Below are 72089 nucleotides of genomic sequence, written 5' to 3'. Positions count from 1 at the left end.
ATGTATTTGTGGAAAGCACTTTTTGGGCATGTGGAAATTTTCTTATGCTTCACAATTTTCTAAATATCATGGTCCATGTAGCTTAGTTGCTTATACAACCACTATTTGATATTATTGTGAATGATTATGATTTTAGGCTATTTCTCTAGCCTTATGAACCATCATAATTATAGAATAACTAATAATATTATCATCATAATTATAAAATAACTCTCTAATAATATCACTAGATATATGATATAAAAATGAATTATATGTTTATAAATCGCATTAAACATCTATACTTTTTTTTAATCTAATATTATATGTAAACATGTAATGATTTTAAACTTATCTTTTAATTTAATTCTTTTTATATATAAAAATACCTTTCTTATTAACTTTTTTATAGATATTTCCAATAACAAATCCTGCTTATAAAATTATAATCACCAAAATTGAAAAAACTTATACATCACCATTCTACAAACTCAAGCAAAAACAAAATAACAAACAATTCTACATCAAAATTAAGAAAACTCAAGCAAAAAATATAACAAACAAAATTAAATAAAATATAATTTATTATATGAATGGTTTAATTAAATGCATTAACAGTCATAAAGAAATAAACGATTAATGTGTTTTAAACAAAGTAAATGGAATGATTTAAAAACTCAAGCAAAAACAAAATAATTAACAAAATTAAATAAAATATAATTTATTATATGAATGGTTTAATTAAATGCATTAACAGTCATTAGCCATTAGCCTCATCGTGTTCGTGCTCAAATTGGTAGGTGATTCAAAAATAGTGGTACGACAGGTACGTAACACCATTCATTGTTTATCACCTCATTTCAAAAGTTACCAGCAAGAGGTATGGCAACTGATCTCTAACTTCCAAGCATTTAATATCAATGTTGTACCAAGAACGTGTAATGCAGCTGCCAATGCTTTAGCAAACGTAGCTTCTAGAATGTCACCGCTCAAGGATAGATTTATTGTTGAAAATTTGTATAGACCATCAATCCCGAATAACATAACTAATTTACACGTATTTGATGATGATCAACAGATATTGAATTTCATTGCCAATGTTGATACCTTCAAGGATGCAATGATAGACAAAGACAAGCACGAGCGATCTTTCCAATCTGGGGTAGATATCAAGAAGGGACACCTCATCCCCAAAGGTGTGGTGTCATTAGAAAAAAGACTAGCAAGAATGCTTCCAGGGACCAAGGAACAACAAAAACCACATCTCTACCATGATGCACGAATTGATTAACTTGGGAACATAACAAGATCCGAAGTTCATCAATCTCGGTACATGTTGCATGCAGGAGGAGAAGCAAGCCTTTGTCTGCTTGTTCAAATAGTATTGGGATGTGCTCGCGTGGTCACATTATGATTTGAAAACTTATGACACGTGAATAATCTAACACATCATTTCGATCAAAGAAGGGGTCAAGCCATATCAACAGAATCTAAGGAAAGTACATATGTAACTTGAACCCCTCATAAAGAAAGAGCTCACCAAGTTGTTGGATGCATGGATCATATACAGAGTTCGTCATTCTACATGGGTTTCAAATCTTGTTCCTGTACGAAAGAAGTCTAGGGAAATTTGCTTGTGTGTTGATTTCTGGAACTTAAACGTGCCTCGGACAAAGACAACTACCCCGTGCCCTCTATGGAGCACATTTTGTAAATAGTGTATGGGGCACATATGTTTTATCTACTTGACAGGTTTTCAGGATACAATCAAGTTCTGGTAGCGGAAGCTGACATACTCAAAACTACCTTTCGTATCAAGTTGGGTACGTTCACATATAGACGAATGCCATTCGGGCTCGTGAATGCAAGCACGACATTTCATCACGCCATGGACATCACCTTTTGTGGACTCATCGGATAAAGCGCAGTGATGTACCATGATGATGTGACTGTGATTTCAAGAAAACGGGAAGACCACATACGCCATTTGAAGAAAAATTTTGAGCGATGCCGGAAATACAAGATTTCCTTGAATCCCAAAAAGAGCATATTTGTAGTGTCTGAGGGGAAGCTCCTTGGACACATTGTTTCCAAGAGCGGGATCAAGGTTGATCCGGATCAGGTCCGGACTATCACACAGATCCCTCACCCAACCAACAAGAAAGCGATGTAGTCCTTATTGGGAAAGATAAACTTCCTCCGGAAGTTTATCTCAGATTATGTGCAGATAGTCAAATCAATGCAAGCCATGATCAAGAAGGATGCAGTTTATAGCTGAGGCAAGATGGAAAAGTACACATTCACCCATATCAAGTAAGCTATTGTAGAATCACCTGCACTCTACAACCCATATTTCAACAAATACTTCCGACTATCCACCTTCGCCTTCGATGACTCACACCTTGTAGTACTCACTCAGAAGGATGAAATGAATGATGAATGTCCCATCTCCTTCATGGGCACAAGAATGCAGGGACCTAAACTCAATTGTCCCTCCATTGATAAACAAGCATATGAAGTATACAAGGCGGTGAAACACTTCAGACCCTACTTGCTAAAAAACCATTGCATAGTCTATGTGCCTCACCCAACAGTCCGCTCACTACTTGTACAACAAGATTTGGGTGAACGACGTGCGAACTGGATGACAGGCTTGCAAGAGTATGATCTTGACATCAAGCCAGTTCACACTATCAAGGGTCATGGTCTCTGCAGACTCGCAACTGAGGCAGTACATGCACAGGAGGAAGAAGAAGAGCTCATTGGTTGGGAGTAGGAAATTGAAATGTATTATGTAGTGCGAGCACCACCCACTATAAACAGAAACTCTTGGTACGTAGATGTGTGCCAATACCTTGAGCAACGCACCATACCCTCTCACTTTTCCATCAAACAGAAGAGGGAATTGCATCTCAAAGCTTTAACTTATCAGTTGGTGCACGAAGTGCTTTACAGAAAGCACAACAACATAATCTTGCTCAGGTGTTTTTGGCTTAAGGGGCCTGACCCAGGTTTAGAGTTGTTCGCACCAACCAACAAAACCCTAACTGCTGGCCCTTTCGACAATAACCTGCATAGCGCAGGCTACAGTCTCACCCAAAGCAATATTGGGGGATGCCAGAACCATGTTTCTGGATCCAGGGACATGTGATAAATGGTTCTTAGGCTCTGACAATTTAGATCTGCCTTCAAGTAGATTAGTATCCTTCTAGGGCTCATTTCTGTAACTAGGTTAAAATGGCTTCTAGACCTTCGTGAAGGTCTATGATCAGTCCTTGCAGACCTTAACTTAGGGATTTATCTATTTTCACGCATCAATAAACAACCCTAGATTTGAGTTCACGCAGATCATTCAATTTTTTGGAAAACATAGCAAAATTAACTATTATGTTCGTGAAACAAGATAACTTCTTAAATCATGTATTAAGAAGACAGAACCTATGATTTTGCACAACATTCATTCATTATTTCATAAAAATATATCATTAAGTGATGAAATATAACATAAACAGATTCAACAAAAATACACAATAATTCTTCAAAAGATGTCTTTGTTGATCTTCAATGTCCAGATTACAGACTCTTCTACCCTGCGCACTCAGATGCAAGGGTCCACACACTCAGCTGCAGACTCTACCCAAGCCTCATGCGCACTCAACTGCAAGAGCCTTCCCTTCTTCACCTATGTATAGGAAGCAGAGGCTTCCTTCCTTAGCACTTGCCCAAGACAACAAAAACCCTTCAGTGTACCCAATTCTCCATCAAAAGTTATATCTAAGACTCGCTATGACTCAACTACTTATAGATTTCCTTCATACAAAACCATGGTCCACAGACCATGGGTGAGTCTCAAAAACCGACTTAACTATCTATCCCAACAAGGGGCTAAGACCCCTTTGACACTTATCTATCTGCGTGCTCCGCATCCACATATCATGGAGACTTTACATATTTTACAAAAACATATACAAAAGTTGGGTTAAGCAACCCCAAAACTGACCCTAGGGACCCTATCCCAACAGGTGCTTGGAGGTACATGAATCAGAGAAGGTTTTGTAAGATCTCACTTTCCGGGAAATACCATTGTGCACAAAGTTATGCGAGTCGGTTTCTATTGGCCCACATTATTCAAGGATGCATATGTGTACGCCCACAAGTGCCCGGTCTGTTAGCGATTCACCGACATAACACGAAGGTCAGCGTCCTCACTGCATCTTGTTCCAGTGATTGAACTATTCCAATAATGGGGCCTAGACATCATCGGGGAAATTTTACCACATTCGTCAAAATAACGCCGCTACATTCTGAAAGCTACTAATTACTTCACTCGGTGGACAAAACCAGTTTCGCTCAAGCAAGTGAACAACCAAGAAGTCATCAGCTTCCTCCAACAGAACATCATCTCACGCTTTGGTGATCTGGTATCACTTGTGTTTGATAGTGCAACTTATTTTTCATCTTTAAAGCTTTATGATTTTTCATTGAAAATTCGTTTTGTGCTGAAACATTCATCTAATTACTACCCACAGGGAAACAATCTCGCAGAATCCACAAACAAAAACCTTATTCGTATAATAAAAGAGACCGTTTACTCTGAGAATCATAACTAGCACTCTGCCTTGACGAATGCTTTATGGGTTGAATGTGTAACACCCAAACCCTCTCTAAATACCTCACCATACTTCCTGGTCTGTGGTAAAGAAGCCATCCTACCACACAATATCTACTTGTCTGCGCTTCAGTTGTCTCAAGAATCCCAAGGCAAGCCTTGCATGCTAGTTCAGCGTAGGATGGATACACTTCACAAACTGTAGGAAGAAATGATGAAATCAAAAGAAAATTTTACACTCCACCAAAACCATATCAAGAGATGGTTCGACAAGAATACTACAGGGAAAGTTGACTTCGATGTTGGTGACTTAGTCTTGAAATGGGATGAAACCCATGAAGACAAAGGCAAGCATACAAAGTTTCAGTCCCTGTGGATTGGTTCATACATAGTCCATGAGAAGCTTGGCCCACACACATACCATCTGCAATCACTTGACAGGAGGATTGAAAACCTTCCTGTCAACGACCAAGATCTCAAGCACTATTTTTAGTAGGTCGGGCCAAGCCCTGCGCCATGTACTTACTATTCCTGTTTCGTTTGTTTGGTTTTCTTAGTATCCTGTTATTTCTTATCTTTTATAACTAAGTGCTACCCTTTACTGGATTCTGGTTTTTGAATGAGTATGTCGCTGAGATCTGAAGAGACTTGTGACACTTCAACACTTGGCCTGCCCTGCGTCCATCTTCTCTATGCCTGGTTATAACTTTCAGTGAATGAAGTCTTGACAAAAAATACGAGCCTTCTGCAAGGGAAGCTTGGGTCCAACCATGAAACTATGTCCACACTGGGAAACCCCATGCCTGTACTCAGTCTTCTGCTATGTGTGATTAGGCTCATACAACTAGTAGAAACAGAGAAGAGGAAAATATAAATGAGAAAACCTGTGTCAGAGGTCTTACATGCTTCTCTGAAGGAACGACCTCTTCTGCTCTCAATAAGTCAGGACCCCTCTTCCATCCCAAAAATAAATAAGTGCCTATGCACAGTCCTCTTTAAAAAATACAAAGCCAAAAGAAGAGAAAGGATTCCTGCGCAGAGAGGTGAAGCATGCAACTCCACCAGGGTACTGTCTAGGATCACTGATAGTGGAGCAATGTGTGTCTTCTTGTGTGTTCCTGTTTCATTTGTTTTGTTTTCTTAATATCCTGCTATTTCTGGTCTTTTGTAAATAAGTGCTACCCTTTACTTGATTCTGGTTTTTGAATGAGTATGTGGCTGATATCTGAAGAGACTTGTGACACTTCAACACTTGGCCTGCCCTGCGTCCGTCTTCTCTATGCCTAGTTATAACTTTCAACAAATGAAGTCTTGATAGAAAATATGAGCCGTCTGCAAGGGAAGCTTGGTTTCAACCATGAAACTATGTCCACACTGGGAAACCCCATGCCTATACTCAGTCTTCTGCTATGTGTGATTAGGCTCATACAACTAGCAGAAATAGAGAAGAGGAAAATATAAATGAGAAAACCTGTGTCAGAGGTCTTACATGCTTCTCTGAACGAACAACCTCTTCTACTCTCAATAAGTCAGGATCCCTCTTCCATCCCAAAAATAAATAAGTGCCTATGCATAGTCCTCTTTAAAAAATACAAAGCCAAAAGAAGAGAAAGGCTTCCTACGCAGAGAGGTGAAGCATGCAACTCCACTGGGGTACTATCCAGGCTCACTGATAGTGGATTAATGTGTGTGTTCCTGCGTGACTCCACCAGGGTACTGTGTGTTCCTGCGTGACTTCACAACACTAGAGATGAAAACTTATACTATGAATTTTTTTAACTCGCAAGCCAAACTACCCTTCTCGATTTCGAAACATTGTGATCAAGCTGAAACTTTTATTGTGTTTGACTGAGTTGGAAAAAGGTGAATTATGTCTATCCATGGGGTAACTGGGAAAGTCGAAGTAACCTGCACAACGACTCAATAATCCTTGAAAGACCAAGGACCTGTACTGTCAATGAACCAAAATAGAGAAGTTGGAATTTTATCAATGTGTCGCCAAGTGTTGTAGCGGCTACAACACCATCCAAAATTTTGGCCTGCATCCAATTATGGAGCCTCCCTTGGATTTTCACTTGTTGTTTGCAAGCACTCGAGCTCACCCCGTGGGCTCATGTGAGTCTTTGCACCCTCCTTGCTTAACCGTTCAATGGAAAATGTTTTGCATTTTGGTCTTAATGCCACACTTGCAACCATGTTCTGGTCATGCACAAGGTCCTCGCTTCGTGTGTACATGTTATATTCGCTATGTGAACATCCATCGCACTCACACAAGAAGTTGTATGCACTATCGTGCAAGCGTCGTCACGGTCATTCAACAATCTATCATAAGCATCACGCTTATCGCTCACATTGTCGGTCAGTCATGTTGAGCATATGTTGTCTCAGTGGTTTGAGGTGTCTTGTCATCATGTCATGTTGAGTGTGTGTTTGCAAGGTCGTGTATGAACAAATTCACTCACTCACACACTTAGTCATTGTGTTGAATTTCTGATGACCAGATCATCCTGTAATAGTTGGATCTCCACCCTACAATCAAATCGATCGACTATCACCCAGAACATCACAGAAGTGTCCAACAAGCCATTCCAATCTATGCTACCTGCAAGTTTATCAACCAACCCTCCTGCTGATCAACTAGAGAGTTTGACCAAACAGTGACCCCGAGACTCACTCCCCTAAAAAATTGCACAGAAGCTACAGACCTTGCCCGCTCCGCTGACTGAGGAAACTACGCAGACAGGGTCGGACAGGCACCTAGTGCCTATCCCTGTCTCCCTCCAGGAATTGCACAATTTTCCCAACCAGCCACCTAGACAGCCGGCTGGCTACTCACTCAACAAACTGTGCAGATTTTGATCAAGCCCCTCAGCAACCCAACATTCCACTTAGCTCAGAAATTGTGCAAAGGTGTTCAACAGGTCAGCCTCCCAGCAATTACGTAGTATTTCTCTCTGGCAACTCTGCAACCCACTGCTAGCTCCCTCCAGAAATTGGACAGTTTTTGCTGCCAAGCCTCCTGAAGCTCGCAGCCAGCCCCCTCCAGGAATTTCACAGTTTTTTCCATCAAGTCCCTCAGCAGCTCGCACTGCCTCCCTACAGAAATTGCACAGATCTTCCCTCCAGCAGAGCCAGACCCCATGGACAGTCACTACTTACCAAATTTCCTATCTCAGTCTCCCAGTGACTTCTGCGCAATTTTCACCAGTAGTGCTCAGAGCTCACATCCCAGCTTGAAACTTGCCTCACGCAGTTTCGCAACCTTGTCCTCTCTCCCAACCACCTGCATCCGAAAGAGAACGACCATGCATCATGGTAGACTAAGAGGTTTATGGATTTGATGTCGTCTCGTCATGAGTGACTAACTGCAGATATAGGTACATGAATAGACATGACACGATGACATATGGGATGAATAAGGAGAGTACATGTAAGAAGATGTGTTTGTGAATGAACGAATGAATGATGCATGTGAGTAGTTGTGCTCGCGAACAGACAAACATGCGAGGATAAATTTTCGTGAACAAACGAAAATGTCAAGCATGCCAAAGTACAAGCAAGGAGAAACATGCACATACAACATCAAGTGAACCCTAATGACCATTGAAGACTCCGCACACCTTTCCATGTAGAGGTGAAGTTGTGATACACCAAGAGGACATCCATCACTCATCAACGATGCAACTCGACATGCACACCACCACTAGCATGAACATACCAGCACTGTCATGTCGGGTAGTGTCATGAGTCATGTCAGCCACATCACTACTATGGGCCCTACTATTGTAAATCAATGTAATGTAACGTGGAAGTCCAAGGGACCCACTTGTAATCAGAAGAGTCATGTAAAGATGAAGAGTCAAATAAGTCAAATAGTCATGAGGGAAGTCGAGCAGTCACAAGAGCGAGTTTCATCCTTGGTTATAAATACCCCCTAATCCAAATGGAAAATGGCATCAACCCATGGTATTCATCCACCCATGGAATTTACCCATGGTATTGTAAGTGGCATCCACTCATGGTAGTTATCCACCCATGGTATTGTAAGTGACATCCACCCATGGTATTCATTCACCCATGGTATTCATTCACCCATGGTATTGTGACATCGACCCATGGTATTCATTCACCCATGGAATTGACCCATGGTATTGTGATATCCACCCATGGTATTTATTCACCCATGGAATTAACCCGTGATATTGTGACATCCACCCGTGGTATTCATTCACCCATGGAATTGACCCGCGGTATTGTGACATCCACCCATGGTATTCATTCAGCCATGGAATTGACCCGTGGTATTGTAACTGAAAAATACTATAAGTAACAAGTCGTATTTTGTAAAAGGACAGATGGTCCGCCACAATGTAGCCTTTATAATTATTATCGGTTTTAATAGAAAGTTTCGTTGTGGTTTTGTTTATTGGGCATTCTCCTCTTTTTCTTCTGGCAATTCAAATTTTCAGATCTTGGGGGTCTCTCCCCCCAAGATCCATTTCAATCTTTTAGATCTTGGGGGCCTCCCCCCATGATCCAGATCAGTGGTATCAGAACAAGTTACGATTCCATACGAATGAGGGTTTCATGCATATTTCAGTTTCAAAATTTTACAACAATATTCAACAAACTTCAAGCATGCGCTGCGACCTCCACAGAGCACTTTTTTGGACCAAGCAGGAAGAATTTTTCCTTTTTCATTTTTTTGCAAGATTTTTTTTTTGGGCGGCGAGTTTGCAGATCAGATCTGAAACATTTGGTACAATATTTACAAAAACAAATAATAGATCTGGATTCCTTGCGAAAAAAATACCAAAATTCAGACAAAAAAATAAAAATTAAAAACTTAAAAAATAAAAAATAAAAAATAAAAATAAAAATAAAAAAACAAAAAACAAAAAAATAAAATAAAATAAAATAAAAGAAAAAGTAAAAAAATAAATAAATAAATTGGCCAAATCGGAGTCTGGATGAGGGAGATATCGCTGATTTAAAATCAGCTATGTTGTAGCGCATATATATATATATATATATATATATATATATATATATATATATATATATATATATATATATATATATATATATATCTATTTATTTATTTATTTTATTTATTTATTTATTTATTTTATTTATTTATTTATTTTGACAAGAACTGGTGGACATCGACTCTCCTATCATTTTTTGAAGTTTTTGTGTAGAATTTTAGAAAAAGGATTGTAGATCTGAGCTCCTCTTGAAAAATCACCCAATTTAAAAAAAATGGGTTTAATCAGAGTTCGGATGTGGGAGATATCACTTATTTAAAATCAACTATTTTTTAAAAACTTTTGTGACGGTGGAAAAAAATGCAGCGCGAATCGGAGATTCTAGGGTGTCTAGATAAGGATTTCCAACACATGGGAAGATGCAAAATGGTCTTTCTACTTCCAAAAACAGGTTATAATAAATATTCTGAGTTATATTGACCGAGTTATGTCCATTTTAATTCCGGAGCAACATTCGGAGCGGGTTCCCGTTGGAGACGTGCGCTACCACCCCAATTTAGTAGGCACTTGCTTCACATTCATCAGTTTCAGCATAGCAGCATTCGGCTTGGGTTATTTGGAGACGTGCCCTCCCACCCCAGGCTATGTAGGCACCTGCTACTTCATCAACAACCAACATCATGGTTATGGGTCAACTGCACAAAATCCTTGTCATCAAAGTCCATTTTCTAGGCCACACATTGTTAGTATCACAGTTGGTCACAAGCATTACAGGGCATCTCTATCCTTGGATATTCGTTTGTCATGGTTATGGGTCATCCACAAAACCACACTTCATCGAAGTCCATTTGCTAGGCCACACACTGTCAGTATCATAGTTGGTCACAAGCATTACAGGGTATCTTTATCCTCAGATCTTCTTTCATCATGGTTATGGGTCATCCACAAACCCACACTTCATCGAAGTCCATTTGCTAGGCCGCACGTTGTCAGTATCACTATTGGTCACAAGCATTACAGGATATCTCTATCCTCGGATCTTCGTTCATCATGGTTATGAGTTAACCACATAAAATCCTTCTCTTCAGTGGCTCTTCATATTCAACAAAGGCTTCGCATGAGGGAACTTCACGCAATGGGGACCATTGCTTCTTAAGGAGGGAGGAATGATTCAAATCGAAAATGGCATCAACCCATGGTATTCATCCACCCATGTTATTCATCCACCCATGGAATTTACCCATGGTATTGTAAGTGGCATCCACTCATGGTATTTATCCACCCATGGTATTGTAAGTGACATCAACCCATGGTATTTGCCCATGGTATTCTGACATCGACCCATGGTATTCATTCACCCATGGAATTGACCCATGGTGTTGTGACATCCACCCATGGTATTCATTCACCCATGGAATTAACCCATGGTATTGTGACATCCACCCATGGTATTCATTCACCCATGGAATTGATCTGTGGTATTGTGACATCCACCCATGGTATTCATTCACCCATGGAATTGACTCGTGGTATTGTAACTGAAAAATACTATAAGTAACAAGTCACATTTTGTAAAAGGACAGATGGTCCGCCACAATGTAGCCTTTATAGTTATTATCGATTTTAATAAAAAGTTTCTTTGTGGTTTTTTTATTGGGCATTCTCCTCTTTTTCTTCTAGCAATTCAAGTTTTCAGATCTTGGGGGTCTCTCTCCCCAAGATCCATTTCAATTTTTTAGATATTGGGGGCCTCCCCCCAAGATCCGAATCAACCCCTTATTTGTACATGAAAAGGACTTTTCACCTAGCTCCTCTCGCATAACCTTGAGAGTCTGTAGTATTTTCTTTGAGAAGCGAGGAGTGGCTCCAATGCCCCTTTCATGTGGTTAGTGATGTATGTTGCATCGATGTGTCTTGGAACTTTCGCTTAATTTAAAAGCCTGATAACAGGCCAACATGTTTTCACATGTGTTGTAACTATTTGTAAGATTAAACTTGAACACTTGTAATACATGTTTCTTTAACATGTGTTAAACAATTGACCTCATTCATTTTATCTAATACATATAATTATAAAAATGTGTTGTATAAGTTGTTAACATTGTCTTGTCTGTGTTGGTTACCTCTACGGACATCAGACAAAACCTTTCATATAAACTTTTTATAATGACAGTCGCACTCACGCAGGCTGCTCTGTTGGGTGTTGTATGTGCTATATTCCGTGTGCATTGACTGCCACATCAGTGTGGACTACTCCTCCAGAAGCTGTGCGTGTCATGTTGTGTTGTGTGTCTCTGACAAAGTTGGGATTTTCTCCCCATCAAATAGAGACTCACTTCCATCTTCTCTCTCTACTGTGAAAGAACCTTGACACGAGTAACACTATCATTCACCAAGAACGTGAACCTCGAAGACAAAGCAGACCACTCTCTTGTGCTGACAAACAAGAGCTAAGGCAAACATTTAAGATAATGGAAATCGAGCCATCATACCTAATGGGACTCCTACACCAAACGGTGTGAGGTCTAGTTGGGACTTCATACCGAGGAGATCCCCTGAGTGTTGGCGGGTCCAACACTATTAACATCTTCCTGTATTGTAAACATTCCTTTATTTTTATATCCCCATCTAAGGATATCTGTGCCTTTAGAAATCGTTATCCTTCTATAGTTGACCTCCTTGTCATAGGCTGCCCATTGGGGAGAATCTAGAGCATTGGGCCAATGTTGTCTACTTTTCCACTCTCGCCAAGTTGATCTGGCATCTGAACCCCAAAACTTATTCATTGTTAGGTTTGCAGATTGGCTAGTGAATAGGAATATCTCAAGAAGGTATTGACGAATAATTAAATTTTCCCTTTGTTGCCATGCATCATGCCAAAACATCATTTTGTCTCCCCCATGATCTCCCAAAAGTTATGATTACGTATCAGGTCCCGGTTTTCTTCTGCTAGGTTCCATATTGTAGATCCTCTTGGTGTACCCCGTGTTCTCAGTCTCCCTTTCGTAGATGATGGCGTTCTATATTTCCTCTCCCAGATCAGATTCCATAGGTAATTTCCTCCCTGAATCCATCTCCACCATTGCTTTGCTCCCATGACTTTATTTAGAGTATAGGGATCTCTGAGACCCAGACCCCCTGCCAGTCTGGGCTTGGTTAAACAATTCCAAGATAGGAGGGCCCATTTCTTGGATTTTTGTGCCCCTTGCCAAAGGAATCTCTTGAAAATATTTGTCATTTCAGTGAAAGCGGTTTTGGGCGCAACAAGTCCTGAGAGTTGATAGATGGGGATCGATTGCGTCGCTGCTTTCAGGATAATTAGTCTACTTGCCATGTTGAGGGCTCGAAAGTACCATATTTGAAGGCGGGCTTGTAGATGATCAAGAAGAGCCTTCCAGCTTGAAACTCTGAGGGAGTTGAAGCTGAGGGGAATACCCAAGTATTTTGAGGGTAGGGAGCTAATGCAAAAATCCAATATTCTAGCCAGAAAGGATTGAGACTAAACAATGGTGTTAAAGAAAAAAATATCTGACTTTTCTTTATTAATCTGAGTTCCCGAGGCTTGCATGAAGTATTGAAGAATGATTGAGAGGAATCTTGCCTCTTTGAGAGTGACTTGGTAGAACATCATGATGTCATCAACAGATTGTTGATGTGTTAAGGGGAGATCATTCCCCCACAGGCATGGTCCTTTGAATTGACCTTCTTGAACCTTCGTTTTTATATATCTCCCAAGACCTTCCGCCGCTAGGATAAACAGGAAAGGGGAGATCGGGCCTCCTTGTCTAAGCCCTTGGGCGGCATTGAAGGTTTGAGTAGGGGAGCCATTGAGGAGGATAGAGAACACCAGAGAGGATATAAGGGATGCTATCCACTTAATCCATCTAGGGCCAAAGTGAAAGGCTTGAAGGACATGCAGAAGGTAAGTCCAACTTAGATGGTCATAGGCTCTAGATAGACCCAACTTAATCATCATGCCTTTTGATCAGAGGATTTTGAGGGAGTGGATGGCTTCTTGAGCCGTAACTATACCATCTATGATTCGGCAACCCTTATCAAAGCCGGTCTGCTGCAGGGATACTAAAGCCGAGAGAATTGGCTTAAGAAGATTCACCATGATTGTAGAGAGGATTTTATAGATAACATTACATAAGGGTATAGGCCTGAAGCCCCGAGGCTCTTCAAAATGTTTAGTTTTAGGGATTAAAGCTATAAAAGTAGAGTTGAGGGCTAGATGTACCTTCCTTGACCTTCTGGATTCTTCTACCACCTCCAGGATGTCTTTGCCCATAATTGATCAGGATGCATGGAAGAATTCTGCAGTGAATCCATCTGGCCCTGATGATTTGTTTTTGGCCAAACCTTTGACCACCTCCTCCACCTCTTACAGCGTAATAACTCGCATGAGTGCTAGGTTCTAATCTTCGCTGACCAACTGGGGTATGTGTGTGGTTATTTGGTCAATAACTTTTGATCTGTCAAGGATTTTGGAAATTCTTAACCAACAAGTTTTCCATATCTTCATGTTGTACCAATCTATTCCCTCCTGGGTTGAGCAGCGAAAATATTTGATTATGTTGTCTATGTTGTATCATGGCTTTATGAAAAAAGTGGGTGTTCCTTTCTCCTTCCTAGAGCCATTGTACCTGGGATTTTTTGCTTCCATAAAATCTCTTCTTTCTTCCTCCTTTCCTCAATATTGGTTAAGAGCTTTCCCTCTTCCACAAATAAGGAACCTAAGCATCCATTCGTTATCATTTGTTGTTGTACCTGTTGCATGCAGGCCTGAAGTTGTTCTTGGTCTTGCAGGATATGACCAAATTCATGTTTGTTCTATTTCTTGATCTTCTCCTTTAACTCTTTCAAGTGAAGCTGGAATGTGTGCATGACATTTCTTCCCTATTCCTAACTCGAGTTCAACTAGTCCTTTACTTTATCAAGGAAGGCGGAGTCACACAGCCAAAAGGATTCAAACCTAAGAGGTTGGTTTTCATGCACCTTCTTTAAGTCTACTTCCAACCGAATAGGGCAATGGTCGGAGCCCGGGCATGGCAGAATCGAGGCTTCATAGTAAATATCTCTACTGATCAGATCTTTAGATGCCAGGAACTGATCCAACAGAGAGGCCACCTAGTGAGCTCCTCCCCTCCTGTTATTCCAGGTGTGTATTTCGTTAATGATTAGAATGTCCATGAGATGCAAATCCGCTTGCATGTTCCTGAACAATTCCATTTATGGTTCCTCTCTTCTTATACCCCCTTTTCTCTTTGTTAGCGAGGTTATCAGTTTAAAGTCTCCCCCTATTAGCTAGAGTTTTCCAGTGTACAATTGACTTAGCTTCCCTATGCTTTGTAGGAAAGCTTCCTTCTTGCTTGGAGTGTGAGGACCATAGACCACCGAGATTAGAATCCATTCCATGGTTCCAATGTGCCGCAAGCGCCATGACAAGATGCGAAGCATGCCCATGTAGAATTCCAGGACTATCTCTGCAGGGTTCCAAAGTATGGCAATACCTCCCGCACTTCCTTTTGCATCTATTGCTACTGATTCATACTTAGGGCATATTCGTCTAAGTATTTCCTCTATTTTTATCCTGATACCTTGGTTTCTTGGAGGAGCATTATCTGAGGCTTCTCCTTTTGTAGGCGATCTTGTAAGTATCTCTGCTTACCTCAGCTATTGAGGCCTCTCACATTCCAAGAGATTACTATCATTAAGAAACTTTGTGTAGTTTTTGGAATACCGCTGATAGCGGTATTACCCTTCCAGAGTTAACTAGCATCTTGCCAACCATTTGGATTAGCTCTTGAAGGTTTTTCCTTCCCCTTTTCTTTCCTCCTTTACTTTAGGTTTGCTGCTCCTGCGAACTTTCCAATTACATCCCAGGTTGATCCATCGGATCTGACTGTCTTTGGCCTTGGTTAGCCATGTATTGTTGGAACGTTTCTCTATACAGATTCTTTTGGTCTTTTGGCATAAATATTTCATCTAGGTGTCACCACTCGTTTAAAAGCCTCTTCAGAACTGCTTCCTTCGTGCTTAGCTCCTCCTTGGATGCATCGACACCCATTGCAGTAAGATCAATTAATTGTTTTTGTTCCTCTTTGTCTGACAGTTCTGTTTTGACTTTCCTCTTTGGTGTGGTTGTTGATTTGGATGGATCTCGGTCTTGGTCCAAATCCTCTAGTAGTTCTACCTCTTTTGAGGTTTCCCCTTCCTCCTGCAGCTCTTCAAACCTGTTCTGGATTACCCCTTTGTTTTGATGGTTGGAGCCTTGATTTTGGTGCACCATTATGTTCTTCTTTTTGTGTGGAATCTCCTTAAACCCCTCATTCTTGTCTTGTGGTGAGGTTTGTTCCTACGACGGCGTCAGCTCTTCCAAACCAGATTTTTTCAATGGGCATGCTTTGTACATATGACCATTCTCATGACATCAGCGACAATGAAACGGTATGTGCTCATAATCCAGAGGTTTCTGCCGAACCTCTTCTCGGTATTCCATTTCCACTGATTCTGGGAGAGGTTTCGAGATATTCATATAAACATAGATGCGTGCATAGGATGTATATCTTCCCCTACAATTAGACTCGGCTATTTTCACAAATCTGCTGATTGAGTTTCTGATACCTTCCAAGATTTCAGGGTCCCAGAAATAAATTGGTAGGGCATAAAGGCGAACCCAGACAGGAGCTGCAAGGAATTGCTCCCTGTCTGGGTTGTAGCATTCCTCCTAGTATCTCATGAAGAGACCTGCATTGTGGTAGAAATAAGGGCCATTTTCAAAAAATCTTTCCTTATCTTACAGATTCGAGAAAATTACTGTAAAAAAATTTCTGGCTCCCAACTTTAGTTCTATATGGCCTTTTGGATGCCATCTCCATTGGATCCATTTGATCTTTAGATGCCAAGAACTGATCCAGCAGAGAGGCCACTTGGTGAGCTCCTCCCCACCTGTTATTCCAAGTGTGTATTTCGTTAATGGTTGGAATGTCCACGAGATGCAAATCCGCTTGCATGTTCCTGAACAATTCCATTTATGGTTCCTCTCTTCTTATACCCCCTTTTCTCTCTGCTAGCGAGGTTATCAGGTTAAAGTCTCCCCATATCAGCTAGAGTTTTCTAGTGTACAATTGACTCAGCTTCCAAATGCTCTGTAGGAAAGTTCCCTTCTCGCTTGGAGTGTGAGAACGATATATCATCGAGATTAGAATCCATTCCATGGTTCCAATCTGCCAAAAGCACCATGACAAGATGCGAAGCATGCCCATCTAGAATTCCACGATTACTTTTGTAGGGTTCCAGAGTATGGCAATACCTCCCGCACTTCCTTTTGCATCTATTGCTACTACTTCATACTTAGGGTAGATTTGTCTAAGTATTTCCTCTATTTTTTCTCCTGATACCGTGGTTTCTTGGAGGAGCATTATCTGAGGCTTCTCCTTTTGTAGGCGATCTTGTAAGTATCTCTGCTTACCTCAGCTATTGAGGCCTCTCACATTCCAAGAGATTACTACCATTAAGAAACTTTGTGTAGTTTTTGGAATACTGCTGATAGCGGTATTACCCTTCCAGAGTTAACTAGCATCTTGCCAACCATTTGGATTGGCTCTTGAAGGTTTTTCCTTCCCCTCTTCATTCCTCCTTTACTTTGGGTCTGCTGCTCCTGCGAACTTCCCAATTACATCCCAGGTGATCCATCGAATCTGACTGTCTTTGGCCTTGGTTAGCGATGTATTGCTGGAACGTTTCTCTATACAGTTTCTTTTGGTCTTATGGCATAAATCTTTCATCTAGGTGTTGCCACTCGTTCAAACGCCTATTCAGAACTACATCCTTCGTGCTTAGCTCCTCCTTGGATGCATCGACGCCCATTGCAGTAAGATCAATTGATTGTTCTTGTTCCTCTTTGTCTGACAGTTCTGTTTTGGCTTTCCTCTTTGGTGTGGTTGTTGATTTGGATGGATCTCAATCTTGGTCCAGGTCCTCTGGTAGTTCTGCCTCTTTTGAGGTTTCCCCTTCCTCCTGCAGCACTTCAAACCTGTTCTGGCTTACCCCTTTCTTTTGATGGTTGGAGCCTTGATTTTGCTGCACCTTTATGTTCTTCTTTTTGTGTGGAATCTCCTTAAACCCCTCATTCTTGTCTTATGGTGAGGTTTGTTCCTGCGACAATGTCAACTCTTCCAAACCAGATTTTTTCAGTGGGCATGCTTTGTGATGATGATGAAGGAGATGCAAGACAAAGGAAGTTGGAAGACCGTAGAGAAAAGAAAGAAAGCTACAACACCAATCTCGCCAAGAAAGACGAGGAGCCAGACAAGTAAAAATTAAGAAAATTGTAGGTCCGATAGACCAATTTGGTCTCAGTGGACGTTAACCTCATGACATCGGCGACAATGAAATGGTATGTGCTCATAATCCAGAGGTTGCTGCCAAACCTCGTCTTGGTATTCCATTTCCACTGATTCTGGGAGAGGTTTCGAGATATTCATATAAACACAGATGCGTGCATAGGATGTATATCTTCCCCTACGAGTAGACTCTGCTATTTTCACAAATCTGCTGATTGAGTTTCTGATACCTTCCAAGATTTCAGGGTCCCAGAAATAAATTGGTAGGGCATAAAGGCGAACCCAGACAGGAGTTGCAAGGAATTGCTCCCTGTCTGGGTTGTAGAATTCCTCCTAGTATCTCATGAAGAGACCTGCATTGTGGTAGAAATAAGGGCCATTTTCAAAAAATCTTTCCTTATCTTACAGATTCGAGAAAATTACTGTAAAAAAATTTCTGGCTCCGAACTTTAGTTCTATATGGCCTTTTGGATGCCATCTCCATTGGATCCATTTGATCAAATCCTTTTCCGTTGGGGAAATGCCAATAAACTTGCAGATCATAACATGGTCTTTCACATAGATACTATATTTCTCTAATTTATTCATTGGGATTACAAATCGAGGTTTCTTGGTTGCTCTATGGAGGTATTGCCCTCAGATTCATGCCTGCCACTAAGATCTGAACACAGGGCCAGTGATAGGGCCGACATTCTCAAGGGAGCCAGGGTGATTGCGTGGATTACCACTTGAATCTCCAGCGGCCACACTATCATACGAGGGGATCACTCCCCCCCCCCTTTCCGGGGCTCTCATCGCCCTTGTCAGATTCAGACTTTGTCGTATCGATGGCAGGGCGTTCGAGCAGGTTCACGAAACCCTAGTAGAGCTCCGATATTATTCTTCCATTCATTAAAAATACATGTTTAAAAATTTAAAAATTATAGCCACCATCAACCTCACCAAAATCCACTACTTTATAACATTACAATATTAATATATAGAATTTTCTATCACATTCAATATTTTTAACTAGAATATTGTGAGTTGTCCGTCACCATCAAGAGGTAGAATTGTCGTTCTTCATCTACATTAAGAATACAATTGTGAATTTCCATAACCAATTGCAGGTTGTCCATCACCATATGGAAACATGATGATCTAAATAAAGATAAGAGATTCTAATAATTACTGCTATATTTTATTTTTTCATCTTTTGCTATTTGTTTCCCATGGCACTAATTTTTTTTTATTGGGAAGGTGTGCATATATGATGGTGATATCATGTTGTAAATTTTACATCTAAATTTCAAGCCTTCTCATAAAGGTGGGAAGGAATTTAAAAATGCATGTCTATACTTTTAGGTAATACTATTGTTGTTATTATATATTTGAAGTTATAAGTAAAGACGTAAAAGTATTTTTATAATTTATTTGATTTAAATAATTGGTGATTCAAATGAGATTAGTTCCTTCTCTTGTTATATCATATACCATGTGTAGTCGAGTTGAGTAAGAAGATTTTAAGTCTCCAATGATATGCATCCAAAGGAAATGATGGTTTGGTGATAAGAATGGATTGTCTTTGGGATATGTTGTGGGAGTTTGAAAGATGGACAATATAATTTTATTTAAATTGGAATTAGAAAATATTTCTCTTAAAATAAAAATAAAATAACAACGTAATTAAAAAATAATATTTGCTATAATATATATATATATAGATATATAATCTAGAATTGCTTTACAACCTCTTAAAAATATGGTAATTTTTTTTAATATTTTCAAAAATTACCCTTACCAATCAGTCATCTTTCTACATTATCAATTGAAATACAAAAATATGATTTAATAATTTCCTATTATACACTTTATAATATATCTCTAATAAATCATGGTTTGATATTTTATTTAAAAAAATGATTTAATAAAGTATATCTCTAATAAATCATGATTTGATATTTTATTAAAAAAAATATGATTTAATAATTTCCTACTATACACTATAATATATCTCTAATAGATCATGGTTTGATGTTTTATTCTCTAACTAATATATGTGAAATCCTCAACTCATCCACACTCATCTTATCATCTTATTCTACCTATCTGATACAATTCGATCTCCATTTTTTATTGCAAATTTAATTTATAAAAATACTATAATTTTAATTAAAAGATATTAATAATTTAAATAAAAATACAGATTTTAGTTCTTCTCAAAGTAAGCGAGTTGAAAATGCAACGTAATATATAATATATTTCGTTGTCGGATTTGTCCACACCCATTCAAATATGACACCCAACGCCCACTTCACAGTGAACCCCTAATTTTTGTCTAGAGGTACAGTAATGAAGAAGATGCATAAAAGTTTAATAATGCTCTCTTTAATTCGCTTTCATGCCCACCTTCAAGAAACGACATTTCTAATTTCCATCAATCCATGAATGACAACTAGTGGGAATGGGAATTTTGAGTGAGCTGTTTTGAGTGGTCCCTCCACTGGCAGCTGAGTTGCTTCACAGCTACTGAGTGCAAAGGGAAGGTTGTCAAATCAAGTGACTTTCCAGCTGTTTGAGACCGAATTTCTCTGAACGTCACTGTGAAAACGAGGTGAAACAGAACTGCAAAATAAATCCACACACCCTCTGCATAGCCTTGGCGCAATTTGAGCGAAGAGAAATCTTAATCTCGCTGGTGATTTAGCCCTGGGAAGAGCAATCCTAATTTTGCCTTGAAAGTTTGATTTGGGATTCACGCGCCGTATATCTCTTGAAGCCAATGGCCGGCGTTAGTAATGCTCCTGGATGTGCAGCCAATGTGTCAAGCAATATTTTGAGTGGCCCTTGGAACAAAGTTGTGATCAAAACATTGTGATCAAGCTGAAACTTTAACTGTGTTTGACTGAGTTGGCAAAAGGTGAACCATGTCTATCCATGGGGTAAGTGAGAAAGCCGAAGTAACCTGTACAACAACTCAATAATCCTTGAAAGAACAAGGCCCTGTACTATCAATGAACCAAAACAGAGAAGCTAGAATTCTACCTGTGCGTCACCAAGTGTTGTAGCGACTGCAACACCATCCAAAATTTTGGCCTGCATCCAATTATGGAGCCTCCCTTGGATTTTCACTTGATGTTTGTGAGCACTTGGACTCACCCCGTGGGCTCATGTGAGTCTTTGCACCCTCCTTGCTTAATCGTTCAACGGAAAACATTTTGCATGTTGGTCTCAATGCCATGCTTGCAGCCATGTTTTGGGTATGCACAAGGTCCTCGCTTCATGTGTACATTTTATATTCGCTATGTGAACATCCGTCGCACTCACACATGAAGTTGTATGCACTGTCGTGCAAGCGTCATCGCGATCATTCAACAATCTATCACAAGCATCGTGCTTATCGCTCACACTGTCGGTCAGTCATGTTGTGCATATGTTGTCTCAATGGTTTGAGGCGTCTTGTCATCATGTCATGTTGAGTGTGTGTTTTCAAGGTCACGTATGAACAAATTCACTCGCTCACACACTTAGTCATTGTGCTAAAGTTCTGATGACTAGATCATCTTGTAATAGTTGGACCTCCACCCTGCAATCAACTTGACCGACTGTCACCCAGAACATAGAAGTGTCCAACAAGCCATTCCAATCTATGCTACTTGCAAGCTGATCAACCAATCCTCCTGCTGGTCAACCAGAGAGTTTGACCAGGAAATGACCCCAGGACTCGCTCCCATAAAAAATTGCGCAAAATATGCAGACCTTGCCCGCTCTGCTGACTGGGGAAACTACGCAGACAAGGTCGGACAGACACCTAGTGCCCGTCCCTGTCTCCCTCCAGGAATTGTGCAATTTTCCCAACTAGCCACAAAGACAGACGACCGAATTCTCACCCAACAAACTATGTAGATTTTGAGCAAGCCCCTTAGCAACCCAGCATTCCACTTAGCTCAGAAATCATGCAAAGGTGTTCAGCAGATCAGCCTCCCAGCAATTGCGTAGTTTTTGTCTGTGGCAACCCTGCAACCCACTGCTAGCTCCCTCCAAGAATTGTACAGATTTTGCTGCCAAGCCTCCTGAAGCCCGTAGTCAACCCCCTCCAGGAATTGCACAGTTTTTTCTATCAAGTGCCTTAGCAGCCCACACTGCCTCCCTGTAGAAATTGCACATATCTTCCCTCTAGTAGAGCCAGATCCCATGGATAGTCATTGCTTAGCCGGATTTCCTATCTCAGTCTCCCAGTGACTTCTAAGCAATTTTCACCAGTAGTGCTTGGAGCTCGCATCCCAGCTTGAAACTTGCCTTGCACAGTTTCGCAACCTTGTCCTCTCTCCCAGCCACCTACATCTGAAAGAGAATGACCATACATCATGGTAGACTAGGAGGTTTATGGATTTGATGTTGTCTCGTCATGGTGACTGTGACTGTAGATATAGGTACATGAATAGACATAATGCGATGACATATGGGATGAACGAGGAGAGTACATGTAAGAAGATGTGTTCTTGAATGAACGAATGAACGATGCATGTGAGGAGATGTGCTCGTGAATGAACAAACATGTGAGGAGAAATTTTTGTGAACAGACAAAAATGTCAAGCATGCCAAAGTACAAGCAAGGAGCAATGTGCACATACGACATCAAGTGAACCCCAATGACCATCGAAGACTCCGCACACCTTTCCATGTAGAAGTGAAGTTGTGATACACCAAGAGGACATCCATCACTCAACAACAATGTAGCTCGACATGTACACCACCACTATCATGAACATACCAGCATTGTCATGTTGAGTAGTGTCACGAGTCATGTCAGCCACATCACTACTGTGGGCCCTACTGTTGTAAATCAATGTAATGTAACGTGGAAGTCCAAAGGACCCACTTGTAATCGAAAGAGTTATGTAAAGCTGAAGAGTCAAATAAGTCAAACAGTCATGAGGGAAGTTGAACAATCAAAAGGGTGAGTTTCATCCTTGGTTATAAATACCCCCTCATTTGTACATGAAAAGGACTTTTCACCTAACTCCTCCCACATAGCCTTGAGATTCTGTAGTCTTTTCTTTGAGGAGCGAGGAGTGGCTCCAATGCCCCTTTCACGTGGTTAGTGATGTATGGTGTATCGATGTGTCTTGGAACTTTCGCTTAATTCACAAGCCTGATAACAGGCCAACATGTTTTCACACATGTGTTCTAACTATTTGTAAGATTAAACTTGAACACTTGTAATACATGTTTCTTTAACCTGTGTTAAAAAATTGACCTCATTCATTTTCTCTAATACATATAATTATGAAAATGTGTTGTATAAGTTATTAACACTGTCTTGTCCGTGTTGGTTACCTCCACGGAAATCAGACAAAACCTTTCACATAAACTTGTTATAACGACCGTCACACTCATGCAGGCTGCTCTATTGGGTGTTGTACGTGCTATATTCCTGTGTGTGTTGTGACTTCTGCATCAGTGTGGACTGCTCCTCCAGAAGTTGTGCATGTCTTGTTGTGTTGTGTGTCTCTGACAGAGTTGGGATTTTCTCCCCATCGACTAGAGACTCACTTCCTTCTTCTCTCTCTACTGTGAAAGAACCTTGACACAAGTAACACTATCATTCACTAGGAACGTGAACCTGAAGACAAAGTAGACCACTCTCTCGTGCTGACAAGCAAGAGCTAAGGCAAACATTTAAGATAATGGAAATCGGGCCATCATACCTTATGGGACTCCTACACCAAACGGTGTGAGGTCTAGTTGGGACTTCATATCGGGGAGATCCCCTGAATTTTGGCGGGTCCAACACCGTTAACATCTTCCTGTATTGTAAGCATTCCTTTATTTTTATATCCCCATCTAAGGATATCCGTGCCTTTAGAAATCGTTATCCTTCTATATTTGACCTCCTTATCATATGTTGCCCATTGGGGAGAATCTAGAGCATTGGGCTAATGTTGTCTACTTTTCCACTCTCGCCAGGTTGATCTGGCACCTGAGCCCCAAAACTTATTTGTTGTCGGGTTTGCAGATCGGTTAGTGAATAGGAATATCTCAGGAAGGTATTGACGAATAATTAAATTTTCCCTCTATTTCCATGCATCTTACCAAAACATCACTTTGTCTCCCCCCCTGATCTCCCAAAAGTTGTGATTACCTATCAGGTCTCCGTTTTCTGCTGCTAGGTTCCATATTGTAGATCCTCTTGGTGTACCCCGTGTTCTCAATCTCCCTTTCGTAGATGGTGGCATTTTGTATTTCCTCTCTTGCATCAGCTTCCATAGGTAATTTCCTCCCTGAATCCATCTCCACCATAGCTTTGCTCCCATGACTTGATTTAGAGTATAGGGATCTCTGAGACCTAGACCCCCTACCAGTCTGGGTTTGGTTAAACAATTCCAAGATAAGAGGGCCCATTTCTTGGATTTTTGTGCCCCTTACCAAAGGAATCTCTTGAAAATATTTTTCATTTCAGTGAAAGAAATTTTGGGCGTAGCAAGTCCTGAGAGTTGATATATGGGGATCGATTGCAGCACTGCTTTCAGGATAATTACTCTACTCGCCATGTTGAGGGCCCAAAAGGACCATATTTGAAGGTGGGCTTGTAGATGATCAAGAAGAGCCTTCCAGCTTGAAACTCTGAGGGAGTTGAAGCTGAGGGGAATACCCAAGTATTTTGAGGGTAGGGAGCTAATACAAAAATCCAATATTCTAGCCATAAAGGATTGAGACTAAACAATGGTGTTAAAGAAAAAAATATCTGACTTTTCTTTATTAATCTGAGTTCCCGAGGCTTGCATGAAGTCTTGAAGAATGATCAAGAGGAATCTTGCCTCTTTGAGAGTGACTTGGCAGAACATCATGATGTCATCAACAAATTGTTGATGTGTTAAGGGGATATCATTCCCCCACAGGCACGACCCTTTGAATTGACCTTCTTGAACCTTTGTTTTTATATATCTCCCAAGACTTTCTGCCGCTAGGATAAACAAGAAAGGGGAGATCGACTCTCCTTGTTTAAGCCCCCGGGAGGCATTGAAGGTTTGAGTAGGGGAGCCATTGAGGAGGATAGAGAACACCAGAGAGGATATAAGGGAGGATATCCACTGAATCCATCTAGGGTCAAAGTGAAAGGCTTGAAGGACATGCAGAAGGTAAGTCCAACTTAGATGGTCATAGGCTCTAGATAGACCCAACTTAATCATCATGCCTTTTGATCAAAGGCTTTTGAGGGAGTGGATGGCTTCTTGAGCTGTAACTATACCGTCTAGGATTTGGCGACCCTTGTTAAAGCCGGTCTACTCCAGGGATACTAAAGCCGAGAGAATTGGTTTAAGAAGATTCACCATGATTGTAGAGAGGATTTTATAAATAACATTACATAAGGGTATAGGCCTGAAGCCCTGAGGCTCTTCAAAATGTTTAGTTTTAGGGATTAAAGCTATAAAAGTAGAGTTGAGGGCTAGATGTACCTTCCTTGACCTTCTGGATTCTTCTACCACCTCCAGGATGTCTTTGCCCAGAATTGACTAGGTTGCCTGGAAGAATTCTGTAGCGAATCCATCTGGCCTTGACGCTTTGTTTTTGGCCAAATCTTTGACCACCTCCTCCACCTTTTACAACATAACAACTCGCATGAGTGCCAGGTTCTGATCTCTGCTGACCAATTGGGGTATGTGTCTGGTTATTCGATCAATAACTTTTGATCTGTCAGGGAGAGGCTCTAACATGGTATTTTGGAAATTGTTAACCAATAGGTTTTCCATATCTTCATGTTGTACCAATATATTCCCTCCTGGGTTGAGCAACGAAAATATTTGATTATGTTGTCTATGTTGTACCATGGCTTTATGAAAAAAGTGGGCGTTTCTTTCTCCTTCCTAGAGCCATTGTACCCGGGATTTTTTCTTCCATAAAATCTCTTCTTGCTTCCTCCTTTCCTCAATATTGGTTAAGAGCTTTCCCTCTTCCACAAATAAGGAACCCGAGCGTCCATTCGTTATCATTTGTTGTTGTACCTATTGCATGCGGGCCTGAAGTTGTTCTTGGTCTTGCAGGATATGACCAAATTCATGTTTGTTCCATTTCTTGATCTTCTGCTTTAACTCTTTCAAGCGAAGCTGGAATGTGTGCATGACATTTCTTCCCTGTTCCAAACTCGAGTTCAACCAGTCCTTTACTTTATCAAGGAAGGCAGAGTCACGCAGCCAAAAGGATTCAAACCTAAGAGGTTGGTTTCGATGCCCCTGCTTCAAGTCTTCTTCCAACTGAATAGGGCAGTGGTCAGAGCCCAGGCATGGCAGAATCGAGGTTTCGTAGTAAATATCTCTACTGATCAGATCTTTAGATGCCAAGAACTGATCCAGTAGAGAGGCCACCTGGTGAGCTCCTCCCCACCTGTTATTCCAAGTGTGTATTTCGTTAATGGTTGGAATGTCCACGAGATGCAAATCCGCTTGCATGTTCCTGAACAATTCCATTTCTGGTTCCTCTCTTCTTATACCCCCTTTTCTCTCTGCTAGCGAGGTTATCAAGTTAAAGTCTCCCCCTATCAGCTAGAGTTTTCCACTGTACAATTGACTCAGCTTCCCTATGCTCTGTAGGAAAGCTCCCTTCTCTCTTGGAGTGTGAGGACCATAGATCATCGAGATTAGAATCCATTCCATGGTTCCAATGTGTCGAAAGTGCCATGACAAGATGCGGAGCATGCCCATCTAGAATTCCACGATTACTTTTGCAGGGTTCCAGAGTATGGCAATACCTCCCACACTTCCTTTTGCATCTATTGCTACTACTTCATACTTAGGGTGGATTCGTCTAAGTATTTCCTCTATTTTTTCTCCTGATACCTTGGTTTCTTGGAGGAGCATTATCTGAGGCTTCTCCTTTTGTAGGCGATCTTGTAAGTATCTCTGCTTACCTCAGCTATTGAGGCCTCTCACATTCCAAGAGATTACTACCATTAAGAAACTTTGTGTAGTTTTTGGAATACTGCTGATAGCGGTATTACCCTTCCAGAGTTAACTAGCATCTTGCCAACCATTTGGATTGGCTCTTGAAGGTTTTTCCTTCCCCTTTTCTTTCCTCCTTTACTTTGGGTCTGCTGCTCCTGCGAACTTCCCAATTACATCCCAGGTTGATCCATCGAATCTGACTGTCTTTGGCCTTGGTTAGCCATGTATTGCTGGAACGTTTCTCTATACAGTTTCTTTTGGTCTTATGGCATAAATCTTTCATCTAGGTGTTGCCACTCGTTCAAAAGCCTATTCAGAACTACATCCTTCATGCTTAGCTCCTCCTTGGATGCATCGACGCCCATTGTAGTAAGATCAATTGATTGTTCTTGTTCCTCTTTGTCTGACAGTTCTGTTTTGGCTTTCCTCTTTGGTGTGGTTGTTGATTTGGATGGATCTCAGTCTTGGTCCAGGTCCTCTGGTAGTTCTGCCTCTTTTGAGGTTTCCCCTTCCTCCTGCAGCACTTCAAACCTGTTCTGGCTTACCCCTTTCTTTTGATGGTTGGAGCCTTGATTTTGCTGCACCTTTATGTTCTTCTTTTTGTGTGGAATCTCCTTAAACCCCTCATTCTTGTCTTGTGGTGAGGTTTGTTCCTGTGACAACGTCAACTCTTCCAAACCAGATTTTTTTAGTGGGCATGCTTTGTACAGATGACCATACTCATGACATCGGCGACAATGAAATGGTATGTGCTCATAATCCAGAGGTTGTTGCCAAACCTCGTCTTGGTATTCCATTTCCACTGATTCTGGGAGAGGTTTCGAGATATTCATATAAACACAGATGCGTGCATAGGATGTATATCTTCCCCTACAATTAGACTCTTCCATTTTCACAAATCTGCTGATTGAGTTTCTGATACCTTCCAAGATTTCAGGGTCCCAGAAATAAATTGGTAGGGCATAAAGGCGAACCCAGACAGGAGCTGCAAGGAATTGCTCCCTGTCTGGGTTGTAGCATTCCTCCTAGTATCTCATGAAGAGACCTGCATTGTGGTAGAAATAAGGGCCATTTTCAAAAAATCTTTCCTTATCTTGCAGATTCGAGAAAATTACTGTAAAAAATTTTCTGGCTCCCAACTTTAGTTCTATATGGCCTTTTGGATGCCATCTCCGTTGGATCCATTTGATCAGATCCTTTTCCGTTGGGCAAATGCCAATAAACTTGCAGATCATAACATGGTCTTTCATATAGATACTATATTTCTCTAATTTATTCATTGGGATTACGAATCGAGGTTTCTTGGTTGCTCTATGGAGGTATTGCCCTCAGATTCATGCCTGCCACTAGGATCTGAAAACAGGGCCAGCGATAGGGCCGAAATTCTCAGGGGAGCCAGGTTGATTGCGTGGATTACCGCTTGAATCTCCAGCGGCTACACTGTCATAAGAGGGGATCACTCCCCCCCCTCTTTCTGGGGCTCTCATCGCCCCTGTCAGATTCAGACTTTGTCGTATCGATGGCAAGGTGATTAGGGTGGCTTCAGCGTTCGAGCAGGTTCACGAAACCCTAGTAGAGCTCCGATATTATTCTTCCATTCATTAAAAATACATTTTTAAAAATTTAAAAATTACACCCACCATCAACCTCACCAAAATCCACTACTTTATAACATTACAATATTAATATAGAGAATTTTCTATCACATTCAATATTTTTAATTAGAATATTGTGAGTTGTCTGTCACCATCAAGAGGTAGAATTGTCGTTCTTCATCTACATTAAGAATACAATTGTGAATTTCCATAACCAATTGTGGGTTGTCCATCACCATATGGAAACATGATGATCTAAATAAAGATGAGAGATTCTAATAATTACTGCTATATTTTATTTTTTCATCTTTTGCTATTTGTTTCCCATGGCACTAATTTTTTTTTATTGGGAAGGTGTGCATATATGATGGTGATATCATGTTGTAAATTTTACATCTAAATTTCAAGCCTTCTCATAAAGGTGGGAAGGAATTTAAAAATGCATGTCTATACTTTTAGGTAATACTATTGTTGTTATTATATATTTGAAGTTATAAGTAAAGACGTAAAAGTATTTTTATAATTTATTTGATTTAAATAATTGGTGATTCAAATGAGATTAGTTCCTTCTCTTGTTATATCATATACCATGTGTAGTCGAGTTGAGTAAGAAGATTTTAAGTCTCCAACGATATGCATCCAAAGGAAATGATGGTTTGGTGATAAGAATAGATTGTCTTTGGGATATGTTGTGGGAGTTTGAAAGATGAACAATATAATTTTATTTAAATTGGAATTAGAAAATATTTCTCTTAAAATAAAAATAAAATAACAACTTAATTAAAAAATAATATTTGCTATATATATATATATATATATATTGTAGAATCTAGAATTGCTTTATAACCTCTTAAAAATATGGTAAATTTTTTTAATATTTTCAAAAATTACCCTTATCAATAAGTCATCTTTCTACATTATCAATTGAAATACAAAAATATGATTTAATAATTTCCTATTATACACTTCATAATATATCTCTAATAAATCATGGTTTGATATTTTATTTAAAAAATATGATTTAATAATTTCCTATTATACACTTTATAATATATCTCTAATAAATCATGGTTTGATATTTTATTAAAAAAAGATATGATTTAATAATTTCCTACTATACATTATAATACATGTCTAATACATCTCTAATAGATTATGGTTTGATGTTTTATTCTCTAACTAATATATGTGAAATCCTCAACTCACCCACACTCACCTTATCATCTTATTCTACATATCTAATACAATTCGATCTCACATTTTTTTATTGCAAATTTAATTTATAAAAAAAATATAATTTTAATTAAAAGATATTAATAATTTAAATAAAAATACATAGATTTTAGTTCTTCTCAAAGTAAGCGAGTTGATGGATAATCTGATAAAAATCCAACGTAATATATAATATATTTCGTTGTCGGGTTTGTCCACACCCATTCAAAAAAAATGACACCCAACGCCCACTTCACAGTGAACCACTAATTTCTGTCTGGAGGTACAGTAATGAAGAAGGTGCATGGAAGCTCAATGATGCTCTCTTTAAGTCGCTTTCATGCCCACCTTCAAGAAACGACAGTTCCAATTTTCACCAATCCATTCATAATAATGACGTTTTCATGCCCACCTTCAAGAAACCACAGTTCCAATTTCCACCAATCCATTCATAATAATGACAACAAGTGGGAATGGGAATTTTGAGTGGAGCCCAACTTTTGAATTTTCTTTGTTTTACCAGGTCCCTCCACTGCCAGCTGAGTTGCTTCACAGCTACTGAGTGCGAAGGGAAGGTTGTCAAATCAAGTGACTTTCCAGCTGTTTGAGACCGAATTTCTCTGAACGTCTCTGTGAAAACGAGGTGAACCAGAACTGCGAAATAAATCCACACACCCTCTTCGTAGCCTTGACGCAATTTGAGCGAAGAGAAATCTGAATCTCGCTGGTGATTTAGCCGTGGGAAGAGCAATCTTAATTTTGCCTTGCAAGTTTGATTTGGGATCCACGCGCTGTATATCTCTTGAAGCCAATGGCGGGCGTTAGTACTGCTACTGGAATTGCAGGCAATGTGTCTAGCAATATTTTGAGCGGCCTTTGGAACAAAGTTGCTCAAGTTGTCAAAGACATTATTTCTTTGCCTCAAGCTGTCGCTGAAATGGAATATCAAGCTCAACGTCTGGACAATGTAATACATGGTATAAACGAGAAGCTGGCTCAAGAACAAAAACCCCCTCAAAGAATAGTGAAGGCTTGGCTGGACAAGGCGGGACAGGCCATTGAAAGTTCAGGATCTATCGGCAACGAGTACCAGCAACGAAGAAATTGTGTGAGTTGCTGCCCAAACTGCTTCTCCCGCTATGAAATCAGCAAACGTGTTGGAGATTGGAAAGTGAAAGTTGCTCAACTCCACTCAGAGGAGGCCGATTTTCCAGCCAACGGAGAATACGGTGAGCTTACTCCGCCGACCCAGATGCCGATCCAGACCCCAAAGTTTTTTGGAAATGGAATAGCAGATGCACAGTCCGAGCTTGAGAGTCTGTTAATTGAAGACATGAGCGTTCGAGTTATCGGTGTGTGCGGCATGGGGGGTATCGGTAAGACGTCGCTGCTTCAGACCATCAACAACAGCGACAAGGTACGCCAATCATTTAACCCCATCATTTGGGTCACCGTCTCCAAAGATCCCAAGATCTTAAATCTCCAAAAGTGCATTGCTGGTAGATTAAACATAACATTACCAGATGAATGTGATTTTGAAGGGCGAAAATCTGCGCTGTACTCATATTTAAAGGATAAGAATTTTCTCCTTATTCTTGACGATATGTGGGAGAGTCTGGAGCTTCAAAGCCTAGGAGTGTCATTGAATGACACAGCTTGTAAGATTGTTCTGTCCACCCGGAGTACAGCTGTTTGTGCGCGAATGAGAGTGGATAAGATCATCAGCGTGAAACCGCTGTCAGATGATGAGGCTTGGCAACTGTTTTGTAGCGGAGCTTTTCGGCATGGGAATGTTCCACAGGAAATGGAAGACATTGCCAGGAAAGTAGCCGGGGAATGCAAAGGTTTGCCCCTTGCTATAAATGTAATTGCTGCTGCAATGCGAAACCATAGCTATCAACATGAGTGGGAGCATGCTTTACATCAAATGCAAGCAGTGGAGGAGACCTTCTATGGCACGCACGATGAAATTGAAAAAGAATTATTTCAGCGCCTCAAGTTGAGCTATAATGTTCTTCCAGAGTATATGAAGATTTGCTTTCTATATTTTGCAGCTTATCCTGAAGATGAAGAAATCGAGGTCGAAGAAATTATAGACCTCTGGGTGGCAGAAGGTCTGGTCAAAGGCAGCGGAGAGAATTATTTGCCTGACACTGCGCACAGTTTTCTCAACCACTTGAGTGATCGCTGTTTGATTGAGGTGGTAAGCAAGGATTATGTGGGAAGGATTGAGAAAGTGAAAATACATGATGTTCTTCGCGATCTGGCGATTCGGGTTGCGGAGAACGAACACAGGTGTTATTTTAAAGAAGCCGGACGGGGCGTGAGCAATTTTCCCTCAGAGGAAGTCGTGGGCGAGGGCTGTGACAAATTGTCGCTGATGAGTAATAATCTACGATCCCTCCCGACAACATTCGCATGCTCGTCCCTCTCGGTTCTCCTGTTAAGTGGGAATCGTGGTATTAAGGAAGTTCCTGGAAGCTTCTTGAACGAGTTGCCCTCACTGAGGGTCCTCGATCTTAGTTACACTGGCATAACGTCTCTGCCGCCCTGCATCGGAAATCTGAAGCATCTCGCCTCCCTCCAACTAAAGGAGAACGGGCATCCGTGAATTGCCTGAAAGCATTGGCGACCTGAAGGAGCTACAATTCTTGAATCTTTACGGTTGTGAACAATTACGGTGTCTTCCCGATAGGATAAGTGAGCTCAAACGGCTGAGGGCCCTCGACATAAGACAATGCAGCAGTTTGGAGCATCTTCCGCGTGGGATCTCGCAATTGGTTTCACTGGAAAGATTGGAGATGTATGACTGCAAGATTGCATTGGAGTTCGAGGAGGAGGCAAATGCAGAAAGAAAGAATGCTTGTTTAAAGGACCTGCAAACATTGAGCCGTCTCAGGGTTTGCGAGGTAAAGATAAAATCGGCTGTTAAAGAGGGGTTTTTCGGAAATTGGTCAAAAATGAGAAATCTGTATCTGGATTGGGTAGGTGCAAATGGTCAAGATTACCTTCCGCAGGATATGCAGGCAATGAAAGATCTGGAAAGTTTGACTCTCCGGTATTGCGATGTGGAGCGACTGCCGAGTTGGGTGACTCAATTCCGAAAGCTCGCATACCTTTGGCTACATGGATGTAAGGAGTTGAAAGATCTCCGGGCGGACTTGCCATGTTTGAGAGAGCTGTGGATATCGGATTGCGATAAGTTGGAGGAGTTGGAGTTGGGGATGGGGGCAGTGGGAGCAGCAAGTGCAAGTGGAGGGTTGGGAGAGGGCGCGTCACCGCTATCCCCTATGCTCAACTCTGTCCATGTATTCGATTGCCCGAAATTGAAGAGACTGCGTGGCGGATGGGACAAGCTGAATCATCTGGAGGAAATAGACGGTCGGAGAGAATGGTGGGATGCAATCGAATGGGAGGATCCCAACATGAAAACATTACTTCAAAATAAATTTGAGAGTGTGTTAGCGTGGATGTAATTGGAGTAATTATTATATGAAATGTAGTGTTTGTCATGTCACGTGTCACTCCGTGATTTTTACATGTTCCTTTACTTTTGTGTAAATATAAATATTGTCAACTTTTTAATTCCAAACTATGTAGTTATATTTTGTATTTTTGTAAGTAATGCTAATAAAAATAAACGTCATATATTTAATGGGAATTTTTAAATTTATTTAAATTAAAAAAATTAATTAATATTTTGGTTAACGTTGTTCATATTTCTCATTATTTGTAATTATATTGTTTAGTACGTAGGTTTATACGTTTATAATTTCAAAAAGCATTAATAAACATTAAAAATATTAATTTTTACTTATCTAGATTAAAAATATAATTATTAATCTATATAGGTAATGAAAATTTATTTATGTATTGTAAAATAATTAAATATGCTAAAATTTTGGAATACATAATTAAATATATTAAAATATAGTTTCCAAAAAATATTGTATTTCTTTTAAGTTAGAAAATTTATGAATATAAAAAACTATAAATTAAAAAACTTTATGATGGATTTATTTTTGGATATGAGAGTAATGTTTAAAGTAATAATCATTTATGAATATAAAAAATTATTAAATTAAATATTTTATGATGGATTTATTTTAGATATTAGAGTAATGTTTAAATTAATAATTAATAATATTAAATTTAATATTTTGGTTTTAATTCTATTTTGATAATAGATTTAGTGTGTTAATGAATCTATATTCAATATTGTTTAAATATTAATTATCTTTTGTTTAAAATTTCGAAGTGTTAAAAAAAATATTGATAAAGATAAAAATTGATATTGAATTAGTGTAATACATTGTTTCGTAATGTGAGATTTTGCCTTTTTCTTGGCACAAAGTCAACTTTATAATAAGCTCGAGGCATAACATTGCAAGGTTCATATATAACATAGTTGGAAGTGTGCTACTATTGTATTGGTCGAGACCCTAGTTCGAGTCCTAATGGTAGTCAGGTCATAACAATTTTTTTATTTTTTTATTTTTGCCATAAAGCTTTATTTTGTTCAATGTTTAGCAAAATGACAGTGTACATTTTGTAGCACTGACATAAGCATTTGAGTATTTTGTAGAAGAGCACCTAGAAAGGGGTAATCTATAGAACCCTTAATTTATTATGTAGTTTTGTATTGTTTATGAGTTTCTAGGGTAATTATTGGTCCAAATTGGATTCCAGATGATGCATGATGATCATGGCTTAGAGATGAATGCTTTTAGAGGCATGGCATGTCTTGTTAACAAATATTCAATGTCGAGAATCTCTATTGCATGATTTTTTGGGTCCATGATGAGGGTGTAATGATTTTTTTTTTTTATCTATAGTGAAAATACGTTCCCAGAAGGATATTTGGTGACCAGATTGTTGAGCATGTTAAAGAAGAAGTATGACAAGGTATGATAGATTATGGGCAATAATTTTACAATGACAACCTACTCATTTTGAAATCTTATTTCGATTAAAGATAAGGTCGATCTAATTGAAATAATTTGAAAAGAGGTCGATAAGGAGTTGCAGAAGGAGCTGGGTGCCTCTATTGAGGTTGGAACCCCAATCAAGTTAGAGCCTTGAGTAGGTTGGATCTAACTCATCATCAAGGTTAGTTCCTTCAGCAGGTTGCAGCCTAAAGTAGGTTGGAGCCCGCTCATCATTAAGGTTGGTGCCTCAATCAAGTTGTAGCCTATAGTGAGTAATTGTTTGCATACTTTTGAAGTTGGTACCTCAATCATGTTGTAGCCTACAACAAATAACAACCTGCATATCTTGGGGGTGGTTGCCTCAAATAGGTTGGAGTCTGCAAATCTATGTAATGAATTGAAGATAGAGAAGAAGAAGGATTAATGCTTTTCTCTTGTATGGATTTCCATGAAAAAACTTGTATGTGTTTTATGTGATGGCTCCTTGATGTGTTATTAATATGATGCTCACTTTATGATGCATTATTTTACGTATTGATACATTTATTATGGTTATGATTCATTGTATTATAATTGAATTACTATGAAAAGTTATGAAATAGTAAAATTGCTCTCACACTGATTCAACCCCTTTGTAGAAATTTGATAGAAATTGCAACTGCTCAATATTTCAAACTAAAAAAAAGAGACACAATTCTACTCTACTAATATGCGGAATAGAGATCACAATTTAGAAAAACATGCATAGACATGCAATAAGAAAACCAAAAATCTACAGAGATTTCTAGGGGAACCCAACTGGGAAAAACCCCTCAAGCCCCTTTGCATTAAATAGTTGAATAGAGAAACTATTACAATTGCTAGCTCCAACTCTGAGCTCAACCTGCAAAAGAATAATTGTTCTCTCTACTGAATGAGAAACTCTAGCCAACACTTAGTCAATTATCTGCTCATTAAGCCTCCTATTTCCTTGCGCAAATCCTCAGGAAATTAGCCCCTAAAAGATAGGAATTTCCTCCAAATTGATTGCGTAATTCCAAAGGATTGATCTCATGATTGCATGCAACACCTATACACTCAAACTAGTATATAACTCATGTTACATTGGCTTTGACATCTCCACTTCAGCTGTGGAACTCGAATTCCATGCATGCATTAGCTATTTTGGGCTAATTTATTAGTTAACTGATAGATATTTGAGTTAAACTATTGTCCCACATCACAACTTACCTTCAACTGAATCTATCAATAGTTATAGGTCAATTAACTGAATACAACTGAAAATGAATGAATTATATTACTAAAATTTAGCAATCACACATGCATAACTGAACTCCAAGCCCACTAACTTGAATTTACTGAGTTAATTGAGTGACAAGATCCATGTCACACTAGTCAACTGCCTTCGAGTTGTCCTGCTGATGTGGAAATTCAATTTACTTAATTTGAATAAGGCTAAAGTCAAATTGAGCCTTTCTTGCTACATTTTTTCAACACTCCCTGTTAGCAAGAAATAGATTTTTCACCACCCCTATCCAACACCTGTGGAATTAGAAATTTACCTCTTGACAATACCTTTGTCAAGATGTTAGCATCTTGCTTCTCAGTTGGAATGCACTCTAGCAACATAATTCTCCTCTGCACACAATCATGCAAATGGTGATATCAAATATCAATGTGCTTGGACCTGTCATGAAATATTAGATTCTCATAGAGCTTAATGCACCTATGATTATCACAATATATCACTATCAAATCCATCTCCTGACTAAAAAGACCCACAAGTATTTTCCTCATCCATATGGCCTCGCATGCTACTTGACTTGCAACCATGTATTCAACCTCTGCTGAGCTGAGTGCCACAAACCTTTGCTTCATGTTGTACCAAGAAATAGTTGCGAATCCAACACTAAAGATAACACATGAAGTACTTTTCTTGTCTGATGGACTCCTTACCCAATCTGCATCGGTGAAGCCTTGAAGCTTCACTCCCTCTGTCCTCTTGTACCATAATCCATACTCAATAGTGCCTCTAAGATACCGTAACACATGCTTTTCTACCTTCCAATACAACTTGGTAGGCCTCACCATAGCTTCACCCAGTTGGTTTACTGCATAGCACATGTCGGGTCTTGTGTTCACAAGATACATCAAAGACCCCACAAGCTGCCTGTAAATGGTAACATCAACATCTTCACCTGAAGTGGCATTCTCCTTCCTCCATTTTGTAGCTAGAGGTGTGTCCATGGGCTTACAGTTCTCCATGTGAAATATCTGAAGTATTTTAGAGGCATACTTCCCCTGAGTTTTTTTTTTTGGGAAAAAAAACATGGAAAGTTAACCCATGAGTGAAATTCAGCCCCTAAAATTTTCTCTAGATTCAATGTACTATGATGCCTGCAACTCCCATAATATTTACAATTAATGTAGCAATAATGCAAAGAAAAACCCAACAACATACCCAAGGCTCCAACAAACTAGGAAAATGTCATCCAAATATTTCAAGAAAACCCCAAATTCAACTTTTCAAAACCTACATATTAGCCCTTGTACAGACAAAATAATACACCATAGTCGATAAAATATGTGTCTTTCTTAGACATAATAAAAGTAAACATAGTGAAATTTTCTAAAGCTTAAAATTACTAGGTGATTTGATAGATAATCTTATAGAATCCTACCATAACACACCCATCTCTTTGTCATTTAAAAAGAAAAATGTCACTAATTTTTTATAAAGTAAATGATTATGGTTAATTGAGAGGTGATCTAATTAAATCCCATTGTAGCAATTTTTTTTCTTTTTAAATAGATGGAGCCTAGGCTAGGGCCAACCCTAATGTTGAATGAAAAAATGGTTTATGCACCAATGGGATACAACAACCATTGCACAAGACTTGGTCGAGCTTGGACACCCCTTGGGATAGTTTATTTCCCCCATAGGTGGGAATCACTATCAATCCCTTCTCATGAGATTTGAACTTGAAAGTTAATGGGGACTAAACCCCATAGAAGCCAACTAGTTTACATCTCATGAAGCCAACTAGTTTACATCTCATGGGTAAATCACATCATAACATATTTGGGCATGGATTATTTTTCCACTTACATGATTAAGGAGATTTAATAAATCATACTTTACTTACTCAACTTGTGAATGAATATAAAGAAGTACAATAATGGTTTCAATATGTTGAAGTGCTACAATAATTGATACTAAATTTAATCTTATGGATATTCTCTATATTCACCATCTAAATTGTCTGTTTTTTTAATAACAATGCTTTTCTCCAACCTATGAGGTGTAGATTGATTGATTTGTGTGGGGTTTTAGTCTCCATCAGGTCTCAAATTTTAATTTTATAGGGAGGGGTTGAGAGTGGGAGATAAATATCGGGGTTGCACTTTCCCAAGAACCATTCAAGTTTGACCAAGTCTTGCACAATCTTGGTGCCAACATCATATTGGTGGGTAGATTGTTCTTCTATCCAACATTAGGGTTGGCCTCATGCTAGGCTTATCCTAGTTTTGAAAAAAAGAAAAGAAAAAAACATTGCTATGCTCCACACAAATCAAAAGCTTTCTTAACTCTATAATTTTTAAACAATGGGAAAATTCATCATAACTCAGTTGTTAACTAACAATGGGGGAAAGCATTTGTGGATAACTAACAATGGGGGAAACCATTACTGGATGTTATCCACAAATGTGAGTTTCTTGATCACTATATTCAAGAAAAACCATGCCTCTTGGAATAACCCACTAGTGGATTGTAAGGGGCTATGCTTCCTCTCCTACCAAATGTCTTTGAATCTTGGTTCATTAACTTATTACGTTACATCTAATAAAAACAAACTCTTAAACAATCATAACTAATTCCGTTACCTCTATTCAATATCCTTTCATTCATTAAAAATATTTTTAAAAGTTTTCTAAAATACAATGGTAAAACTTATCATAAATCAGTTGTCAAACCAACAGTAGGGATAACCATCACTATAGCTAATTTATATAATTAACCTATATTTATATAATTATTATTATTATTATTGTTATTTTTAAATTAAAGTAATTTTTCTATTAATTTTACACAATTTTTTTTTTTTTTTTTGTATTTATTATATTACATATTCCATCGTTGTTATTATTCCTGAAATGCAATGTAATCTTCAATAAAAATGCACTCGTTTTATCATAAGTTATGATAATTTATTCATAAAATTGTTAATTGTCCAATAGTGTAATCTTCAACCTAGATGTATAGGATAATTTCATCTCTCTTCTTTTATGATGTACATCATAAGTTCATCTTTAAAAAATGTAAGTACTTAAAATATACCAACATAGATCCATTTTGATTTTAGATTTTGATGATAGATCTAGAGTTAAGATGGATATATGATGATTGAATTATTAAATATATTAAAACATAGTTAAATTCAAATAATTAAAAAGTAAATATATCGTATGTATTACTGAAATTCTAAGTTTAGAAATTTATGAATATAAAAAAACTATAAATTAAAAGATTTTATGATGGATTTATTTTGGATATCAAAGTAATGTTTAAAGTAATAATCATTTATGGATATAAAAAATTATTAAAGTAAAATATTTTATGATGGTTTATTAAAGTAAAATATTTTATGATGGTTTTGTTTTAGATATTAGAGTAATGTTTAAATTAATAATTAATAATATTAAATTTAATATTTTGGTTTTAATTCTATTTTGATAATAGATTTAGTTTGTTAATGAATCTATATTCAATATTGTTTAAATATTAATTATCTTTTGTTTAAAATTTTAAAGTGTTAAAAAAAATATTGATAAAGATAAAAATTGATATTGAATTAGTGTAATACATTGTTTCCTAATGTGAGATTTTGCCCCTTTTTTGGCACAGAGTCAACTTTATAATAAAGTCTGAGGCATAACATTGCAAGGTTCATATATAACATAGTTGGAAGTGTGCTACTATTGTATTGGTCGAGACCCTAGTTCAAGTCCTAATGGTAGTCAAGTCATAACAATTTTTTTATTTTTTTATTTTTGCCACAAAGCTTTATTTTGTTCAATGTTTAGCAAAATGACGGTGTACATTTTGTAGCACTGACATAAGCATTTGAGTATTTTGTAGAAGAGCGCCTAGAAAGGGGTAATCTATAGAACCCTTAATTTATTATGTAGTTTTGTATTGTTTATGAGTTTCTAGGGTAATTATTGGTCCAAATTGGATTCCAGATAATGCGTGATGATCATGGCTTAGAGATGAATGCTTTTAGAGGCATGGCATGTCTTGTTAACAAATATTCAATGTCGAGAATCTCTATTGCATGATTTTTTGGGTCCATGATGAGGGTGTAGTGATTTTTTTATCTATAGTGAATATACATTCCCAGAAGGATATTTGGTGACCAGATTGTTGAGCATGTTAAAGAAGAAGTATGACAAGGTATGATAGATTATGGGCAATAATTTTACAATGAAAACCTACTCATTTTGAAATCTTATTTCGATTAAAGATAAGGTCGATCTAATTGAAATAATTTGAAAAGAGGTCGATAAGGAGTTGCAGAAGGAGCTGGGTGCCTCTATTGAGGTTGGAACCCCAATCAAGTTAGAGCCTTGAGTAGGTTGGATCTAACTCATCATCAAGGTTAGTTCCTTCCACAGGTTGCAACCTAAAGTAGGTTGAAGCCTGCTCATCATTAAGGTTGGTGCCTCAATCAAGTTGTAGCCTATAGTGAGTAATTGTTTGCATACTTTTGAAGTTGGTACCTCAATCATGTTGTAGCCTACAGCGAATAACAACCTACATATCTTGGGGGTGGTTGCCTCAAATAGGTTGGAGTCTGCAAATCTATGTAATGAATTGAAGATAAAGAAGAAGAAGGATTAATGCTTTTCTCTTGTATGGATTTCCATGAAAAAACTTGTATGTGTTTTATGTGATGGCTCCTTGATGTGTTATTAATATGATGCTCACTTTATGATGCATTATTTTACCTATTGATATATTTCTTATGGTTATGGTTCATTGTATTATAATTGAATGATTGTGAAAAGTTATGAAATGGTAAAATTCCTCTCACACTGATTCAACCCCTTTGTAGAAATTTGATAGAAATTGCAACTGCTCAATATTTCAAACTGAAAAAAAAGAGACACAATTCTACTCTACTAATATGCAGAATAGAGATCACAATTTAGAAAAACACGCATAGACATGCAATAAGAAAACCAAAAATATATAGAGATTTCTAGGGGAACCCAACTGGGAAAAACCCCTCAAGCCTCTTTGCATTAAATAGTTGAATAGGGAAACTATTACAATTGCTAGCTCCAACTCTGAGCTCAACCTGCAAAAGAATAATTGTTCTCTCTACTAAATGAGAAACTCTAGCCAACACTTGGTCAATTATCTGCTCATTAAGCTTCCTATTTCCTTGCGCAAATCCTCAGGAAATTAGCCCCTAAAAGACAGGAATTTCCTCCAAATTTATTGCGCAATTCCAAATGATTGATCTCATGATTGCATGCAACACCTATACACTCAAACTAGTATATAACTCATGTTACACTAGCTTTGACATCTCCACTTCAGCTGTGGAACTCGAATTCCATGCATGCATTAGCTATTTTGGGCTAATTTATTAGTTAACTGATAGATATTTGAGTTAAACTATTGTCCCACATCACAACTGACCTTCAACTGAATCTATCAATAGTTATAGGTCAATTAACTGAATACAACTGAAAATAAATGAATGATATTACTAAAATTTAGCAATCACACATGCATAACTGAACTCCAAGCCCACTAACTTGAATTTACTGAGTTAATTGAGTGACAAGATCCATGTCACACTAGTCAACTGCCTTTGAGTTGTCCTGCTGATGTGGAAATTCAATTTACTTAATTTGAATAAGGCTAAAGTCAGATTGAGCCTTTCTTGCTACATTTTTTTCAACACTCCCTATTAGCAAGAAATAGATTTTTCACCACCCATATCCAACACCTGTGGAATTAGAAATTTACCTCTTAACAATACCTTTGTCAAGATGTTAGCATCTTGCTTCTCAGTTGGAATGCACTCTAGCAACATAATTCTCCTCTGCACACAGTCGTGCAAATGGTGATATCAAATATCAATGTGCTTGGACCTGTCATGAAATATTAGATTCTCATAGAGCTTAATGCACCTATGATTATCACAATATATCACTATCAAATCCATCTCCTGACTAAAGAGACCCACAAGTATTTTCCTCATCCATATGGCCTCGCATGCTACTTGACTTGCAACCATGTATCCAACCTCTGCTGAGCGGAGTGCCACAAACCTTTGCTTCATGTTGTACCAGGATATAGTTTCCAATCCAACACTAAAGATAACACATGAAGTACTTTTCTTGTCTGATGGACTCCTTACCCAATCTGCATCAATGAAGCCTTGAAGCTTCACTCCCTCTGTCCTATTGTACCATAATCCATACTCAATAGTGCCTCTAACATACCATAACACATGCCTTTCTACCTTCCAATACAATTTGGTAGGCCTCACCATAGCTTCACCCAGTTGGTTTAATGCATAGCACATGTCGGGTCTTGTGTTCACAAGATACATCAAAGACCCCACAAGCTGCCTGTAAATGGTAACATCAACATCTTCACCTGAAGTGGCATTCTCCTTCCTCCAGTTTGTAGCTAGAGGTGTGTCCATGGGCTTACAATTCTCCATGTGAAATCTCTGAAGTATTTCAGAGGCATACTTCCCCTGAGTTTTTTTTTTGGAAAAAAAACATGGAAAGTTAACCCATGAGTGAAATTCAGCCCCTGAAATTTTCTCTAGATTCAATGTACTATGATGCCCACAACTCCCATAATATTTACAATTAATGTAGCAATAATGCAAAGAAAAACCCAACAACATACCCAAGGCTCCAACAAACTAGGAAAATGTCATCCAAATATTTCAAGAAAACCCCAAATTCAACTTTTCAAAACCTACATATTAGCCCTTGTAAAGACAAAATAATACACCATAGTCGATAAAATATGTGCCTTTCTTAGACATAATAAAAGTAAACATAATGAAATTTTCTAAAGCTTAAAATTACTAGGTGATTTGATAGATAATCTTATAGAATCCTACCATAGCACACCCATCTCTTTGTCATTTAAAAAGAAAAATGTCACTAATTTTTTATAAAGTAAAGGATTATGGCTAATTGAGAGGTGATCTAATTAAATCCCATTGTAGCAATTTTTTCTCTTTTTAAATAGATGGAGCCTAGGCTAGGGCCAACCCTAATGTTGAATGAAAAAATGGTTTATGCACCAATGGGATACAACAACCATTGCACAAGACTTGGTTGAGCTTGGACACCCCTTGGGATAGTTTATTTCCCCCATAGGTGGCAATCACTATCAATCCCTTCTCATGAGATTTGAACTTGAAAGTTAATGGGGACTAAACCCCATAGAAGCCAACTAGTTTACATCTCATGGGTAAATCACATCATAACATATTTGGTCATGGATTATTTTTCCACTTACTATGATTAAGGAGATTTAATAAATCATACTTTACTTACTCAACTTGTGAATGAATATAAAGAAGTACAATAATGGTTTCAATATGTTGAAGTGCTACAATAATTGATACTAAATTTAATCTTATGGATATTCTCTATATTCACCATCTACATTGTTTGTTTTTTTAATAACAATGCTTTTCTCCAATCTATGAGGTATAGATTGATTAATTTGTGTGGGGTTTTAGTCTCCATCAGGTCTCAAATTTTAATTTTATAGGGAGGGGTTGAGAGTGGGAGATAAATATCGGGGTTGCACTTTCACGAGAACCATTCAAGTTTGACCAAATCTTGCACAATCTTGGTGCCAACATCATATTGGTGGGTAGATTGTTCTTCTATCCAACATTAGGGTTGGCCTCATGCTAGGCTTATCCTAGTTTTGAAAAAAAGAAAAGAAAAAAACATTGCTATGCTCCACACAAATCAAAAACTTTCTTAACTCTATAATTTTTAAACAATGGGAAAATTCATCATAACTCAGTTGTTAACTAACAATGGGGGAAAGCATTTGTGGATAACTAACAATGGGGGAAACCATTATTGGATGTTATCCACAAATGTGAGTTGCCTGATCACTATATTCAAGAAAAACCATGCCTCTTGGAATAACCCACTAGTGGATTGTAAGGGGCTATGCTTCCTCTCCTACCAAATGTCTTTGAATCTTGGTTCATTAACTTATTACGTTACATCTAATAAAAACAAACTCTTAAACAATCATAACTAATTTCGTTACCTCTATTCAATATCCTTTCATTCATTAAAAATATTTATAAAAGTTTTCTAAAATACAATGGTAAAACTTATCATAAATCAGTTGTCAAACCAATAGTAGGGATAACCATCACTATAGCTAATTTATATAATTAACCTATATTTATATAATAATAATAATAATTATTATTTTATTTAAATTAAAGTAATTTTTCTATTAATTTTACAAAAATATATATATATATTGTATTTATTATAATACATATTCCATCGCTGTTATTATTCCTAAAATGCAATGTAATCTTCAATAAAAATGTATATTGTATTTATTATAATACATATTCCATAGTTGTTATTATTCCTGAAATGCAATGTAATCTTCAATAAAAATGCACTCGTTTTATCATAAGTTATGATAATTTATTCATAAAATTGTTAATTGTCCAATTGTGTAATCTTCAACCTAGATGTATAGGATAATTTCATCTCTCTTCTTTTATGATGTACATCATAAGTTCATCTTTAAAAAAATGTAAGTACTAAAAATATACCAACATAGATCCATTTTGATTTTAGATTTTGATGGTAGATCTAGAGTTAAGATGGATATATGATGATTGAATTATTAATTAAAATTAAGTATATTTATAATTATACAGATAATAATTTTGTTTTATTATTTTATTTTTATGTAATTTGACTAAGTCAAAATGCTAAACATTACATTACATTATAACATCTCTACCATAATGGACTAGAGAGCTCTTCTCGACACAATAATAAATTCATTATAAATCACTTTATTTTGTAGTAGAAAACCTAATGACAATTACAATTACAAATTCAATTTATATTTTAATTAGTATAGTTTGCCCCATATATATTTTATTAAGATAAATATTTGTCATACATTATCTTTATATTTTTTAAATGTTTATTATTAATAGTAAAACTAATAAGTCCATGAGGTCTTGGATAGACGGTGATCGAGTGTGATGTTAAGGTACTCCTAGATGTTAAGTAATCGGTTCAATTACATGCCCTAATCAGGTGTTATTCTCGGACATGACCATGATGTAGCCTCACTGTTGCCGAACTTACCAAAAAAAAACTTAGAAGTTAGCTTTTAATATATATTATTTTTAATATGAATAATTTATTTATTAAATATGAAGAATAATACACTGAATGATGGAGCAAACACGAATTTAGCAATCATAGAATAAGCTTAAAACATTTCCATTAAGTAAGCCAATATTTATACATTTTTATGAGCCAATGCTCGTCTCAATCATCTCCTATAATCTTTCAACTAATTCTACAATCTCTCCAAAATTCCCTTAACTAAAAAAATCTTTATCTAAATAATACTTTCGAGACATAACAATAGCAACAAAAAAAAAAAATTCATAGCAATAATAATAATTCTAGAATACTCCAAATGTTCATTTTCTAACATTTCTTCCCCATAATGATCATTTGGAGAAATTTCAAAAACATCTTTCCTTTGGTAGTTCCTTGGTGAAGATATCTACAACCTGAGCCTCTATTTTTTAATACATGATCTCAATCACACCTTGTTGAACTATATCTTGAACACAATGATACTAGATATCAATATGTTTGATCTTCTTATGAAAAACTAGATTGTTGGAAAATTTAATAACACTTTGATTATCACAAATCAACTAAGTAGGTTGCTCTCACTACTCATGTAGATCCTCCAAATTTTTTCTTAACCATATTGCTTGACAAGATGTTGTTGTTGCTGCTTTATATTCTACTTTAGCTGTGGAGAGAGAAACTATATGTTATTTCTAAATATTTGAAGCAACTATGGTTGAACCCATGTCGAATGAATATCTTGAAGTTGATTTCCTGTCACCCATGCAACCTTCCCAATCTAAATCTGTAAAATCAATCATCCTAAAATCCTCTATTTCTCTGTATACTAAGCCATAACCAAATTTAGCAGGCATATATCTCGAAATCCTCTTAACTTCCTTCTAATGCAATTCCTTGGGTTCTGACATTAACTTGGATACCATATTTATTGCAAAAGATATATCTAGTCGAATTGAAGTTAAGTAGATCGAAATTCCAACCAACAATATAGAGTAGCATCAACTATATTGGAGTCATCATGTCTATATAAATTCATCGTGACTTCCCAAGGAGTTGCAGTTGGTTTGCAACTCAACATGTTGAACTTTTTGAGAATATCCCATTAGTATAATTGGCTTGTAACATAAAAATACCATCTTCCTTTTGCCATACTTCTATACCCAAGAAATAATATGACTCACCAAGATCCATCATTTCAAATTTTGCAAACATATGTGACTTAAACATTTGAAACAATTTATAATTTTTCCTTGTATAGATCAAATCATCAAATAAGAATATCTTGTCCTAATTGAAGTATATAAAGATTAGATTCAGATGAACTCTTGACTAAACCATGATCTTGAAAACCTTATCAATTTTTGAATACGAAGCCCTTGGAGCTTTCTTTAAACCATATAGAGTTTTCTTTACTCTGTACAAAAAATCTTCTTTTCATGGAATCTCAAAACCTTTAGGTTATTGTACATAGATTTATTCATCTACATAACCATTCAAGAATGTTAATTTAAGATCCATCTGATAAATTATCCACTTATATTGTGCAACCAGTATAAGAACCATCTTGATTCTATCCATCTTCGCTACTGGAGAAAATGTCTTTGTATAATCAATCCCTTCCTTATGAGTGTATCATTTTGTAGCTAGGCGGGCTTTATACTTATCAATTGAACCATCTGATTTATACTTAGTTTTACGCACCTATTTAGTACTAATTACATATTTTCCTTTGGGTAATTTGACCAAATTCCAAGTATCATTCTTCATTAAATTATTGATTTGTGCTTCCATGGCTTCATTTCGTTCCTTTTTAATTGATGCTTCTGCATGATTATCTGGATCATTCATCTCCATTGCTTTAGCCATAAGTGCAAAATTTACAGCCTAACTTTATGATCTAGTAATAATTTTTTCAAAATTACTATCATTTAAACTTTGTGAATTGCTTGAAACAAAGGAGAGCTTGAAAATCCTATCTTCAGTCATTTCTCCTCTTGCTACCACTTCTTCTTTATTCAACTTATCCATGATTAAACATCCTTTGTTTTCAAATACCAACTTATAATTATGATCCATCATTTGTCCCATAGAAAAGAAATTTATTCCTCAAAGTTGGTGATATCAATGTGTCATTAATAAACTTCTTCTTCCCATTGCAATGTGGAATTGCAAATGTACCTTTCCTTTTCACTTTTGCAATACTATCATCATCAAATACAACTTTACCATAATAGTTACCATTTATTCTAGTAAAAAACTCTTCTTGAGATGTGACATCCTGAATCAATATACCATGCATTAGTTTCTTCATTATGTGCCATCAAACTTGATATGAACCACTTATCATTTCTACTTTCTTCAACCATTGTATTAGCACCTTTTCGTTCATTATCTCTCATTTTTGCATAACAATCTCTTTCAATATGACCAAATTTGTGACATTAATAACATTGTGGTCATTTTCTTTGATATATTTCTCTTCCTCCATCTATTCCTCTTCCTCAAGATCCACATTTGCTTCTTCCTCTGAACCTACTCAGACTCCTTCCTCTGCCTCTTGAAGGGAATACATTTCCTTGTAAATTATGTTGATTTTTGTTCTAATTATGAAAGCTTTGATTATGGAATTGTCCTTTGCTTCTTCCTCTCCCCCTATACTTTGTGGAGAATGCATTATCCATGTATTCACTTGAATAATTTTCTTCAACAACTAACAAATATCCACTTAATTCATCAATCCTCATGACATTAAGATCCTTAGAAACCATGATACTTGTAGTGACCATTTCAAATTTTGGTACAAATTTTTTTAAGATATTCTTAATCATTCTTCTTTCTGGAACTTCTTTTCATAATGTCCTTGTCCGATTCACAAGATCCTGAATTTTTGTGATGTAATCATTCACTCATTGATTACTTTGCACCTTTGCATTTCCAAAATTAGTCCTTAATTTTCATAGTTTAGAAACTACTACTCTTCATATGTATTTTTTAAATTTTTCGATGCATCATTAGAGGTTTGTGCTATACTAATTTGTGGAAAAATTGAGTCATCAACTACGATGCCAATTAAGGAAAGTGTTTCATTGTCTTTCTTGATAGATTCCTTTAATTTTTTATTATCGTTAGTATCTAGTGCTTGATGTTCATCATCATAAGGCATATCATAACCATCAATTACCAATTCCCATATATCTTTGCTTATAAAGATTGGTTGCATTTTTCTCCTCTAGTAAACATAATTAACACTTGTGAGTTTTGGAAGTATTATATTGCTTTTCACCATTGTAGAAATTGAATAGGACACCAAAGGAAGCAAAGAAAACAATAACAATGTCCCACTTCAACTCGAGACAAGAACGATTGTCCCAAAAAACGAGACTCAACCACCGAAAATTTAAGGATGGGATTTTTTTTTAAAGTTTAGAAACCTTGAAAAATCTCACTGCTCATAATACGCGATCTCTAAAATGTTTGATGATATTTTTGTAACAATATTCAAATGTCTAAAAAATTTATATTCTCTAAATACAATTTTGGCAAATTTTAAGGTAAAATAGTTCTATATTGTAAAATTTGGGCGAATAATAAAAAAAAATGAAATTAGTGAATAACTTTTTTTGGTAAAAGCATAGAAAAGTAGGCCACTTGTAAATATTAGCCCCTAAAATTTTACCTATCGACCACCACCTCCACCAAAATATTTTATTAAATTAAGAGTACAAAGATTGATGATGCAGGAGCATTCAGCCAAGGGAAATTATTGTAAATAGTAGACATAGGGGGTCATGCATTTTAGGAATTAATTTCCTAAGTAGTATTTAAGTGTGATTTAAATTACATGCTCTCAAATAAATAAATAAGAACATGAGTAGTCCCATGATTCTAGAAGCAAGGGAGAGCTTTTAGGCATAAAAGAAATAGACGTGGATAAGGAGGCTTTTCTGTTTTAAAACAGAGAAAAGATAGAATAAAGCCTCAAGACGCTTTTTACCATATATGTATGCATGTAGAAGTTCTAGGTTTTTGATATCAATGGTTATTATCTATATGAATGTAAGCCTACGGGCAAGAGGAGGCATTAGAATTAATAATCGGGCCTGTGAGAGAGGGAGGCATTGAATGTTAGGCCTGTGTGCCTGTGTGTATGTGAGTGTATGTATGAGACTGAAGTCTCTCAATGTAACTTCATGCCTTTATATTAATATAAGCAGAGTTTCCTGACTATGTCAGAACATGGGTAATGTGTGCCTGTGATTAGAGAGAGAGGAGGACTGATCGAAGCATTGTTCTTCAAAGCTTTTCCATTTGTGTATCAGAATTAATGGCTTCTGTTAATATATCTATGCATGTATCGGACAACTTAATTTACTGTGTATTGAAAGTGTTGGAGCGCTTATTTTCCTGCATGATATGTGATTGAAGCTTTGGGAATCATTTCCTTTTTATCCCAACATGTGCAGATTCTTTAAGTCATTTTATAAGTTCTATGAATATCTCTGTTTACACAGAGAATTCGTAAACTCCCCTTAAACAGATCACTGCTGCTTCCGTAGACTCTCTAAGACTTTTTATAAAGCTCTGTGCATAATTCTGTTTACACAGAGGACGAATGCTTTCATACATAAGCGGAGCATTGGCGGAACTGAAGACTTATTAACTTGGCCAGTTATTATATCGGGTCTGACCCTATTATCGGATCGGAGGAGAGCCTTTGGTATCGCCGAAGTGAAAGCCTGAATTACCGGAACCGAAATCTTATAAAGCAGAATAGAAAGCCATATCGGGTCCGAAACCCATGTCGCGTCGGAAGGGAGAGAGGGCCTTAACATTGTGAACGCTCCGATACACCAGAGCCGAATTATTATAAAGCGCAACATATAAATAGCGTCGGGTCCGAAGGGAAACCTTAACAGTGTTCCGAAATCCGGAGCCGAAATTATATTAAGGAGCAGCCTAAAGGAGATCAGGTCCGCAGACCCGTTATATTACAAGACTCGCCGATAAGGAATCCGCCAATATGACGGATCCGAAATCAGGTTAGGAAGAAGCGTAGGGAGGCGTTGGGTCCGCATCACGTCGGAGGTTGGGTCTATTGTTTATAGCGAGTGCCGATATACATCGGACCCGAATTCTTTATAGAGAGCAGTGTAAAGGTGTGTCGGGTCCGCACCCCGTCGGAGGTTAGGGGATAAGAGTTATGGTGACCGCCGATCACCGGACCCGCCGAAATTTATAAAGGCGGCCATATAATCCTTGAGATCCGCGTGTGTTGATTTGAGCGGGTTTTATGTTGGTTCCCGTGGATTAATATTATATGGTTATATATGGCCGTGGGGGTTTAAATACCTAACACATATATAGTAATGCTTGTGGGCTTTAAAGCTCATAGGTGGTGGCTTCCGATAGTGTAAAAGCGCCGATAAAGAGGTGGCAGCGATCTAAGTAAGTCCATGGTGATATAAGGTTTATAACCTAAGGAAGGCTTCCGATAGGGCCTTGTGGGTACAACCCATAGGTCCAAGGTTTGGGGAGTTATAATAGAAAATGGATTTTGGGGCTTATACCCAGATCTCTTTTCATCAAGTGGTATCAGAGCCATCAACTGACATTGAATTGAATCTCAGGAGTGGGAGAAAGATGGATTTTAGAGTTGGAAGAGGACGAGGACGTGGTGGAAGAGGACGACCTGTTGCAAATGCTGAATTAATGGAAACAGTAGAAGAGCTGTGAACTAGACTGGATGCGTTAACATCAGATAGAAACATAGATAATGGAGATGTCAGTGAGCCTGAAGTTGAAGCTACAGAGGAGGAAGCTGTACAGGTTACTCCTGAGATGAGGTTCTTTCAGTCAGTGTTGAAATCCACAGCCAGGCCATGGAACCAATTAGTACCGGTATACCAAGGAGGACTGAATCCAGAAGAATTGATCGACTGGATTAATAGCATGGAGAAATTCTTCGATTATGAAGAAACAGAAGATGAGAAGAAAGTAAAGTTTGCTGTCACCAAGTTAAAAGGCCATGCAGCGCTCTGGTGGGATGGTGTGCAGGCGGAAAGGAAGAGACTTGGTAAGCAGCCAATCAAGAATTGGAGCAGAATGGTAGCAAAGTTACGAGGTAAGTTTTTGCCAAGTAATTATCAGAAAACATTGTTTAGACAAATGCAAAATCTTAGACAGAGAGCTTTGACAGTAAAAGAATACACAGAAGAGTTTTATAAAGTGAGCATAAGAGCTGGAGAAGCCCAAGACACAGATGAGAAGGTGGCTAGATATATGAATGGCCTTAGGATGGACATTCAGGATGAGATAAGTCTGTTGTCTCCTAAAACAGTAGAGGAAGCTTATCAGATAGTGCTGAAAGCTGAGGAAAAACTCATGAGGAAGCAGTCTGCCAGAGGGAGAGGGACTTTCAGAGGAAAAGGAAGTCAAGGTGGTAGAGGAGGATCTACAACACCTAAAGAAGGAGCTAGCAGTAGCTCAACCCAGCATGCACCCACAGGAGGTGATGCAAGAGGCAGAGGGAGTTTTTCTAGAGGAAGAGGAGGCAGAGAAATAAGATGTTACAGATGTAACAAGCTGGGACATAGAGCTTTTGAGTGCCCAGAGAATGCAGACACAAAGCAGAGGAATGCAATTGTTGCTCCAGCTGAGGGAGAGATGCCAGTGGCAGCAGTAGCAGAAGAAGAAAATACACCAGAAAGAGGAGAATCTCTGGTAGTTAATAAAGTCTTGCTTAAGCCAACGAAGGAGGTGGCTGAACCGCCACAAAGGAAGACTTTATTCAGGACAGTGTGCAAAGTCCAAGGGAAATGTTGCCAGGTGATCATTGATAGTGGCAACACTGATAATTTGGTCTCTACAGAAGTAGTGGAGAAATTGAAGCTGAAGACAATGAAGCATCCAACACCTTATAAAGTGTCATGGCTGCAAAAGGGACAATCAACTGTTGGTAAGTGAACAGTGTGAAGTGGAATTTCAAGTGGGCAAGTATAAAGATAAAATTGTTTATGATGTTATGCCAATGGACGTGTGTCACATATTGCTCGGAAGACCTTGGAAATATGACAAAGGAGCCATGCATGATGGGAAAAGAAACACCTACAAGTTTGGAAAGGATGGTGTCAATCATACATTGTTGCCTTTGCAAGAAGAAGATATGCCGGAACAAAAGACTAATCCAAAAACCCTGTTACTTGGAGGAAAGGAATACCTGGAGCAGATGATAAGTATACAGTTGAGTCGTGAAGAACTAAGAGCAGCTGAGTTGAAAGTGGAGGTTTCCATTGGTCAAACAGAAGAGAAGATCATTGATGATTTCTTGAACTATTGGGCAGATCCAGATCAGCTGGATAATGTGAACTCTTGTGTTTTTATAGCTGACAATTGTGATGTGATTACAGGTTTTACTGAGGAGGATGCGCAATCTTGTGAAGCCGTCACAAGTATAGAAAAGACTCTTTCAGGAGATAAGTACTCGGAAGAAGAAAGCAGTGATGCTTTTACTATTACAGTACAAGAGGAAGTGCATATGAATGAAAAAGAGATTCAGTTGGAAGAGTTGGTATATGAACCGCTGGTTAAAGTTGTTGAAACTTGTAGTTTTCAAACTGAAAGTTTGTGTGTGAATGTAGGGACTATAAGTGATGATAGTGAAATGCTGCAACAATGCCACAGAGAAATTGCATTGTTGGAATACTTGTTGGAGAATCCAAAGTATGACGGCGAGATTGCAAATGAAAGAGTTCAGTACAGTGGACAAGAGCAGGAAGGCATCGTTAGAACAGAGGGTGTGGAAGAAATACTAACGGACAGTCTCATGAATTTTGCTAAGAATTCGAATCAGCATGCTGATATGCTGACAGAGGAGATAGAGAAAACAGAACAGCAAGTTGAATTGTTGCCAAAAGAAGATAAGGCACAACAGCCTTATGTTTTTAATTTTAACAAGTGTTTTGTGAGTGCAGGTGATGTAGAAGACAATCCATCACTTGGAACTGTCTCGAGGGAAGAAGAATTGTTGCAGAAATAAGATGAGACAGTCATGTCTCATATGCAGAAACTTGTTTCCATGGGTGACAATAAAGAGTTGGCTTGCTTAAATAGCCAAGAGAGAACTGTGGGGCAGAATTTTGGAGCTGCTACAATGTTAAAAGACGAGGCTATATTGTTTAAAGAACTTGATTTGATTGAGAAAATCAATCAAGATGATGGTGGACAATTACTGAAGATTGTGAAAGGGGAAGACGAAGGTGGTGAGCCAAAGAATGTTGCAGAGGGGCAGGAAGTTTGGGAGGAAGCAACACTATGGCGGCAGCGGCAGCAACATCTATGGCGGCAGCGGCAGCAACATCTATGGCGGCAGCGGAAACAACATCTATGGTGGTAGTGATAGCAACATCAATGTCAGCAACATCCATAGTGACAGTTAGAGCAGCATATGGGATGACATTTATGGTGACAATTGAGACAACATTGACAGTAGCAGAAGAGGCACTGAAGCCTTATGATTTTTATTCTAAAAATTGTTTTGTGAATGCAGGTATTGTCGCCGGTGCTGAGGAACATTTGACTTAGTTGAGCAGTCAAATGAAGGGAAAAGAAGTTCTCTGTTCCAGAAGACAAGAGGGTGTGGATGATCAGGTGGCAGTCAGAATAGAAACAAGCATAGAAGCAAGAAGTCAGCCAGTCACTGTACAGATAGAGAGAGTAAAAACTGAGCAAACCGTCTTAACTCAGCAGACAGCAAGAAATCAATAGCTGGGAGATTTATTGGACCAAGAGATTAAAAGCATCAGAAGACTGATGATGACAGTATCCCAGAAGAGGTCAGTAGCAAGAAACAAAAGGAAAGACAATAAGAGAAAGACAACGAAAGATAGCAAGAGCAGAGCAAGTGGAAAATTGCAGCACAAGATATGGGATCGAGACAAACATAGATCTGAACACATGATCAGGAGATCATGAAATTTTTCTACCTTGGGAGTCTGATGCGGGAGCATTCAGCGAAGGGAAATTATTGTAAATAATAGACATAGGGGGTCATACATTTTAGGAATTAATTTCCTAAGTAGTATTTAAGTGTGATTTAAATTAGATGCTCTCAAATAAATAAATAAGAACATGAGTAGTCCCATGATTCTAGAAGCAAGGGAGAGCTTTTAGGCATAAAAGAAATAGATGTGGATAAGGAGGCTTTTCTATTTTAAAACAGAGAAAAGATAGAATAAAGCCTCAAGACGCTTTTTACCATATATGTATGCATGTAGAAGTTCTAGGCTTTTGATATCAATGGTTATTATCTATATGAATGTAAGTCTATGGGCAAGAGGAGGCATTAGAATTAATAATCGGGCCTGTGAGAGAGGGAGGCATTGAATGTTAGGCCTGTGTGCCTGTGTGTATGTGAGTGTATGTATGAGATTGAAGTCTCTCAATGTAACTTCATGCCTTTATATTAATATAAGCAGAGTTTCCTAACTGTGTTAGAACATGGGTAATGTGTGCCTGTGATTAGAGAGAGAGGAGGATTGATCGAAGCATTGTTCTTCAAAGCTTTTCCATTTGTGTATCGGAATTAATGGCTTCTGTTAATATATCTATGCATGTATCAGACAACTTAATTTACTGTGTACTAAAAGTATTGGAGCGCTTATTTTCCTGCATGATATGTGATTGAAGCTTTGGGAATCATTTCCTTTTTATCCCGGCGTGTGCAGACTCTTTAAGTCATTTTACAAGTTCTATGAATATCTCTGTTTACACAGAGAATTCGTAAACTCCCCTTAAACAGATCACTGCTGCTTCCGTAGACTCTCTAAGACTTTTTATAAAGCTTTGTGTATAATTCTGTTTACACAGAGGACGAATGCTTTCATACATAAGCGGAGCATTGGCGGAACTGAAGACTTATTAACTTGGCCAGTTATTATATCGGGTCCGAAACCCATGTTGCGTCGGAAGGGAGAGAGGGCCTTAACATTGTGAACGCTCTAATACACCGGAGCCGAATTATTATAAAAGCGCAACATATAAATAGCATCGGGTCCGAAGGGAAACCTTAGCAGTGTTCCGAAATCCGGAGCCGAAATTATATTAAGGAGCAGCCTAAAGGAGATCGGGTCCGCAGACTCGTTATATTACAAGACTCGTCGATAAGGAATCCTCCGATATGACGGATCCGAAATCAGGTTAGGAAGAAGCGTAGGGAGGCGTCGGGTCCGCGTCACGTCGGAGGTTGGATCTATTGTTTACAGCGAGTGCTGATATACATCGGACCCGAATTCGTTATAGAGAGCAGTCTAAAGGTGTGTCAGGTCTGCACCCCGTCGGAGGTTAGGGGGTAAGAGTTATTGCGACCGCCGATCACCGGACCTGCCGAAATTTATAAAGGCGGCCATATAATCCTTGAGATCCGCGTGTGTTGATTTGAGCGGGTTTTATGTTGGTTCCCGTGGATTAATATTATATGGTTATATATGGCCGTGGGGGTTTAAATACCTAACACATATATAGTAATGCTTGTGGGATTTAAAGCTCATAGGTGGTGGCTTCCGATAGTGTAAAAGCGTCGATAAAGAGGTGGCAGCGATTCTAAGTAAGTCCATGGTTATATAAGGCTTATAGCCTAAGGAAGACTTCCGATAGGGCCTTGTGGGTACAACCCATAGGTCCAAGGTTTGGGGAGTTATAATAGAAAAGGGATTTTGGGGCTTATACCCAGATCTCTTTTCATCAATTGACTATATATATATATATATATATATATATATATATATATATATATATATATATATATAACCTCAACTTTTAGTTTATATAAGTCATTGGTAATGCCATGGATAGAAAAATAATTTTCTATTTGGGTAATATCTAAAATAATCAAATTTATTCGTATGAACTTTGGAGAGTGATGCATTAAATCATGATCCCCAAAAAGTGGTTGGGATTTTTTATAAAGAGCATGTGAGTGATTTGCATTTAATTTTTTGGGATTATTTCTTAGTTAGATTGATGTCTATATCTAATATATTGATAACCAAGTGGGTACCTAATATCTTCAACACCTTGCCTTATTAGTTCATAATCATATATAGACTTTTGAAGGAAGATTGAATACTATTATCTTTGTTTTCAAGTTGTTTCTTGTAAGAAGGTGGGATTTGAGCTCATTGAATATACAAAGAATAAGGAAAGCTAATAACATTAAATTCATTGTAAAATGATACTAGACAATGTGACATGTTTTTGAATGAAGAGAATAAAAAATCAACTTGTAAAAACTTCTCCCAAAACGTATGATTATATATATATGTATGTTAATTAGCAATTAAATAAAAACAAAAATATTATTTTATTTTATAAAACAAAAGATATTCAATATAAAATTTATATCAATAAAAATTATCAAAAAATATATATATTTTTATAATTATCTTAAAAGCTATAAATTTAACTAAATATTTTAATCATAACATGTACATAAATATCTTAAAAACTATAAATTTAACAAAATATTGTGATCATAACATGTACATAAATATCTTAAAAACTATAAATTTAATTAAATATTTTAATGATGACATGTAAGTTACCCATAATTTCTATCACTGACATAGTTTTAAAAGTCAAGTTTAAAATAAACTAAATTTTAAATTTATGGGTAAATTTTGATAATAAAAAAATGATTGTCTTGTGAGACGCTCTCTAGCTCAATATGGAAGAGATGTTGTAATGTCCTGTCCTATTCCGTTAAACATTTTGACTAGGTAAAATTGCATAAAAATAAAAATAAAAATGAAATTAAATTAAAAATGAAATTAATCTTTAAAATAAGGTTGAGGTAAATTAGTAAATTTAGCATTCATGGTTTTGACAAGCCATGGTTTTTCCCATAGTATTCTTAACCCATGTTTCTTCTCATCATATTTTTCTCTATTATAGCCTATTTAAAGGCATAAAATTCCATATAATTTAACTTTTTTATGTGTAAGATGAAGCATGTAATTTACTTCATATTTGTTTGTATATTATGGATATATTTTTGAAGAAAAATTGAAAAGTAGTTGTATATTTTTGCATATAATGTATATATCATGCAAAATAAAATTTAAAAAATATAAGTCCATTGATGAGTGTGCATGAATACTTTGAAAATAACACTATACAGTCAAAAGGAATGATAAATAAAAATCAGAATAATGACAAAATTCTATTTCAAAATCATCTCTAGTAACATTTTCATTTTTCTTGAACTAAATTTATTTTTTTATAAATTTTTCCATTGTTTAAATTTACTTGAAATCTAAGATTTAGTTCCAATCAAATTTAAATTTTATAGAATTTTGAGATTTAAATTTTATGAAATTAAAATCACACGAGGAGAAGTTAAATTAAATTTATTTTTATTTTTATTTTTTCAAATTAACTTTTCTTTAAATTTATAAATATATTTTAATTTAAAATTATTTGAGTAAAATAATAAATAAATGCAATACCCCTCAGTGAAGTGTAAATATTTTAATTTACTAAATTATTATGCCGTAAGGCATTCCATTTGAAATGAACTTCCCTCTGGGCTTAGCTGTCTTCACTCTGCACCATTAGATCAAGTGTTAGACGATTGAAGTGTTCCCTTCCACTGATCCCACCAAGTGAACTGATTTACTCTGCTCAACCAACTCGATCAATCCTTGATTTACTCTCCTCAAGTAACTTGCTCATTAATTTTTCAGTTGGACCATTGCATCCCACCCACTGAACTCACTGTCTGCAGACTCTTTAAGTTTCCGTTGAACTACACGGTAAGCCAACTCATTAGGTTTGCGATGCTTTCCCTTGACTCTCAAGATCATGGGGAATCTAACCCCGAGGTGATTGTGGGAAATGCCCAGACTCCATACATTTGTGAAAGATCTCGTCATAAGGTCACACGATCAAACCCTAGGGCACATTCCGTGGACGAGTACACTGAGAATTGGTGGTGAAAGGGTTAGAACCGCATCACACGAGCTAGTGAATGGTTAGAATATGTCATTGAGGACACTAGAAATACTTAGTATGCAGGTCAAGACTGATGGAAAAGTTATTTGCAATGCCAAACTCTGGAGATTCCAACTTGCACATACATATTGTACAAAATAAGTTAGATTTGTTTAGTGATTTCGTCTGTGAAATTTTGTGGTTTAAAGATGAACTCAAGATCTACACATGGCTTGCTCTTCATCGTGAAAACATCACTCTCAATACCAAGGATGCATTAAATTTCTATTATATCAGCATGGGATTTATGTAAATCATGCTCTTGTTAGTTCTTTATGGATGCATTAACTTCTGCATACTCTGAAGTCATGTCAAACTTGTTTTTGGCAGTGTGGAGTACAATGTTTCATATGTCTATCATGCTCTCTTTGGATACTTTGATAGAGACAACGTGGCTCTGCTAGGCTTTGCTAAGTGAGTACCCTGAGGTTTTCTTCATATATTGGTGTGTATGTGTATATGTATGCTTTTTATATATCTATGTAAGAGGAAATAAGTAGCATATTTTCTCTGATCTGACAGGTACTTTAAGGATGCTAGTGATGAAGAGCGGGATCATGCAGAAAAGCTCATGAAATATCAGGTTTCTAAGACTTGAGAGTTTTAATTCAATCTGTTGTTTCAAGCCTTAAACATTAGTCACGCTGGTTATAACTGTTATTTTAAACTCTACCCTGTATTAGTGCTTTCTTTGAGTAGAACATCAGAGGTGGGAAAGTTAAACTACGGTCCATTTTATTGCCTGCTGTCATGGAGTTTGACAATGCTGAGAAGGGTGATGCCCTTTATGGTGAGTCCAATCCATGGACTTGTATATTTTCATTCATGTGTCATGTCATTTTTTGGTAGAATGTAGCCTGATGTTTTTTTTGGTTGGTTCTCAATATACTGGTTATAGCCATGGAGCTAGCCTTGTCTTTGGGGAACCTGACAAACCAAAAGCTTTTGAACTTGCATGCTATAAGTATCGACTGAATTCTTTACTGGTTGATTCGATATATCATGTTACTTTTAAATATTTAAAATTATGTTGCGTTAAGAAATAATTTTGAGAGGTCATGCGTTTGATGGGAGCAGGTAGCCCAAGAGGCTAACGATGGTCAGAAGATGGATTTCATCGAGGGCAATTTTCTCATTGAGTAGGTCACATGCTCTGCAATTCCTCCCTTTACAAGTAGGAGAGAAGTATAAATAATGATCTAATAAGAGGCTAATTTTATGTTTTCCTCTACAATTTTGCAGGTTGAAGCTATCAAGAAAGTATCAGAATATGTGTCTCAGTTGAGAAGGATAGGGAAAGTCCATGGTATGATGATGATATGTTAATTTTAATAATATTTGAGAAGAGGCATTTTTTTCATACTGACAATGAAAGTGAAGAAATTATATGCAGGATTAGTGATTTGATCATGGCTCATTACTAAAAGCTGGACTTGTAATTCATTTGATTCTGTCCTTTCTTTCTTTGCACTTGTATGGAATTTTGATCAGATGCTCCTCAACAGAGATAATGTGGCTGACGCAGGAGCTCTTGCTGCTACCTGACCTGACTGAGAATTAGATTTTGAACCCTATCTTGATAACTTGAATAACCTCGAGTCCTTTGAGATAAATTTTAGGTAGTAAATGATCGCAATATATATAGATATATGTATATATCTATCTTAATATGAATTTCAATGTTATGATTTATATTTTTGTCGCAATGCCAATGGACACATCATCAAACTGTTTCTCAATTAGCCCTCGCTAGAATGCTTGGGGATATAGTTGCATCCATTTGGGTTTTTCAATACAGAAAGAATTTGTCTGATATGATTGATGTTGGGCTTTATTTCTGATCTATATTATTAAGGAGCCCTAAGATTCTTTGTTATGATTGATGTTGGTTGGCCCTAAGATTAGAGGGGAAGGGAAGAAGAGGGGGGGAGAAAGGGGGGGGGGGGGGGGGGGGGGGGGGGGGGGGGCGGCGGCGAAGGGGAGATCATGGTCCGCAAGAGATCTGAAGGGATTAGAGACCAATAGATCCAATAGGGGGGAGGGATGGAAGATGGAGGGAGGAGAGCTGAGGGAGAGGCGGGGTCTTGAGATGAAATAGGCCTGGAAGGGAAGGATGGGGGGAGGGTGTTAGGTCCCTATAATACTAGTGATTACCCCATTACTTTTTTCATTTTATTCCTTATTGTCATTGTTGTGACCCTATTGTCCCCATATTGTTATTATTGTGCACCCCAGAAGTCCACTATTGTTATTTATGTGGCCTTATATTATTATGGTTAGGTCCGCTTGGGTTATATTGTGACCCCTTAGACTCCTATATACAGAAAGGAGGTTTTGTCATTTGTATCATCAAAGAATTGTTCATTTGTGTAATGTAAAGGAGGTTTCCCCCTCAAAGAGGCTGAATTATAAGGCGTTGATCTATCTTTTCTATCTTTTTGTGAGCTGGTTTCATAACATTTGGTATCAGAGCTGTGGATTCTAGGGTTTCATTGCTCCAAACAGGTCATCGTGGAATTTTCGCTATAACTTGTTTTCTACAACGTTTTAGATGCTAAAAAAAAAACCCATTTGGGTTGAAATCGTTCTAAACCTCGGATCCAAATTTCAGATATTTTCACACTATATTTGCGGAGATATGATCTGAGGAAGTTGGCCTTTTTGCAGACTCCCGAATTACATTCCAAACAGGTGACATGGGGAAAATAGTCATAACTTTTGTTTTGAGCATCAGATTGAAATTTCGTAAGAAGTTACAGAAAGAGGATGGACTGTAGTTTCCTGTGTATATTTTTTAGATCCTAAGGTCAAAACAGTGACACGTGGCACTTCATAAAAGTTTGCTCTTCTGAAAAGGTATATAATTAGGTCATCTTGGGAGATTGTGCATAACTCTTTCTTGGAGAATCTAAATTCGATCAGACTGGTGGCATTGGAAAGAGGACACAGAGGGCTACTGCAGGTCACAATTTCAGAACTGGAAGATCCGAAATTATAGAGATACATCAGATTCAATATTGAGTGCCTACAAAGTGAAAAAAGGTGTGTATTTTTTAAATATTTGCATAAGCTTGGTTTGAAAAATTAGTTTGAAGGAATTCAAAGGGCATAGTGAAGCATTATTATCAGTAATTAATGCCCCGAAGAAAGAAAATGGAAACACCTAGTAAACAACCTGAAAGCTCTAGCATGACTCATGAAGAAGAGGAAGAAATGCTACATGATATATCAAAATTACGAGACCAAGTGCAACAAATGTCACTCTCACAAAAGCTAACAGAAGCTAAGATAAATGGCGTGGAAGCTAAGATGAATGGCGTGGAAGCTAAGATGAATGGCGTGGAAACTAATATGGATGGCATGGAAGCTAAGATGGACGGCATGGAAGCTAAGATGGACGGCATGGAAGCTAAGATGGATGGTATGAAAACATTGTTACTAGAAAGGCTTCCTAATGGAAAAAAGGTAGGAGAGGAAACTCATAATGAGAACAAAAGGAATGTTAATCATGATTTGAAGAATGAAAACATGGAAGATTTGAAGAAATACATTGAAGGATTGAAGGAAGGTTTGACAAAGTTGCTACAAGAAAGGCTTCTTAATGGCGAAAATGTTGTAGAGGAAACTCATGATGTGAACAAAAAAAATGTTAATCATGATTTCATAGACTCTAAAATTAGAACGAAGACCCACCATGTTCCAGAGATCGATGTGAGGAAGTTTGATGGCAAAGATCCCGTAACATGGATACTACAGATGGAGAAATTTTTCGATCTCCATAATGTGCAAAACACACAAAAGGTACGCATTGCAAATTTATATTTGGAACCAAACCAGTTTGTATGGTATCAATTGCTTTACTCTTGTAAAAAAATTGTGACTGGGGCAATTTTTTTGGAAGAAATGAAAACACATTATGAGGATATGAAAAACAACACTTTTTTTAACCAATTAATAAACCTCAAACAAAAGTATTCAATGAGGGAGAACATTGAGGACTTCCAAAAATTGAATATAAGGGTAAAAAATATTCCAGAGGAGTATAGGATTGATATGTTCATAGGGACTTTAAAGGATAACATTCAACATGAGGTTCGCCTTTGGGAACTTGACTCATTGGAGAAGGCATTCAGGTTGGCAAGAAAAATGGAAAGCAAAATTATGGCAACAAGGAAACCTAGCACTCACAACTATAAGGATGTAAGTGTTGTTTCCCCCAGCCATCCACAACCTACAAGGTTGACACTCCAACAATTGGATTAAAAAAAAGCAAAAGGGCTTTCTTATAATTGTGATAGCAAATACACTAAAGGTCATAAGTGTGCTGAGAAGAAATTATTTTACATAGATTGTGAAGAGGAGGAAGAAAAGGAACAAGAAACACTAAAAGAAAAGGATATACACCAGGTACAAACCCTAGAGAAAGAAGAAATGAATCCAACCATATCTTGTAATGCATTGGCTGGAATTACCACTCCTCAAACTATCAAGATAGAAGGACATATCAAGAAGAAAAAGGTAATAGTGTTGATTGATTCAGGAAGCACCCATAATTTTATTCATTGTAAGATAGCCAAGGAATTGAATTGCTTCTTATATCCAGCACCAGAGTGTCAAGTGATGGTTGCAAGTGGAGGAACCATAAATTGCTCTGAAAAGTGCCATAATATCAAGCTATCCATGGGAGAATATGTATTGAATAGCCGAATGCTTTCCATTCCAATGGGTGATGTTGATGTTGTACCAGGAGTCCAATGGCTACAATCCTTGGGTACAATAGGCTTTAATTTTCAAGAACTTTTCATGAAATTTTCTTTGGAAGGAAAGGAAGTTGAATTAAGAGGTATCGTAGGGAAACTAGGAAAGATAATCAACTCTAATGGAATGGCAAAGCTTCTAAGGAAAGAACAAAGAGGTGTAATTGCACAATTATGTTCGCTAGAGGTTCCCACATCAAAATTATCTATTTCTCCAGATCTCCAAAAAGTCTTGGACAATCATTCCAAGGTACTTGAGACTCCCAAAGGTCTCCCACCTATTTGTGATCAGGATCATGCTATTCATTTGATTCCAGGAAGTGTTCCTCCGAACATCAGGCCTTACAGATATTCCTATGCCCAAAAAAGTGAAATTGAACGTATGGTTGCAGAAATGCTAGAGGCTAGTGTAATTCAACCTAGTCAAAGTTCTTTCTCTGCTCCAGTAGTATTGGTGCACAAGAAAGATGGATCATGGCGCATGTGTCCGGATTATAGGGAACTCAACAAACTCACTATTAAAGATAAATTTCCCATTCCTGTCATTGATGAAATACTAAATGAATTGCATGGATCAATTTACTTCACCAAGTTGGATCTTCGTTTAGGATATCATCAAATCAGAATGAAGACTAAAGACATTCCGAAAACAACATTTAGAATTCTTGAGGGTCATTATGAATTTTTGGTCATGCCTTTTGGCCTTGCCAATGCACCTTCTACATTTCAAGGTTTGATGAATTCCATTTTCAAACCCTTCCTTAGAAAATCTGTGTTAGTATTTTTTGATGATATACTAATCTATAGCAAGTCTTGGAAGGATCATGTTCAACACGTTGACAGGGTGCTCAACCTATTGAAGGAGAAACAATTATATGCAAAACGTTCCAAATGTTTCTTTGGAGTACAAGAGGTGGAATATTTGGGTCATATTGTATCTCATGAAGGTGTTAAGGTAGACCCCAAAAAAATTAAAGCCATTAAGGAATGGAAAATCCCCACATCTATAAAGCATCTGCGAGGATTTCTCGGGTTGACACGGTATTACTACAAATCTATAAAGAATTATGGGAGAATAGTAGCACCTCTAACAATATTATTGAAGAAAGATTCATTTTTATGGACTCCAGAAGCAACGAAGGCCTTTGAACATCTTAAAGAGGCAATGTGCCAAGCACTGGTCTTAGCTACGCCAGACTTCACAAAAACCTTTATTGTGGAATGTGATGCCTCAGGAAATGGAATTGGTGTTGTTTTAATGCAAGAAGAAAGACCCATTTCTTTCGAAAGTCGTCCAATCAAAGGAAAGTATTTACACAAAGTTATTTATGAAAAGGAAATGTTGGCAATACTACATGCACTTAAGAAATGGCGACCATACCTAATGGGAAGACACTTCAAGGTAAAAACGGATCATGATAGTCTTAAATACTTTTTAGAACAAAGATTATCTTCAGAAGAGTAGCAAAAATGGGTCACAAAGATGTTGGGTTATGACTTTGAAATCATCTACAAAAAGGGGAAGCAAAATGTTGTGGCAGATGCACTCTCAAGAAAGGATGAGGATGTGGAAGCATTGCTTTGTGCCATATATATTATCCAACCAAATTGGATAAATGAGGCAAGGGATGAATGGAAGAATGACGAAGAAGTGGGGGCACTCATTCAAAAGTTACAACAAGATCCTAGTGCATCTGATACATTTAGCTAGAAAAACGATTCATTATGGTACAAAGATCATTTATACCTATGTAAGAATTCCCAACTCAAACAAAAGATTCTTATGGAATTACATGCCTCTCCCTTAGGAGGGCACTCAGGATTTTTAAAGACTTACCACAGGGTTAAGAAGGAATTTTTTTGGGACAACCTTAAATCTGATATTCAAAAGTTCGTGGCAGAATGTTTGGTTTGCCAACAAAATAAAGTTGAAACAATTAAGACCCCAAGTCTACTACAACCTTTATCCATTTCAAGTCAACATTGGGAGGAGGTTTCAATTGATTTTATCACAGGTTTACCCAAATCCGAAGGGAAGAGTTTCATCATGGTGGTAGTTGACAAACTTACCAAGTATGCACACTTTTGTGCATTATCTCATCCATTTAAAGCCAGTACAGTTTCTACTGCATTTATGGAAACAATTCAAAAGCTACATGGAAACCCAAAAATTATTGTAAGCGACAAAGATCCCATCTTCACTGGAAATTTTTGGATAGAATTATTTTCTTGTCTTAGTTCTTATCATCCTCAATCTGATGGGAAAACTGTGATAGTAAACAAATGTTTGGAAGGATATCTTCGTTGCTTTGTATCTGATAAACAGACACATTGGGTCAAATGGTTGCCTCTCGCTGAATGGTGGTATAACACTTCCTTCCATACTACAACAAAAATGACCCCATTTATGGCACTTTATGGATATCACCCACCATCCATCACATCACATTTAAGAGAAAATTCGAAGGTTCAAGTAGTGGAAGATCACATCAAGAATCAACAACAAGTTCTCCAATTCTTAAAGGATAACCTCACCTTGGCGCAAAATATAATGAAACAACAGGCATATCAACATCGTAGTGAAAGAAGTTTTGAGGTAGGTGATTGGGTATTCCTACGGCTACAATCATATAAACAAATGTCCCTCAAGCAAGCTAAGAACGATAACAAATTGTCACCAAAGTATTATGGTCCATACAAAGTGTTGCAAAAGATAGGTACAATGGCATACAAATTGGAGCTTCCTGCAGCTTCCCGAGTGCACCCAGTTTTCCATGTTTCATGCTTAAAGAAGGTTATAGGTGACAAGCTCCCAGTTCAAACAATATTGCCAGAACTTGACGAGGAAGGAAAGATCATATTGGAACTTGAAGCAGTTAAAGAAACAAGAACTCGACAACTATGAAATTGATCAATTTCAGAGTATCTCATCAAGTGGAAGAACTTACCCGTTGAAGATTCCACATGGGAGGATGAGAATCTTTTACAGAAGCATCCAGAACCACTCAAGCGTTGAGGACAACACTTTTTTGAAGGAGAGGGGCATGTTAGGTCCATATAATACTAGTGATTACCCCATTACTTTTGTCATTGTATTCCTTATTGTCATTGTTGTGACCCTACTGTCCCCATATTGTTATTATTGTGCACACCATAAGCCCACTATTTTTATTTATGTGGCCTTATATTATTATGGTTAGGTCGGCTTGGGTTATATTGTGACCCCTTAGACTCCTATATACAGAAAGGAGGTTTTGTCATTTGTATCATCCAAGAATTGTTCATTTGTGTAATGTAAAGGAGGTTGCCCCCTTGAAGAGGCTGAATTATAAGGCGTTGATCTATCTTTTCTATCTTTTTGTGAGCTGGTTTCATAACAGAGGGACGAGGAAGGGGGGAAGGTAGCTAAAGAGGGAGGAAGATTGGAAATAGAAGAGGTTTTGGGTTTGGTTTTTAATTTTTTCTTCTTGACCTGCTCCCATTTTGGTTCCTGGTTTTTTGTTTCTTCTGTTTATTGATTTTTAGTACATCTATTTGCAAAATGACCATATTCATGACATACCTTACATTCGAATGGTATTTTTTCATGCTCTAGATGTTGGATGTGTACCATATTATCCACTTTGATCTTGACTGCTTCCGGAAGTCCTTTCCCCAGATCTACTTCTACACATATTCTTGTGCAGACATGCATGCTTTCCTTTGGCTCACTTTTGTCAATATATTTCCCCACAACATTCCATATTGCTTTAACATATTCATCTCCCCAGCAATGAAGAGGAATATGAGGGAGCCTCAAGCATACTATCACTACATTTGGCATATTCAGCTCTGGATCAAAGTCCGGAGTCCATATGTTGAGATAAAGCCCTCTTGAATCCATGAAATATTGCTTGTTTTTTAAGATTAAGTCTTTGGCCTCTTTCGTTTCAAACTGGAAGGTAAAGTATCCTCTTCTGCAGAATCTGATGGAGATTTTCCCCATGACAGATGAGGCCCAGTTTATTTCTACTCATTTGAGGACAGAACGAGGAGAGGGCCAGAGACTAGTGAACTGTCCCACCAAACCTCGCTCAGAGAGAGACAAAGATGTGTGGCGAGGAAGAGCAGGAGGAAGGTTTATTTCAGGAATTTCATCGATATTCTTAACAAACTTTGATATGGACGGTCTGGGACGAGATAATCCCAAGTAGGAGAGTAGTGAACCGAAGGCTTCCACATTTTCTCCCAGCTGTGCTGAAGTTCCAGTAGGTGGGATAGGGATCGAAGCACCCTCAGGAGGAGGTTCCACTTGATTCATCGCGTACCAGGCTAGGGTTGAAAGCCCCGGGAGTAGGAGGCACCGGGAGTCGAAGGAGGAGATCACACACAAAATTTGAAAACTTCTGGGCGGGGGTAGAGCGCGCTTCACAGCGCGACACACATTAAATTTTAGCAACTTTAAATGTATGATAAAGTAAGTGTTTTTATGCTTATTATGGATTGATGCCTATTAACATTTACAGACAATATAATTTATATGCCTATGCTAGTATATAGATATATATGTGTACGTGTTAATAATATTATTGTTTCTAAATAGTTTTATATTAATAAAATTTCACTTATTGATCATACTATTTATTTTCTCATATATATATATATATATTTCAATAAAATTATATTCATTTTCTTCCAAATTAATGTATAATCATTTACAATAATTTTTTAATAATATAATTGAAATATGATTTTTAACAAACCTATATTTATTTACCTACACACACACATTAAATAATATGCAATTAATATAATAAACTATGTCTATATTCAAGAAAAAAATTAGTAAAATCACAGTCATGAATATTTGATCAACATGTTTCGAACCACCCAATGTGGTTTATCATTAAGACTAAGATGAATATTGTACATCAAATTCAAATATCATTAAAAATTCTACTTAGATATACCACTCTAGCAACAAATCATATCTTAGTTTCAACATGGATACCTGCTCTTCATCTTTATCTCATGGGAATAAGTGTGTGATATTGTAAGTTTGCAATTGTTGGGTCAATTACTTATTCTTTCAATTTTATTTATTTATTTTTATTTATTTATTTTTTCATCTTATCAGATCTTTTAAGTTGTTAAAGTAGGGCTTAAGAGTTCTTTCAAGTTGTCATGCAAAGTGTATCATGCAAGTTACACTCTCCCTTCTAACATTGGTTGTGTAATGTGCAATGTAGTAAAACAAAGGAAAGCACTAATAAGGTATCGAGAGCTATGGCATTGTCCTCTTGTTTAAACTAAAATAAAATTTCTCAACAAGGGATCAAGAAATACAATGATGTTCTGTTGTTTAAACTTGAAGAAAACCATTCAACAAGTGATCAAGGGTTATGACTATATGTTCTCCTATTTGTTTTGAAAATAAATCACTCAACATAAAATCAAGAGCTACAACTATATCCTCTGTTTAAACTCAATGGAAATGGTAGAATTGGTAGAAATAATAGCATAGAAATTAAACATAATCTTCGTTTGAACTAATAACACAAATCAATGACTATTTAAATAAAAGTAAACTAACTTAATTATTTAAAATAACTATCAAGCTAACTATATTAACTAATGTAACACTTGCTTTTAGGAGTGGGTGATATCTCGCTATAACAATGTTGTTAGAACACTTTAGAAGGTACAATATAAACTTATACAATGCATATGTTGATCAAAGAAAGATATTAGAGTACAATACAATTATCATCTCGTCCCCTATTATGGAGGACTAGATGTTTAGACAATTTATTAACTACCTATTCTTAGAAAACTATGCTAATAATAGGCTATAGATTCTATTGATTCTCAAGCCATTCTATCTAACAATTAACTAGGAAATAAGTTACTGACATCCATATAAAAATAACCGAGATAATACATTGGCTTCATTGATTTCCTATTGTCTACACTAGATATGACAACCAAATAAATTGGCAATGACCATCTTCATAATCACTACAACTTCTTTCACACGAAACAAATCAGATTTGTTATATTTATTGATTAGATACTTAGATTAGCATGACTATTGTCATAAATAAAATCAGTTGTAAGGAAGATAGTTGTATTCTTTGGATTCAGGAGGAATAAGATATTGCAACTATGTCATGACCTCATTGGAGTGGCAACATTGTGTCAAAACAAAAGTAGTAGCATCATGGTATGAATAGAGTAGTATCTTGAGATACACCATTCTTGTGAGTAAATACAAAAGGGCATATATGTGTGAATACACTAGTATAATTCAATAAAATAATATGAAATTTTAGAGAAGCATACCTTAGAGGGAATACAACAATACCATTAATGGATGGAACCATTAATGATGAAATCCACATACCTTCCCTTACAACATCACAAAATTGATCATTATTAAGTGAAATGACGACCTTTTCAAAGTGCATCTCTTGCCACGTCGAAATTGGATGAGGTCCCTTTGGATTAAGAGGTACATATTTGCATACTTTCATGTACTTGTGTTTTTCACATTGATTATGTATACTTCCATCTACACCAATGCAAAACTCACAAAAACATGTGACTTTTCTTCTCTCAATGGAAAAAATCCCCCCATGTGTTTACTTCGCACTGAGTGTAATTCCCTTGTGCCCTCTATAGTATTACAATATCAAAGAATGGATCTATTGACATTTCCAAGTTCAACATTCTAGAAAAACTAACACACAAGGCTAATTTGTTTGTGACCTTAATGTCTCAAATTGAATTTGCACCAATTGGCCACCTCCACTCATGATTTGATTTGATCAACATCATTTCTTATTTATTATCTCCTAAGTGCTCATTTCACACAATCACCTGCACCATCATGCACACCCTTTTCATGTCCCATTTCAGAAGAACTCCAATTATGTTGACTCTTTGTCTCCTTATGTAGCTGACTCAACCAATGAAAGTTATGTGCTAACTTGAACTACCCTGCATAACCATTTAACCAAATCCATTGCTTTGTGAATGATATGTAATTCTTTTTGAATGATTCATAAATCAAGCCAAAGCAATGTTGCATGAAAAATGTGTCGTGCTCATTATTATTGTTGATGTAAAAGTGATACTCCTTAATCACATCACATGACTCGTTAAAATTATCCCTTCCATCAACATTCAATTGTCCATGTATTTAGAAAAAATGTACGAATATGGACACTTGGTCCAAGTGATAGTACTCACTCTATATCTATGTCTAAGGACAAAATGTGTAATTCTTGGCAAAGTATACCACTGATAAGATTGTGCCTAGATGGAATACCTTGTGAGACTTCTTAAATTCAAAATCTTTCCACATAGGACTATGCAAATGTTTGACATATTTATGGATCTAGTTTTGAAACTTCCCCATGTTTTGAAATAGGAATCCCATCCTCAACATAGTTGATCCTCCTAGGTGTTAGAGTTAAATAAAATGGTTGATTTACCATTACATACTCGTATTGTTTCGATGTGACAATGAAATATGACATCCCAGACTCGTTGGGATCACTAGGAAAGATTCTATGGAATAATTCCAAATGACCACATTTAGTGCATCTTCTCCCACCTATACATATTGTTGTAAATAAACTCTTTTGGATCCCTTCTGCGTAATATTGATGAAAAACAACCACGCACTGTGGGTAGAGGAGGGTCATCTTGTCAATTCTTCTTGCAAAATTCCTAGAGCATGTCATAGTGAAGTTGCAATTTAACGTGATATCGACAAAAACATGTTTCATGGTTTTTATTAGGCATAATAAACCATGGTTTTAATTTCTGAAACATGCCTATGGATATCTTGACATGGGGATTGTTTTCTTGAAATTTCTCAAACATTGCATCTTCTATCATTTCTACAACCTACATAACGTGATCTACATACTCACCTTTAGATAGGTGATGTCACATGACATGATTTCTATCTGGAATAGAACACGAATGGCTCTACCAAAACTCTACCACAAGTGGTTTGATTCTTGTTGTAATCCTGTCTCGGTAGGGTTGTCCAGTGATAACAACCCAACATGCAACGTCATCATTTTCATTTACTCGAACACTGAATTTGGTATGCTTGTGCAATGTTTGTCTCAAGACATGGAGTAATTTCGACATTGTTTCCAACATTTGATGTCTTGATGTACTTGGTGCAACAATATTGGTTGTAATTTCCCTACGAGTAGATTGAACGTTGGGTTTTATTGATTTTCGAAACATACAAAATTCCTTTGATATATTTTCAGTGTCATTAACAAGTGTCTTCTTTATTTTATCATCTTGGATATCTAAAAGCTTTGTGGCATGTTTTCGTTTCTTATGTTTGATCAACACATGTAGCATCTAAACTTGTGCAAAAATTTAATGTTTCTCGAAATATTGTCAAATGATGTTACCAACATGCTCAGTAATAGTGCGATTAGGGGATAGGCTCCCCAAGGTCCTCTCTTGTGCTTGCATCAAAAATTTCTACAAACCTTCCACCCCTTTCCAAACTACCTCAACTCCCTATTATCATATCAACTTGAGAGGCCACAACCTATTGTTTTGGTGGCTCATTAGCTTGTAGGTCACATCCTGTTCCTCCAGTGGTTGAATAACTTGAGAGGGCACATCTTATTCATCATGTGGTTGATCAATTTCCATCCCTACATAATGGGATACAAAAATTATAAAAGTGAGTGAATCATAAATATTTAATAGTAGAAGGTGATTGAGTGGAAGTGCCCTGAATGGATCAAATTAGCAATGTTATGAGTAAAGCATATTGGGGTACCAATCCCAAGAGGGTGTGTGTGTGCTTACCTTTTTGTGAGTTGTAAGGGGAGAATATCCCCCTTCAATAGGTGGAATACTTTCAAGTCTTAGAGACCAACATTTTGGAATAAGGTCTATAATGATGACTGTTAAAGTGAGTGTGGGGAGATGTCAAGGAGATGTAGTTCATTTTCCAAAATTCCATACACATGTTTATTTAACATGAAAAGAAAAAATTATGCAAGAAATGTAATAAATATGCTATAAAAAGTTTTAGGTACTTTCAAAATCCACACATCCATGCAACAAGAAAAGAAAATGTTCCTAAACTCGTATGGGTCCTATCCACTCAATGCAAGTCACTAAAACCTTTCTGCAAGCCACCATCGATGGGGCTCTCAAGCTTTTTAGATGGATGGTACTCATGTACTTGGTGAAAACTAATTATAACAATGGAGATTGGGAAGGATAAGAGTGGCCA

General features: G+C 37.3%; 1 protein-coding gene and 1 pseudogene across 1 annotated transcript; both read left to right on the top strand.

The window, feature by feature from the left end:
- Positions 1 to 30463: 30463 nt before the first annotated feature.
- Positions 30464 to 32263, top strand: LOC149161324 (putative disease resistance protein At4g27220). Its single transcript, XM_089434843.1, has one exon. It carries the CDS (start codon positions 30464 to 30466, stop codon positions 32261 to 32263), a length of 1800 nt encoding a protein of 599 aa, XP_089290969.1.
- A 20807-nt stretch (positions 32264 to 53070) lies between these two features.
- Positions 53071 to 59612, top strand: LOC149161323 (ferritin-3, chloroplastic-like; annotated as a pseudogene).
- The last annotated feature ends 12477 nt before the right edge of the window (positions 59613 to 72089 follow it).

This window comes from Pinus tabuliformis, chromosome 5_2 (assembly GCF_031772625.1).
Source record: "Pinus tabuliformis cultivar Carrire ecotype Pingquan chromosome 5_2, CPIR1, whole genome shotgun sequence".
In the NCBI taxonomy this organism is placed as follows: domain Eukaryota; kingdom Viridiplantae; phylum Streptophyta; class Pinopsida; order Pinales; family Pinaceae; genus Pinus; species Pinus tabuliformis.
The sequence above is the reverse complement of the archived record's forward strand: the minus strand, read 5'-3'. Positions and strand labels throughout refer to the sequence as shown.

Coding starts and splice junctions, on each gene's coding strand:
- LOC149161324 (XM_089434843.1), top strand. CDS start 30,464: ATGGCGGGCGTTAGTACTGCTACTGGAATTGCAGGCAATGTGTCTAGC.